Source organism: Anabas testudineus, chromosome 11, assembly GCF_900324465.2.
Source record: "Anabas testudineus chromosome 11, fAnaTes1.2, whole genome shotgun sequence".
NCBI classification, from domain to species: Eukaryota; Metazoa; Chordata; class Actinopteri; order Anabantiformes; family Anabantidae; genus Anabas; species Anabas testudineus.
In genome coordinates, this window is record NC_046620.1 from 18,648,395 (window position 1) to 18,720,253 (window position 71,859).

The 71,859-nt window shown below is 39.8% G+C and overlaps 3 protein-coding genes, 1 long non-coding RNA gene and 4 other non-coding genes across 11 annotated transcripts; 4 read left to right on the forward strand and 4 right to left on the reverse strand.

Annotated features, from left to right (window-relative positions):
* The first annotated feature begins 24,459 nt into the window (after positions 1-24,459).
* Positions 24,460-34,093, forward strand: ctps1a (CTP synthase 1a). Of its 3 annotated transcripts, none has more exons than XM_026349662.1 (18): positions 24,460-24,642; positions 26,176-26,350; positions 26,460-26,630; positions 26,807-26,907; positions 27,018-27,134; positions 29,399-29,482; positions 30,009-30,089; positions 30,188-30,339; positions 30,438-30,570; positions 30,841-30,929; positions 31,020-31,114; positions 31,217-31,279; positions 32,592-32,635; positions 32,713-32,809; positions 32,901-32,956; positions 33,034-33,130; positions 33,259-33,403; positions 33,501-34,093. In XM_026349662.1, the coding sequence occupies exons 2-18, from the start codon at positions 26,182-26,184 to the stop codon at positions 33,583-33,585; spliced, it is 1,779 nt and encodes a 592-aa protein (XP_026205447.1). In that variant the 5' UTR covers positions 24,460-24,642; positions 26,176-26,181; the 3' UTR covers positions 33,586-34,093. The 3 variants fall into 3 exon arrangements, with proteins under 3 accessions (XP_026205447.1, XP_026205446.1, XP_026205448.1); XM_026349661.1 differs by lacking the exon at positions 24,460-24,642 and adding an exon at positions 25,001-25,126; XM_026349663.1 differs by lacking the exon at positions 24,460-24,642 and adding an exon at positions 25,386-25,772.
* A 4-nt stretch (positions 34,094-34,097) lies between these two features.
* On the reverse strand, positions 34,098-36,262 carry LOC113155139. Its single transcript, XR_003298105.1, has 6 exons — positions 36,202-36,262; positions 35,314-35,374; positions 35,005-35,060; positions 34,788-34,829; positions 34,478-34,546; positions 34,098-34,298 (listed from the first exon to the last, which is right to left on the reverse strand). It is a non-coding gene; the product is annotated as an uncharacterized LOC113155139 (long non-coding RNA).
* LOC113155550 lies at positions 34,365-34,438 on the reverse strand. The gene has a single exon (XR_003298158.1). It is a non-coding gene; the product is annotated as a small nucleolar RNA SNORD99 (small nucleolar RNA).
* LOC113155536 lies at positions 34,616-34,746 on the reverse strand. Its single transcript, XR_003298144.1, has one exon. It is a non-coding gene; the product is annotated as a small nucleolar RNA SNORA44 (small nucleolar RNA).
* LOC113155553 lies at positions 35,136-35,272 on the reverse strand. Its single transcript, XR_003298161.1, has one exon. It is a non-coding gene; the product is annotated as a small nucleolar RNA SNORA16B/SNORA16A family (small nucleolar RNA).
* Positions 36,263-36,819: 557 nt separating the features above from the next.
* On the forward strand, positions 36,820-39,563 carry rab42a (RAB42, member RAS oncogene family a). Its single transcript, XM_026349664.1, has 2 exons — positions 36,820-37,318; positions 38,791-39,563. Exons 1-2 carry the CDS (start codon positions 37,104-37,106, stop codon positions 39,230-39,232), a joined length of 657 nt encoding a protein of 218 aa, XP_026205449.1. The 5' UTR covers positions 36,820-37,103; the 3' UTR covers positions 39,233-39,563.
* Positions 39,564-44,006: 4,443 nt separating this feature from the next.
* On the forward strand, positions 44,007-44,140 carry LOC113155543. Its single transcript, XR_003298151.1, has one exon. It is a non-coding gene; the product is annotated as a U11 spliceosomal RNA (small nuclear RNA).
* Positions 44,141-44,355: 215 nt separating this feature from the next.
* gmeb1 (glucocorticoid modulatory element binding protein 1) lies at positions 44,356-58,516 on the forward strand. 2 transcript variants are annotated; one of them, XM_026349658.1, is made up of 10 exons: positions 44,356-44,667; positions 46,094-46,286; positions 46,392-46,444; positions 46,562-46,677; positions 47,646-47,749; positions 49,786-49,934; positions 51,997-52,122; positions 52,224-52,361; positions 52,643-52,780; positions 55,283-58,516. In XM_026349658.1, exons 2-10 carry the CDS (start codon positions 46,159-46,161, stop codon positions 56,134-56,136), a joined length of 1,806 nt encoding a protein of 601 aa, XP_026205443.1. In that variant the 5' UTR covers positions 44,356-44,667; positions 46,094-46,158; the 3' UTR covers positions 56,137-58,516. The 2 variants fall into 2 exon arrangements, with proteins under 2 accessions (XP_026205443.1, XP_026205444.1); XM_026349659.1 differs by having other exon boundaries at positions 52,658-52,780.
* Positions 58,517-71,859: the final 13,343 nt, after the last annotated feature.

Here is a 71,859-nt window from a genome sequence, read left to right on the forward strand (position 1 = left end):
GAAAGTTTTAAGTCAATGAATTTCCTCACAAAGGTAGCTAAACAAGTGTTTGTGTGTGTGTCGGGGTGGTGTGCATGTGTGCGTTACTTGATAATGCCCCACATGATTGTTGACTTAAATTTTATGAACACAATAAAAACCTTGTGAAAACATTAGACTGCAAACTCCACACACTAAAGAGGATACCGAGTGGGCCCTGGGCTGTGAGAAGTTCCATTAGTGTAGGTAAGATACTATATTTAGTGAATGGTGTTTGCATCCTATGTATTAATTGTTTGACCACACAGCAGTGCTCTGGACCTATTGTAATGAGTATTTACTCCTGCTCAGCAATACAACAACCTGACTGCCCCCCACACAGCAGACTGAAGCCATCGACTTACTGTGGATCAAAACCAATTATCTGTGATCACCGTCACAAATGGAGACAAAAGCGAGAGAGAGCAAAGGGCCACTGAGAGGAGAAAAAGAGCATGTCACAGGATCATTTTAGATTATGGCATTAAGCTGCGATGTAGTATTAAATCACAGATGGGTAAACCACAATTATCTTGCATCCTTGACATTCATTACAGAATGTTTCACAGAAAGTGGGTCACATGGTGGAACATGATCTGCACCACATGAAAAATTAAGTCCCACAGTCTTGCAGGAAACAACTAGAGAAAGCAATTTCTGAAGAAATTACGTGGGAGAGCTGATCTGTTGCCGAAAAGACTCCGACTGCTTAGAAGCTACTGAGTGATGACAAGTTATCGCAAGTTCTTATCTAACAGAACATCACAAAGAAAAGTTGATAAAGAGGAAAAGTTGACAAGAGAAAAAAGCTATCCAACTGAAAAAAAGTTCACAAAGATTAAAAGTTGACCATAACAAAAAGTTGACAAAAATAAAACTGATGGACAGAGGTGAGGCCAAATATGTATGGCAGTATAACAGGAAAAAAGAAGTTGAAATAAAAGACACATAAACCAGGGAAAATCAAGAAGTAGACAATTAATGATAGAAGAAGGAGAAACGTTTAGGTTAAATTTAGACATTTCCTTTGCTTTTAGTTTGAAAATCCAGCATACTGCACACTGTCATAAACTATAATTTTGCTAAATGGTGATAATATTTTGAATTTTCTAGCCTTCTTTTTTAGATTTTAGGTATGATGGCTTTTATTGTGAAAACAGGATTCTCACTGTTATTAAGGAAGACTTTTATGTAGAAAGTTGCAAGGTCATTAAAAGGAGTTCATATTATTATAAATTACTTTATAACATAAATAAATCATTGTTCAGAGGCCGGCAATAACCTTGTGTTAGTAAATATGGACTTTTTTTGAAAGTCTGTATTTCCTGTGAAGACATAAAAAAATAGTGTACACTAAATGTTGCCCCCATTGCTCTGACGCCCGTCTGCGTAGAGGACATTAATTCAATTCAGTTTAGCTACTTAAACAACTAAGTTATCATGTCATGTTTTAATTTTGAATGAATTTGGTAGTACGAATTATTTACTAAACTGTCAAATCATCTTATTGACTAATCATAATTAACCAGTCAGAAGCAGAATTCTCAATGTGTAATTTAGGTATTTAAGCATTTTCTATTTGTGCTTTTATTTTGAAAGGATTTGGAGAAAGTAGGAACTGTTTATTAATTAACAGTCACACAGTATTATTTACTAATCATAAAAATAAAGAAGAAGAATTCTCAGTATTTGTCTATGTCCCTTAAGTGCATGTCTGTATTCGTTTTTGTGTGTATGGGGGGGGTACAGAGGAGGTGGGGATCGAACCCTCGACCTCATGGTTGGTGGTCGATCCCTTTGCCTGTTTCCCCATAGTTTTTCCAGTGGCACCGCTTTTATCTTGATCACATGATCTGGTTCAGCTGTGTGTTGGTGTCAAATGGAAATGATGACAGTCTAACAAAAACAGTGCTGAGTCACAGCAGTTTAAACAGAACTGGACCTCTCAACAAGAGGCTGTTTCCAGCTAGACCGTAAGTCCTACTTCTAAAAAATAAGATTTTCTGAGATGAGAGAATTTAATGAGTTTACCGTGCAAATTATGCAAGTCTGAGGACTAGAAATTGTAGTCACAGCAGCAAGATATCAAAGTGGGCCCTTTAGCTTGTCGACCATAATCCCAATTTTACAATTTTGTGACTTAAAGGGAAAAAGTTGAAGGCATCCCTTTTAAAATTTAAATGACATTCCTATGATAAAGTATGACGATACAAGAAGCTGAGTAAAAGAGGAAAGTTGATAGAAAGTTAGACTCTCAGACGGACATTCAAAAAAACAATGAAAAGAGCTGAACAAAATAAAAAGTTAAAAGTAAAAGCATGCGTCGCCTAAAGAAGACATGTTTAGAAAGTTGAATGACGTTTCTATGACAAAGTGATGAGGACTAGTCAACGATGCAAGAAACGGCGAAAGAATAAATAAAGAGCGGCAATAACAATAGTGTGAGAGCTGTTGCTCAGCTCTTTTACTAATTAGGTGGAGATGGATATAACTGTTTGTGAATTCTGAGCCTCCGTACATCGGTCAGCTCCACAGGAAGCTATACTTCCTTCAGTAGATTTTGACTCAGGACAAGAAAGCACTGTTCGTCCTGAGCTTACGGAAGAATCGTTCGGTGTGATTCGACTGATCACAGCTTATACCAAAATGTTTTAGCTTAAACATACCATTTTCACACTAGTGGCTCTGTGAGGATGTAACGATGGCATTACCTTTGTAGGTCCGACATATTGGACAAAATAAAATTCTGACTTGATGATGGTGCTACATTTGAGTTATTCATTGTGAAGGTGAAATAAATGTCTGTATAGGATTTCAAAGCAGTCTTCTTCTAATAACTGTTCATTTTCAACATGTTCATTTCAAACTAATTTGGGTTTTTGCAAGCTCTGGAGCAATTACCTGTGTTTCCTGTGAGTTGTTCTGCCACCAAGTAGAATAAAATTGTTAATGCATCTTTGACTTTGTAAAAATGTCTAAAAGATGATACTTGTCTTAGGAAGGGACATGTCCCTGTGAGAGCGTTTCTGCTCTGCTGGGTTCATGCTGTGTGCTTGTTGTTCTGTTCTGATGACACAAGATTTACAGGAATTTGTTTTGGAGCTAGAGGAGTAATAGACCAGCGTAATGAGTGTTTTTACACACAGACCCAAAGCCTTATCAACAAGCCCTGTGTGTTCCTAGTTAGTGGGAGACATTTTGTTCTCCAGGGTCATGTTGGGACAAATAACTTGTCACTGTCTTGGTACACAAACAAGGTGTGCTCAGGACATCGAGGGGTTTGACTGATATGCTGTATCTCTGCCAGTGCAGCAGAATAGGTTCTGTAAGTTCATCACAGCCTGCTTTCTCTAACAGTTGTTCTCATGTGACAGTGTTATCTCACTGCTGGTTTTATGCTATTGCTGGGCTACAGGGCTGTGCTTTGACATTTTTAACTGGAAATAGAAAGGGGAAGGGGCCCATAGCATAGTTTTGACACGTTTGCGGAACATGTTTATAAAATGACCTAAATTACTTTTAAGCTTTGGGTTTTGGCAGTAAACAGCAAACTGTCACACTGTGACACACTTTAAATATTCTTGTATAAAATAAATATCAATTATTAGCTGCTATATCTAACTCACGCACGCCTGAAGTGATGGACACATTATGAGGCAGTGGACCAATGAAAAGACTGTGTGTAGTTATGTTGTCTTTCCATGGCCATGTTGTCTATTTCTAGCTGTTTTGAAGTCCTTGGTAGTCAGTTTTGCATCTCTGTTTGCTCATTTTGGTGATGTTTTGTGTCTCTTTGCAGTCTTTTTGCATCTGTTTGTGGTTATTCTGCATCTCTTTCTGTTCATTTTGAATAAAGTTACTGAAACTAAAGTCAAATAAGTGAAAGAAATGGTCCCCTCTTGATGCTGGTTATATTTCACTCACTGCTATTTGTACATTTGCCAAATTTAATTCTTTTTATTTTTCCAAATCACTAAATAACATTTTAAAAAGCTCCACTTGTCTTTGTTTCACAAGGTCACATCCATTACTGCTACACTCAAAAGGGGGGTTGCATAGATCAAGGTCAATGTCTGAAGCAGAGATTTATCTTGACTGAAAAAAAGTTTTTTGTACATGCTCAGTTGACCAATTTATATAACCCAATGTTGTTGACAGAGCTAAATAAAAGAAATATTTGGTATAGTATATTTGTATTTCAGCATTACCACATAAAATAAATAAAGATACAGTTGAACAACACCTTTCTACACCAATATCAACAAAATGTAAGATGATCACCTTCATCCAAGTAGGATTTATTGCAGGGTTGTTGTCAAATATCTGCAACAATCAATGACAGCTGTGCTCTTATTTGTGAGGTACTGTGAACCAGTCTGCAGCAGCACGCTGGCTTCTACTTACTTTAAACTCTTTTGGTCTTTATAAATTAAGGAAATGCTCCCAGACCAATGAACCAATCATTGCTGAGGTTTCAATTTTTGAAAAGCACGATTGATGTATGTGAAAGAAGCATGGTGGATCAGGCCACATTATGCCAGCTTCACTCAACAACACCTACGTCAGTGTAAGTTTTAACTTCTCTTTAAAGACCTTCTCTTCCAGCGCTGCTGTGGAAATAAAAAACATTCTCTACATTCCCAACTCTTAGCTCCACTGAGGTCACTGCCTAGTCCCCCAGGCTCATTCACAGCCACTCTCAGTAACAGCATCATCATCGTCATTATTTCCCCAACCAGCCAGCCAGAAGTAGCACAGATGAGTCAACAGCACACTCGTACATCTGGTGATGCATTTGAGCTGCATAACAGATCTACGCATGTCCTAATTGTGCTACGAGGTGTTTTTGGAGTAATCAACAGATTTCAGTAGGCTGGAACAATTCCTTCATTCATTAAGCTGCGCCTCTTAACTGAGCTAAGTTGAATGACAAAAACCCATGCTTGGTCCTGATTACACAGTGGAGAGCACTTACTGATTTTCCCCTATGGCCTTGCAATCAGTGTAGGATCAGGATGAAACAATTCAACTCTCCCATGACAACTCCCACATCAATAAATTGCAACTAACATCTTCACATCACTTTATGACTTTTGACATGTGCTATTTTTATGTGCTATTTCACTTCACATTTGAATAATTTAAAGAACCGCATGTTGTGCTCTTCAGTGGATTACAATAATAATCACACTTTTATTTTGCCACACATACACAGTACTAAAATAATGACAAATATATATGTTTTTGGTGAGGAAACACATTAAGGTTTAGTTTGTTAACCTGGTTAGAATCAGGGAAAGATCATGGTTTGGGTTCGAATAACTAATATGTTAAGGTTTAGAGATATTTGTTGACGTGGCGACATTAACATCCAGTTGCTTAGAGTGAAAAGACTGAGGTCGCAGTTGAAGTAATCCATGTTTTTTGTCTGTAGGAAACAATAAATATAGTTTGTATATAGTTTGTATAGTCTGTGCAGTAGCTTCTGTGTTGCAGCATTTTGCAGTATAGCAAAGGAAAAATTAGACTGTGTGTAAAATGATTTGGGAATTTGGACCAGTGAGGCTGACAATGAAGTTGTCTAATTGCATAAAATCTCTAAACTCATGCAACATGTGAGATGAGTGATCCTTAAGTTCCAGAAAATGCCTCATCATGCTAGAGGATCCTGTCACATCCATTTCAGAAGTCTTTCAGGTGTTACTTTCTACAGTAATAATTTAATCTTATATACTTTCTAAATCTAGGTATAAGTATAAGTATAGGATCAGACTAAGTATCACCATATATGCAATATTAAAGGACTCACACCAAGTTTGGGGGGGAAAAATGGGATTGGGACTTCCCCAGTAAGAACTATTAAGGTAAAGTTGGCTGTACTACAATGGGTCATATGGTAAATTAAATGTAATACAGATTACCATCCATCAATCTATCCATCCAGATTCAATCAGCTTCAAAGATTCAGATTCAAAGTAACCCAGAAGTACTTTTTCCTGGCTACTTTCTGGTGAGTCCCACAGCATTCCCAGCTCAGATTAGATGTTAAATACCCACTGAATGTTGTGTCTCTGCTCCAGGGTCTTCTCCCAACATGCCTGGGATACCTACATGGAGAGACTTCCAGAGGGCATCTTTATCCACTGAAAGCTCAATTCAAATGACAAGCTCAAGCTTATCACTTTGCAGCTGAAGTGAGCCTTAGTCCACAATCTGTAGCACTTGCTGATCAGGATCAGGAGAAAAGATGAACTTTGCAGCATCCTATTGGAACACCTGAATAGCCTAAACTGTGTTCCTTCAGTGAAAGTCATCAGTAGTTGTATATCAAGTTCCTTGTGTTCCTATGAGTGAGTCCAGTACAGCACTGAGAGTAGCTATCTGAGAATGTGCACCATCACCCAGTTAGATGTGTTTGATCTCAGCTTGCTCTCTCTGTGCTGGGAGATTTTTTGCTTGCCTGTGGCTAATGCTTAAACATCCTTTCTGCTGTCTATGATACATATCTTACATAAGCATGATTCAAAATTCTGGTGTACAAGGACGACTTTATTGATTTATCTCACATGGGAAACAACCTGGATCTAAATATTCAATATCAGAGGTTTGTTTTGATGCTGTGTAAATTTTTCCACCTAAATGATGTGCTCATGCTGTGTTGCCATAGAAGCCTGATTCGATGTGTAATTGCTAATGGGCTCATTAGTGAGGTGGGAGATACAGTATGTGAGAGGGGAAAGGGAAATGTTGTGATACAGCTTCTATAGTTAACAATGTTGATCAATGTTGTTAGATGCTCTTTCTGGTGTTTTGTACCTTGCCTTAGCAAAGTGGTTTTTAATGCTTTATAATTTCATTAAATTTTCTTATTCATAAGTAAAGGAACAGAAAATGTCTTTATTACATTACATTACATTTAGTAGTATTAGCCGCAGTTTTTCCTTAACAGAGGAAAAAAGAACATACACAACCAAGCACCCAGATGCTGATAGAACAAACAAAGGACACAGTGTGAAGTGCTGAGCATAATGTGCACCCTGTACACATGAGTGTGTTGACTGTGGGTCAGAGGACTAAGAGAAGAGAAGGTGCATAAAAACACAAGTTATAGTTTTCATAACAGAAGGCTGCTTCTGGGAGTAACAGGTAAAGTGAGACAGAGTGTACATAAAAACATGTGCTGGGAATTCAAAGCCGTAAATTAATGACAGAATGTGTTTTCTTGTTTTATACCTTAAACGTTCTGTTTGTCCTGAGAAAGCACAATTATCTAGGATCTTTTAAACAGCCTGTTTTGGTAAGAGCGGGGTAATGTTTTCGACCAGACCTGTATTGTTTGAGAATGAAAAACTGAATATGGTGTGCTGGTATTTAGTCCAAACAGCTTTATGCCATGACATTTAATGTCTTTTGTAGTCAACATCAACTGTTCCATTACTGTAGATGCAAAAACATAATAGAGTTAAAGTACAAACATGATTGAGAAGGGTCAGTGGTTAATTATTTGCCATTTTAGATAACCAGAACAAAGGGAATAACAGGACAGAACCTGAAGAAAAATATCAATTTAAAGGTTAGCTGCCTTAGGAGTGGCTTCTTTCCTTTCATCTTATTTCTAATTGGTTTGATTTAGGCCCAGTTCGACCGACGTTAGCTGTTTACTGCTACATTCGTGTTAGGTTTGAAGAAATTCCCTGATGTTATTGCATTCACAACAATGGGATGGACCTACAGACAGTCAGCATGAAATCATAATAGCTCCTGCCACTGCTGTCGACAGTGGTTGCAATGCCAAACATTAAATATGAATCAGATCTTGGAACCCATATTAAAGGGGCTGCATGTAATCTGAATGATGCCTTTGTTGCCTTAGACTGGAGCCATGTTTGCTAATTCCAGTCTTAACGCTAACTGTCTGTCGGCATTAACTTTTACTGTTCAGACAGGAGAGCGGTGTAGGAACTTTGGTTGAGATCCATTTTTTGAAATGTCAAGTCTTTTCAAACTGAATTTTATTCTTTTCCTGAAACTTCATCTTGCAGGAAATGATGGCTTTCACCTTTCCGGGTAGATTGGATTAGATAGTTATTAGCCAGCAGGGCCCATAAGTGCAGTTGTTAAAGAAATCAATTTAATAAAAAAAAAAATTACAGGTAAAGAATTTATAGCTCTGCATATACTTTGATTGACTGGTGATGCTGTGGGGACTGTGTTTTGTAACCAGAGCACCAACGAGCCCACTAAAGATGGAAACTTTGTGAAATGTTTTTTTACTATTTAAGATGGTTTAACAGATTCATATATACAGGAGCTTTCCGGGTGAGGCGGGGGGGGGGCTTCTTAAGATTCAGGCCACACGTCCATCAGCAAAGTTGTGGTGACTCATGCTGTTACACCATGCCTACACATTTATCCCTTTGCTGCACGCCAGCTTTATCTGTTTCTGTCTTTCCCTTTCCATTGCTAACTGCTGCTGTCACACACACACACACACACACACACACACACACACACATACATACAAGCATTTATGGACAAACTCTCCTCCACCTCTCTGCTGCAAGGCAAAAAGCTGGAACACACTATTCTTCACTGCCACCGATCCGTGCCCTCATTTTAAACATATCTCCTGCCTAATTCACTCAGTTATGTAACAGACAATTATACAACCAATTCAGTGCACTCCTCAAAGACTGGTCTCACAGGGGCACTCCAGGCACAGCAGTGAGCAGGGTACTAGTGATAGGGGAAAAGAGGACGAAATGTGTAAGTAATTTTAATAAAGATATGGAATACAGTTAAGACCCTGCATGGGCTAACGATAGGGGAGGAACAACAGGGGGAGAGAAGGAGCAGGTGTGAAATGGTCAATTAGGATTTTCTTCCTGTGGTGACTGGAGGGAATTCAGTAAGCCGTAGGCAATAGCAGAACACTCCTATATGGAGATCACACACACTCCTTGTGTGTGCTGGAGCTCTACAAGCTGAAGTTAAACAACAGATTAGAAGATCAGCTGAACACAAGTGAACTGATCATGCAGGAGCGATTTTTTTATGTCTCTCCAGAGGTCTTATGTTTATTATATTATTATCATTATATTATCAGGCTGTCCATCCGTCAGACCACTCATATGTACCTCTGTCTGAGAGTACGCCCGTCCATCACGATTTGAGATTAGATTGAAAATTTTACATGAATGTCTACTTCAACTCAGTGATGGAATTATTATGTTTAGTGGTCAAGGTTCAAAGGTCACTGTGACCGCATGTATATCTCCAAAACACTTAGAGGGAAAACCCAATCGTCTACTTGGAGTCATGGAAGAACTCATTTTTGAGTTTGTGTCATCCACTTCTGCAGCTTGACTGATGACCTATTACATACATACTTATTGTATTTGTTGTTTAGTTAAATGTTTTTTTCTTTTTTAGATTGAGCACTATATATGGAAATTATTATAATTAACTAAACTTTTTTTGAAATAGGGGTTATATATATTTAACACTATAGTATGATTTAGTAAAAAATATATCTGTTTTAGAAAGTTCCTGAAGACCCTACTACTTATCACCCAAGTTCATGTGGGTTCCAGGCTCCAAGGTTGAGAAACTCTCATGTACCATGCTGACGTAAGTTTTCACCAAGGCTCGAAAGCTGCGTGTATTATGTCTTGTTCTTCTTGTTATTGGTTTATTAATAATCATCATCTCATGTTTATTGGAATTATTTAATTCATTACAAAATGATTCCCAGCCGACATAATAATGTAGTTGTAGGAGCACTGATTACTTTTTTATGTTTCTCCATCCTTTACGGCAGCTAATTATTCCTATCCATAATGTTTTGTTTTTTTCAATAATGTATTAAATGAAAAGGTGAAATGGGACACTCATACTTATAAACATACATAGAACTATCAGATGAATGTGCAGCTTCCCTTGGCTTTATGTAGGTTTAGACTGAGTTTCTGTTTATTCTAGTTCTGGTTCATTCTGATTTTGTGGAAATTACAGTGAATTCAGAGTGGGTTTAAATCACCTAGAAGAGACCTGGATTTCTGCAGAAGCAACTACATTTCATGTCTGGGTGCATTGCCCCACTATGGTCACTGTGCCTGACTGTATCTGCTGTAAATAACATGATTAATCGGGACACGTGAAGGGAATATTTTATTTATCATGACTCACGGGCTGTATTATGTGATGGTTTGTGCACATACGTGGAGACTGCGCGCTAACTACTGGGCAAAGATTTGATGTCAGATGAGTGTATGGAGTCCATCTCCTGACAAGATGGTGCAGCAGCCTCTCTCATAACACCAACACCACCCACAGCAATTTTTCCACACATTGATAAATGATTTTTTGTTTTTCAATTGCACACTTGTCCTAACTGAGGTGGCAGTACAGGAGTCTGATCCTTGTACTTAACTTAATAATACGCTGCTGATGTCTTGGGTCCTGATAGCAGTGAACACCTTCAAAAGAGTCTGTGCCTTTGCGATTCAGATCTGTTCCAGTGGCAGAGTCAGACCTACTCAATATTATGTAGGTGGTTTTAATGGTGTGGCTATCTATGTATTTGAAATCTTTCTGTTGTCATCTGTGCTAATTCTGTGTTGGTTTTGTTCTGTTTGCATGTGTTTAACTAACTTACAGTGCCGACTTCTTGCAAAAATGCTGGTCTTCAGCAGTTTCAGTGCAAAATTATTGCTACTGGCTCTGACATTGACAAAGATCAAGTGAATATGCACACTCATGGCTGCTCCCTTGCAAGCAACATAGCCAGTCCTGAAACATGGCCTGTTCCACTCCAAGCTGACTCTAACTGAGCTCCTCTGCCGCTTTCATGCTGTCGGCCATGAGCTTCCCACCGCTCACCCACAACAGAACCCAGCATTCCTTTGAACATGTGATTTTCCCCTCTGCCTCTCTTCTCTGTCCCCCACCCCCAGCCCTCCTACCTGACCTCCCTGACCTCCCTGACCACCCAGACATGTGACTACAGAGATGTTACAGCCTGTTACCAGTCAGCTAAGAGGCCAGCTACTGCAGACATAGCTTTCACTGTACTCAATATTTTCTGATAACACAAGTAAACACCCACTACTTGTACTACTACCATTACTACTACTAGTACTACTGTTACTGTTACTACTACTAACAAGTTCAAGCTGCTGCTACTTTACTGCTGCTGATATTGCACTTTACAACCACTGCAGGCACAAATACTCCTGTTACTACTACTACTGCTGCCACAACTGTTACAACTACTGATGCTAACATTACTGTTATTGTATTGTACCATACTACTGCAACCACTGCTTCGCTGTTTGTTGGTACTGCAAATACTACTTCTACCAATGTTCATACAATCACAGCTATTGCTACTGTTAATATGATACTTGTACTACTTGTAATACTCTGGGCCTGAGTTTGGTGTTACTGTTTACTGAAGCAGTAATGAAATGCAACAACAACTGGAGCCCATTGGTCCAGATACATGTCTGGACAACAGTTGGATCACACAGTCTACATCATTCCCAACCTAAATTAAACAGCTGTGGTGCACCACACTCCAATCATGTACTGGCCACCAGATCCAAAGAAAGTCACCAGGCCAGCTGTTAAAACATAGTCACACATCTGGCTCTTTGAGAGAAAAGCAGCCCACTTGTGGAAAAACTTGGTATATGTTACCAGAATAAAATATAGTAGATCACAAGCCAACTTCTAATGTTTTTGTTCAGAAAACCGACTGTTTAACAGCTGCAATTTTTCATTGTGTTTCTTGTTAATGTTGAGAGGTTTTCTGTGTATTTAGAACTTAACTACTGTTTTCGCTATTTATTTACAGCTGAACTTGGCATCGTTTTATCCTGATAATTCCAAATGCTACTGTTGCATGGAAGTATGAAAATGTACCTATTAAGGTAACAATTCAATTGTGCATTTGTATAGCACCAAAACACAACAAAATCATCTTTACATTTTAATGTTTTTGAAATAAATTACAGAGTTATATGGAAAACATATACAACTATGACATCAGCAACAACCTCCAGAGGGCAGAAGTGAAGGTACCACAATCTATTGTTCACAGAAAACTTCATGAACAATAGACACCAAAAGATGTAAACCACTCATTAGCAAGAAGAATAGGAAGGCCAAGCTGGAATTTACAAAAAAGGACAGAAATGGTACAAAAATTGGGGCAAAGTTTTAAGGACTAATGAGACAAACATTACCTTTTACCAAAGTGATAAGGCTAAAGTTTGGAGAAAGACAGGATCTTGATCCCAAACATACAAGCTCATCTGTGAAACACACTCATTTCATGTCTTGGGCTGCATGACTTCTGGGAAAGGCTCAATAATCTTCACTCACATGATGACAGCAGCAAAATAAAGTCAGAAGTCTACGGAAACATTTTGTCTGCCGATTTAAAGAAAGATGCAACCAAACGGATTGGGAGATCCTTCATCATGCAGCAAGATAATGACCCAAAACACACAACAAAAACAAAAAAGTTCATCAGGGGCAAGAAGTAAAAGGTTTTACACTGGACAAATCAGTCCCCAGATTTAAACCATATAGCGCATTTTACCTGCTAAAGAGGAGACTGAAGGGATTAACCCCCAAACAACAGCTGTAAGAGGCTGCAGTAAAAGCCTGGGAAAGCATCACAAAAGATGAATGCAATTTTTTGGTGATGTCAACAGGTCACAGGCTTGATGCAGTTACGACAAGCAAAGAACTTGAAACTACATATTAAGTCTTATTTACATTAATCTATTTTAAGTCTATCTGTTCTAACACTTTTGCTAACATTTGAAATGTGTGGTTTCAAACAAAAGGTGTTATCTTCTAAGCTGTGTATCACATTCAGATGTAAACACCTGGAAATAAAAGCTGAAATGTTGATCTTTCTTTGTCTACTTAATTTCCCTAAATTTGCTAACAGTATTTTCAGATAGACGGCTATTATAGTCATAGCTGTGCCGAGTAATGTAAAGTGATGAAAAGTCTGTTATAGTAAATTCAAATGTTAGGACGGCAGATTTACAAACTATAAAGAAATTAGCATTTGCTCATCATAGTTACACAACTCTTGCTCTTTCAGACAATGTATAGCTACTTCTAACTATGAATAAGTCTAATTGGAAGTTGCAAGTGGAATTCGCTTTTCTTCTCATGCACAGATTTGCTACACTGAACAGCCAGTCATAGTGGTCTCTTTAACCACTCTGGTGAAAAATGGGTCTGATGCTGATTGAATATGCTAAATCAGCTGAAAAGCTGCCAGTAAGGGTCTGAATTGTGCCTACTGGGGACCCACCACAAAAACTGACAAAATAAAAAACCACACACATTGGAAACAATGACCACATCAGAAATATTGCTACAGAACATTCACTCTTATGAATACTCTTTCTACTCTCTTGAATTTGTATCTTTGGATGAAATTGTACTGTACTTCCCCATTATATCATCTGCATAAATTTGTCATTTGCACTGAAGAGAGTGTGTCCTACGAAAAATGGTAAATGGTCTGTACTTATATAGCACTTTTCTACCTAACTGGTACTCAAATTGCTTTTACACTGTTTCTCATTCACCCATTCACACACACAGCCACACAAGTACACACACCAACAGTAGAGCTGCCACACAGCTGACCTGACTCATCGGGGTACAGTATCTTGCCCAAGGACATTTCAACATGTGATAGGAGAGGCCGAGAATCAAACCACCAATCCCATGATTGGTAGAAGACTGCTCCACCTTGTGTGAACCACAGCCGCCCCACACTCTTCTAGTTAGTCAGAGATTCTGTTTTAGTATGAACAACTTTCCCACCCTGGTATTGATTTTCACTGTCAAATTTAGAAATAGCTGAGCTCAAATATCATCAAAGATGTATTCTGTTGGCATACAAGCTAAGCACATGCAGGACTCTGTGGTGTGACAGTAATTGGTAAATTCTCCATCCAGCACAACCACCTGCTTGCATATTTGCTTTCATTAATAAATGTAATGTGTCAAGGTGAGTCATGGCAACTGACTTTTTTTCTTGTTTGGTCGACCAGTTGCCATGACTCAACTTCCAAATAAGCTCACCTGGATAACTGAGAATTGTCACTGTTAACCATAGCGCTTCATTCGTCATTCCAAAAATACTGCATGTTGAATCATAATATATTCCAGCCTTTAATTACATTTCCCACCCAAATGTAATCGCTGTTGCAGTTTAGTTAAATACAAATGTCATTCCTTTAAGACAGGGTTAAATGAGAGAATAATTAGCAGCTTTGAATGATCAGGACTGTCTAAATGAAAAAAAGATGCTAAGGTAGAGGAGTCCAGAAAGAAATAACCCAACAACACAGTGTCTCCTTTTGCTTATTTGTACGAGATCCTAAAGATTAAAGAAGAAGAGTATTATATGTCAATCAATGGCACCAGAAGGAGCTTAGATTTAGGTTTTGTGGGATCTGTACTCTAGGACCAACCCCAGCTGTTCCACTGACACGGCTGAGGCCAGGGGAGAGATGAGTAAGAAAAGGAGGAAGATGGAGTGATTGGTCTGCACGAAGGGGGCGATGTGTGGTGGTGATGACGTTTCCGCACAACAGAGCCATATTTCAGCGTGTGCAAAAGCCCTGCTCCGATGGCGTCCTCTCAGCATAATTAAATGAGATAAAAGTCGCAGTGGGGGAGCAAGACATAAAGCCCGACGACTGCATCAGTGCGACGCTGCTCTACGGGGTTGGCTCATGTTTCTGTGATATAAACATTCTCAGTTACATCTCTGCTGGGGCAGCTCAACAGCTCCTACAGTGGGGTGTTAACAGGTGGGAAGTGAGTATGACCATCAATACAGGCTAGAACCGTGATAGATTGTACTTAACCAGTAATATTCACAATTAAGGGAAAGATGCTAGTTGGTGATGCTGACATTTGTTGAAGTTATAGAGTAAGATAAATCTGAGTCAAATACTCTTGATTCACCATCCACCACTTCTGCATATTAATTTACTTCACAATTAAGGCATTAAGGCATGTTGTATGTAAGTGCCAAAATCTTGTGTTTTTGGTTGCTCTGTAAAATCATCCACTATCCAACTAGTAAGAACTTCCCAAAGTGATGATGTTGAAGGGTCTGCTCATACAGAACATGAAGGGCTCCAGCAGTAGTGCATGTCCCAGTGTTTGTTTCACTTGACAAGATTAATATTATAACAGCCTCAATGATGACTCTCAATTTAAATATCTAATGCACATGCAGCCTCCTCACTACTCACCAATACACTCTTGCCCATTAAGTGGTTAATGATGTCATGTAATTAATGTTTCCTCGAAGCGTTGCTCAGTCTACAGTAGACATCACTGAAGAAATGAAAGAACATCAGCTGCATGTGCTGGTGTTGTGCTCACAGTACTGCATTCTACAGTAAAGTAACAGAGTAGTGTGCCATACATGACAAATATGATATGATCTAGAGTCGCCAGTTAAACCCTTCAAAATAAAATGCTGCTTTTTAGGGTTATTATTTAGAATATTGTTTATATTATTTATTATAATATTTGTTATTATTACCTTATTCTTACTATAGATATTCATACTATAGATACATTAACTTAGATATGAATATTAGCAGTGATTAAACACATATAAGTGAAAACCCCTTCAAAGTGAGCAAACAACATGGAAACCAGTCCCTAAAGGTCAGGCACACCAATGGTAAATCTATACTGGTTTATTTCCTGTTAGCTTTGTTGCCTGTTAGGGTGAGAGCAATTACATCTTATCATTTAACATTTCTTTCCATCTTTCAGACAGACTTGTTACTGAGGCTGAATGATTTGCAGTTCCTGTCTGGCATGCAATAAGCGCTTGATCAGTATCTTTGTGTCTTACTGTAAATCCAACTTTGGTCACAGTGTTGCCCACCGTCAATTCTTTTTATTTGTGTTCATATATAATGATATCCTCAGTGATACCTGCTGTCTGGTAGGCAGTCTATCTAGCCAACAGGAGGATGGGGCTGTACTAACAGATGCTTTTCTAACTGCTAGCAGAGAGGTATTTATGGTTGTTCTCAATAAAGACATGTAAGATCTGATTTTTTTTGTTTGTGTTACTACTTTAGGCACATTATATTTGTTAATACTCTTGACTTAGATTAAGATCAGTTCACATTTTATGATAAATTAAGGCAGAAAACCATAAAATTCCAAAGGGTTCACATACGTTTACTTGCCACTGTATTTACCTGCCAGCTTTTCAGCCTCACTTCCAGATTGTAAATGGTCATCTCTCTAAACAGGTTTTCCTGCTTCCTTTTACTTGAATTGAACAAATAATCTGTTGTATAACTTGTCTGATTCTCTGGTACATTTTTACTGGACCAGTTGCCTGACCACAAGTCACCATCAGAATAAGGAAAAAAAATGTAGCAGAAGCAGCACAGGGCTAGATATGTAGAAAACAGCCTTTTCTTTCCTCACATTAAATGAGCTCTGCAGCTAATAGGTTTGCCATATTTGAATGAATCCATTACAAACACTGACATATCTATATCTATCTATGCAGTAAGTCCAGCAATCTGATTTTCATTTCTAACTGAAAATGGTATTAAACTACGAACAATTTCTTATATCAATGAATTAATTAATCTAACAAATACATGCAATATGTTAAATTTTACAAGGGATTCACCCCTTTAAAAACAAAGCAAATTAAAATTTTACGCATTAATTATTCCTAAATTTGGAATGTAGGTCACCTACACCCCTGTGTATTGTTTGGAATATGAAATTCTTTAACATTAATTTTCACTTGGAAAAAAAATCCCTCATTGTTGATTACAAGTTTCACCTTTTGAAATCAATTTCAAGTGTAAATTAAATAATGGTATTTTAATTGATCTTCTTACTAGGGGTAGGCTCTGTAATTACTAAGCATTAAAGTTAGTTCAGTTTACTGGTAATAAAGGAGTACTTTGAACCATTAAAATAATCAGCAAGAAAGCACATTTGACTATGGTAAGTAATTATATGAGTCATTAGTTTTTTTACATTACCTGTTCAAAATAGGATTATGGCAGCTTTTGGCCATCACATTGTTCAGTAGAAAGGGTACAAACATACCGGTACATACCTATACTTATTGGACTTCTGTGTGAAAAGAGAGGTGTGTGGGGGCCTAAGGGGTTTAGGTTTTGATGGTGTTTTGCTTCTCCTTAAATGGATGCCTTATTGCACAAACACATTGCTTGCAATATGAGTCTGGAGGCAAAATCATCAAAAGTGCACAATACACAATAGTCCTGTGAGCATCATGTTATATATGTCATGCTGTCTAAAAAGGATTTAATACTAACAGTATGTGCTAAAAGTCCATTTCATGAACAGCAATTACTACTATTAGTCTAAATGAAGGTTGACAGCAGGAAGAGACAGTGAGAGTGTAGGGAAAGTAATCTGCCCATCCCCCTTCCACAACTCCACTCCACTCTGCTGTGGGCTCACACTTTAACGTGTAAAAAGGCATCTTCAGCATTGGACCACTTCAGCACTGTGTTTAACCCCCACATTATTACTAAAGCTTCAGTAAGACAGATGTATAGTATTCATGGTGGACAAGTGGGTTGAGGCTGGCGCATGTTAGATGTTAAATGTGATAAAGTGGACTGCTCGATCACGTTAATCTATGAGTTTGCCAATATAAACTAATTCTGATAAAAGAAATTAGATAGATAATGCTAATGAGGGAGCATTGCAAGTATTGCTAGGTATATTTTTGAGCTCAGGACAATTTCCCAAAAATGTCATGACATCCCACCCTAGAAAAACTCATCTCATAATGTTGACAAAAATGTCATTGAGCACATGCTGAAACATTTTTCAGTCAACACCAGTAAGAATGCATCAAAGTCTATATCACCCTTCAGTAACTGTATATATGGCCAATTTTTCCATTCTTCCATCTTCTGCTATCTCTGACAACAAGACAGCAACAAACTCTCTTATTTGGTGACCTGGAAATGTAATTTCTTCTGTTCATGTTTCCTGCAAAGCATACATTACTGTGGTGTTTCGGTACTGCTCCTTCAGCAGTGACTCACCGTTTGTTGAAGAAGTGAGTCCTACTCTTCATAAAATGTGAGTTTCTGTTAACACCACTCGTGTCTTCCATGCATTGGTGGCTCTTATTAAATTTAAAAGTGGGGCAGGCATGAGGTTTTGCCAAGGTGGTCAGAGGTAAGGACACGTACGATACTAAAACCAGTCAACAAGGTGTTAAGGTTTAACCCACCCACCCCTTGCCACCCATAGATCTGCCCCTGCATCTATGGAGAATTTAATAATAACTGATGTACCAGCAGCTAAATGGCTAACATGGAGCATTATACAGCATTTTGATGTCATGCATACCTGCACCTACACACTAAATATGAATTGTCCATAAATGTGTTTTCCATAACAAAGGCAGTAATAAGTCCCGCTTACAAGATATCAATTGTGGATAAATGGCCACCAGGTGATAGCCAGCGATAAAGCAGTATAAATGTGATGTGTGCATTATGCATAGTATACAGGTTTCCTAATTGTGAAAGCTCAATGGGTTGTTCAAGTCACAGAGCAATTAATTCCTAAACTAAAAACTAGGGCATGATGGCATGTTTAGCCTAGCCTAGCTTAAACACGTGATACAGCTTTCCTGGGGGCCACACACACACACACACACACACACACACACACACACACACACACACACACACACACACACACACACACACACACACACTTTTTCTATTATTTGCAAAGACAGAGTAGTTGCACAGTGTAACTTGCTGTTTTCCCTTAGGCTCAGCCCTGAAACTAAGCTAATGTTATAATGTCATGACTACAGATACAATGTGTACTTGACCAATAAGATATTACCAGGAGAAAAAGAAAGCAGTTTTTCAAAGCTATCTGTTTATCCCCTACACTGCAGCCCTAGTCCTTGAGGGCTGCTGCCCTGCTTGTTTTTCAACTCCTAAGATACCATCTCAGATGAGGGTGGAGTGGGTGAGGACAAATTGAATTGGTATCTTCCAGCATCTGACTGACTGAACACACCTGATCCAGGTAATCAACAGTGGTTAGGGCAGGGATAGCTGGAAAACAAGCAGGGCGGCACTCAGGGGTTGCCTCAAGTGTACTCATTTATCATTTGTATTTTAATGAAGTTTCGTTTACTTCGTTTAGTTATTATTTTGCGAAATGAGTCATGGATGTTTTAAAGAGAACCAGATAACAGATTAGAATATGGTGCTTAATTTGGACCAATGAAAGTGGCATACTATGAAAGAATTCTGATGTTTTTGAGGCCAAAAAAGAATAAAAGGTTTCAGACAGGTACAATCCTCTCTCCTAAAAGTGGCATTCCCCTGCAAGGACACTGCAACCACAATGGCATTTTTCAGGGAGCAGAATTAGCACACGGATTGTGTCCTGATAAAATGTGTTAATTGAATGAAAAAAGCACTAAGTTTATTGATGTAAACTGAGCTGCCTGGGGTGGATGTTGGGTGTACAAAGACCAGGACTGTCACATCACAGACCTGAGTTTGACTCCAGAGACCAGTCTGTGTTATGTGTGTTTAGAGTTAGGAAAAACTAGCATGAGAATCTAGTATCCATTAGAAACAATATCAAAACAACCTGCTTTATATATTTATGTATATCAAATTCTCAAACAAAATCCTCATAAGATTTTTTTTTTTGCCATATGACAGCCTCTCAGCTGACTATGTAAAATCACACTGGCCCCCATTGGACAATACTAAAAACAATTAGCCCACCGATTAACCTTATTATACAGTAAATAAATAAAATATTTTTAATACAATATTTGTTCACTCTGGACAGAGCTAGCTGTATCTAGTGGTATCGATCTTCCCCTGTAACTCTAGGAGAGAAAACAAAGACATGTATTTCTCACTATGTTCAACAACTTTGAAAAACGTACAATGAAGGACAGTGCAGCTGCCTCCGAATATTAGCAGCCCACAAGCTGCACCAGCAGCAGATGTGCAGTGTGTAAGAGTATATGTTTCCATAAAATGAAGGACGAACAGTGAGTTTCATCTCAGACTGACCTGCTGCTGCTTCTGTTACATCTCTAATAGGAGGAAATGGCTTGTGGTGAGGAGAGGATCCAGCCCTTCTGTGGGAGTTTAATTCAATCACAGCTCCGGTCAAAAATGAATTAAAACTCTCATTAAGCCCCCACTCCAGCCCCCACCCCCACCCCCCAACACCCCTCTGCTGTGTTCCAGAGACTAAGCTGGCTGCTAAGGCTCACAAGTGGACATTTAGGTGTTACATAGAAGCATCAGTCAGCTCCACAGTTATCTGCCTGTGAGTCAGCCATCAGTCACTAACTCCATCATTTTGTTATTTTAATTTGCCGTGCTAGCACTCCCCCACACAGTGAGCCCAATGAACCAGGCTGCAGATGATCTAAACAACAGTAGGCTGTGTGTGGACGTCGTGTTGTTTCATCTCAGCGAGTCACAGTTTGACTAAATTGAGAGCGCCGTGTTCCCCGCCTGGACTTCATATCTCACTGAGTGTGACGAGGACAAAACACTGCGATCCACATCACAGGCCCATTGACCTTTCCACAGTACAACTAACGTAACTAAACACTTTGGACTGTGGCCGTCTATTATATGAAGCACGGCAGCAGAAAGTGTTGTTTTGTGTCAAGGAGAGAAAGAAGAGCCGGTGTGTTGGTCTCTCCACAAGAAAACATCTCTGTGCCTCCCCACGCTTAAGTGTTTATCTGCTGCACGGTCAATTCAGCCTGTTTGTCGTTTCTGAGCAGCACTTTGCATTATCAGTAGAGTCACACTGATACAACATCACAACACAATGCCTCAGACACTAGCATTTAAGCTAATATCATGTTCATGTATTGTAGTTATTCCTATTTAAAAGGAGGACAGGTGAACAAATGAGTTTTAACAAACACAAACGGTGCAAGACTTTTGACATTTTCCCTGGGAAATATGAGACAAACGACATGTTCACCTTGAAGCAAAATAATCTCTTGCTGATAAAAGCCAGGTACAATCTGTGGTATAGTCTTCTTCATCAGGAGGACAATGCTACTTTATCCTTGTCTTGCCTATGAGACTCTAAATGTGAAACATGAGCTCCCCCTGCTGATTCAAAAATAGAAAGTTTGCTGCCTTCAAGTGCTCGTGATTATGATACAACCAAGAAAACTAAGATGTCATGACAGGAATTTGCAGTGTCAGCCAAGATGCATGTAGGCAGTGGTGGATGGTATCTAAAAATATAACTACGGTACATTACTTACTGCCAACATAGAAATGCCTCATTAATAAAAAACAATAACATAAATATCAGTAGAGCACACTGAAAGGGCCAGTTCTACTTCTTTCTTCTTATACTAGGATAAGTTTATGGTATTCAAAGTACTTTGTGTCATCATTCTATAAACTCATATTACTGTTCAACTGTTGTAGTTTAGTCTTTTTCCCTTATTTTAAACTTTATTTAACTTTGGGTTAGGATATAAGTCATTTTAGCATTAAATGAACATGTATCCAAGTATTTAGACTCTACTTTATTTATGCTATTACAAAGATATATTACATATTTACAGCATTGCTGGATAATACTAGATATTAATGTTCACTATGGTTAGAGCCCAAACCTCAACCCAGTAAAGATGCTATGGAATGATCTCAATAAAGCCGTTCACACCAGACATCAATATGTCTGAGCTGCAGCAGTTCTGTGAGAACAAATGGTCCAAAGTTCCTCTTGGAAATTGTGCAGATCTAATCCACAGCCACATGAAGAGCTTGCTCGAGTTTATTGCTTCCAAAGATGGTTCAATCAGTTATTAAAACAGTGTTTCACTTACTGTTTTCCGTTTACTGTTATCACTCTGTATGTTTGATAGTTGTGTTCAATAGAGACATGAAAGATCATGATTATGTTTTGTCAGCATATTAGTACATTTGTTACTTTGGTGAGGATCATATTACAGTTAATGACTAATTTATACAGAAAACCAACAAACCTAAGATTATGCAAAAAGTTTACTTGTTATTGATTATTCCAAGATTCAAAAAACTTTATTAATCCCAGAGGGGAATTGTTTTGCCTCGTTACAGTTGTTCTCAACACAGACAGAAAGAAAGGGAACCACAACCAGGAGATAGCCACACCAACATAAATACACAATAACATCAATACAGAAAAACTCAACATATGTACAGAATATGTAAAATAGATGCATGAAAATTGGTCAATATTTATAGTCCAGGATGTAATGACAGCAATTATAAGATGTAAATTTTCACTTCCCCACCCCTTACAGAGGGGGGAGGAATTGTAGAGATTGATGGCCACAGGTAGAAAGGACCTCCTGTGGCACTCTGTGGAGCACTTAATGTTAATAAGTCTCTGGCTGAACGTGGTCCTCTGTCAAGTCAACACACTGTGCACTGGGTGGCAGGGATTGTCCAGGATTGAGAGGAGTTTGGACAGTATCCTCTTCTCAGCTACAACATGTACAGGGTCCAGTTCAACCCCCAGAAGAGAGCCAGCCCTCCTAATCAGTTTGTTCAGCCTGTTAGTGTCTGCCACCTTCATGTTGCGACCCCAACAGACCACAGCACAGAAGATAATACTGGCCACCACAGACTCATAAAACATTCACAGCATGGTGCTGCAGACGTTACCTGAGTCTCCTCAGAAAGTACAGTGCCTATAAAAAGTATTCACCCCCTTGGATGTTTCATCATTTTGACATTATAAATCAATCATGGTCAATTAAAGTTGGTGACTTTGACGAAAGAATTTCAGAAAAATACCTAATTAATGTCAAAGTCAAAACAGGTTTTTACAAAGTAATGTCAATTATATAAAACAAAAACATAAGGTGAAATCAGTGTTTGCATTAATATTCACCTCCTTTAAAATGTCTGACCTAATCTAATAGAGGTGCAGATATTTAGTGCTAGTAGTCCCACAATTAGTGAAATAGGGATCACCAGAGTGCAGTGAATGAGTCTCATGTGATTGCAGTATAAGGAAACTTGTGTCTGGAAGTTCCAGACACACTGAGTTTTCAGTATTCCTGGCTACCATTACACCATGAAGCCAAAAGAACACTCCTTGCAACTTGGAGAACAGGTCATTGAAAAGCATAAGTCAGGCGATGGATACAAAAAAAATCTCCAAGGCACTGAACATCCCTCGGAGTTCAGTGAACTCCATCATCAAGTTATCGTGCAAGAAGGAGACCAGTGAGCAAGGCCACTAACACACAGATGACTACTCTGAGGGAGTTACAAGCTTCAGCAACTGAGAAAGGAGAAACTGTACATACAGCAACAGTTGCCCGGGTTCTTCACTAGTCAAAGCTTTATGCGAGAGTGGCAAGGACAAAGTCACTGTTGAAGAAAACTCATGGTAAATCACAAATTGAGTTTGTCAATACGCATGTGAAAGACTCCATGGTCCAGTGGAAGAGGGTTCTTTGGTCTGATGAGATGTTTTTTGTCGCTATGTTTGGTGCACACCAAACACTGCACATCACCACAAACACACCATCCCCACTGTGAAACATGGTGATAGCAGCATCATGCTGTGGGGATGCTTCTAGGCAACCAGCCCTGGAAGGCTTGTTAAGATAGAGGGTAAGATGAATGCGGCAAAATATCGGACAATCCTGGAGGACAATCTTATTCAGTCTTCAAGACAACTACGGCTTGGAAGAAGATTTGTGGTCCAGCAAGACAATGACCTGAAGCATAAAGCAAAGCAACACAGAAATGGTTTACCGACAAGAAGGTGAATGTTCTGGAGTGGCTGAGTCAAAGCCCAGACCTCAATCCAATAGAGAATTAGTGGATAGACTTGAAAAGGGCTGTTCTCACCCGATCCTCACGAAATCCGACAGAGCTTGAGCAGTTTTGCAAAGGAAAATAGCATAAAATTCCAGTGTCCAGATGTGCAAGCCTAATTGAGACCTCTCCATTGTCAATAAAATGATGAAACATCCAAGGGGGTGAATACTTTTTACAGGCACTGAACATCAGGCTCTGAGCCTTTTTGTAGTGTGGCTGAATTCTTATTCCTGTCCAGTTTGTTGTCCCAGTACACTCCCAGGTATTTGTACTTAGATATGACCTCCACCGCACCCCCCTGTATAAAGAGAGGGATGACAGGACTCCCAGATTTCCATCACCAGCTCCTTTGTTTTATTGATGTTCGGGTGAAGATGGTTGACTCCACACCAGTCAACAAAACCCTAACCCAGGCTTAGTAGCAACATTTCCAAGTGAGCAACGGTAGTTTCCTAGGCGTACCTGAAGGCAGCACAACGCTGTAAGTGTGAATTGTAATGAATCATGTACTGCAGCGTGGAACCGCGGTCCATACACGTGTAGAGCCCAGCTGTGGATGGATGGCTCTGTAAGCAGCACAAACGTTGCTATCTAAAACGAAATTCTAGGTCGTGTGAGCTGTTTTCGACGTTGATTGGTTTGTTTTGAAGGGCAGTTCTGGCTGGAGAATATTTTGGTGAGTTGAAATCTGATGCTCTTAACAGAGGCTGTTAGCTAGCTAGCCAGTGTAGTTAAGTTACAATAAGCAAGTTTGATTTCCGGTAAAAAAAAAAAAAAATCAAAATAAAATGCCACTGACAATATAATGCGCTGGGTATGTAGTAAAGTTAGTGTAATGTAATGCTTGGTTTCAGTTTTAACATTTCTGTTAACTGTTGCTTTTAACTCCTTCAGATATGTACACACATTTACATGATTATCTATTTATTTTATTAAAAAAATCTTAATAAGCTTTTATTTCGAATGCAACGGCAGGATTCTGGTCACATGTAAGTTGGGTAGTGTTAGCTTGATGCAGTTGGAAATTGAGAGCACATTAGCTACCTTTTTGTACTTAATTGTTGTACCTTATGCCAGCAGTGGTAGTTTGTAACGTTACAGCGAGCTTTTGTCAGTTGACGGCTGCATAGCAAAGAGATCCTGACTATATGATTCTGGGAGTAAGTTGTTAGTCTTCAGCCGACAACAGTTATTCCAAAGCTAAAGGCGCTTGAGGCTTTAGTTTGGACTCGTTGACTTTGCTGATGGGGACAATCCGGGCGGGCGGTCAGCTGACTTGTGTTTCAGTCGCCTAATGGAATCTTGAATTTGCCACCCACGCGGGCTGTGCGGTTCCAGTAACTGAGCACTCGAAACATGCTATTATTTACCATGGAAAGCGTTTATGTTGCGGGAAGGATGACAGCCTTAAATATTTTACATTACGCATGACGAATATGGCGACCGAGTTTTTTGAGCTTTCATCGGACTATGGGTGAAGGCGGGATGCGACTATGGTGTCTCTTAAATGCCCTGGCAGCAATTTCTGGAAAAATTGCACGGCTACCAAATCAGAACCCACCACATTTCACAATACGCAACAGCAGGCAGAAAAGTGGACTTTTTACAAAACTTAATGATTTTTCAGTTGAATGCTGATAGCAGCGTTTTAGCTTGATAAAAGCCGATAACACCAATAACCCAGTTAGTGTCCATTCAGCTCATTTTAAGCTTTAAAAAGCAGTTTTGGGGATTGATTTCTTCATGTTGGCTAAAGTTATCTTGTGTTTCGAGCTGAGGCCAGCATCTGCACACATTTGACTGCATGTAAGCACGCAAGGAGCGTTCCCAGCATGCACTGTGGTACTGTGGACATCAATCTTATTACATGTCTTTCTGCATTTCACGCTTATTATTCTTTTGTAACACATTCAATTCTATATTTTCCCAATGTTCTTAATGTTAATTAAATTTACACATGAAATAACATATTTTCTGGTGAATATAGACTGTCAGTAATGTTGGTGCATGACAAAAGCAGTATTTTAGGTTTTTGTGTTGGTAAATCTATCTCAAAATCTGAATTGGTCCTTTTTCACTATGCTGACTTTTATTTTTGTTTGATTAAAAAGTACACATAACCAATTGTGTTGATTAGGCCAACACGTGCTGATTATTTTGCAGTGACCTGCATGTTCTTGCTTGCTTTTAAATGTTCCTCTTTCTCCAGGGTAAAATGATGAAGTACATTCTGGTCACCGGAGGAGTCATATCTGGCATTGGCAAAGGCATCATTGCGAGCAGCGTGGGCACCATCCTAAAGTCGTGCGGCTTACATGTGACTGCCATCAAGATCGACCCTTACATCAACATAGACGCAGGCACATTCTCGCCATATGAGCACGGTACTTTGAAGCACCAGACAACTTATTGATAGATGTTATTTAAAACATCTATACTTTGACAATGACATGTGTGTAAGTGGTATGGTGACGTCATGCTCCCTATGTCCAGGTGAGGTGTTTGTGTTGGACGATGGGGGTGAGGTGGACCTGGATTTGGGGAACTACGAGCGCTTCCTTGACATCCGGTTGACCAGAGACAACAACCTGACCACCGGCAAGATCTATCAGTCAGTCATTAACAAAGAGAGGAGGGGAGACTACTTGGGCAAGACAGTGCAGGGTAAACTGACAGCTGGTTTTATGTTTTGAAACAGGATGTCATGGCATTCCAATTAATAAACTAATAAATTGCCATTTTTAACACCCAACAGCCAATAACTCTAACAACAACGTAAAGAGAATGTTTTTTTTCAAAGTCTCTCTCGTTCTCTTATTTTGGTGCTGCTTTCATTCCAGTGGTACCTCACATCACAGATGCCATCCAAGAATGGGTTGTTAAACAGGCCAAAGTACCAGTTGATGACGACGATCTAGAACCGCAAGTCTGTGTGATAGAAGTAAGCTGCTCAGTTCATTTCTTCAACTCACTATTTGCATTAGCTGATGTTCATTGCCAACATCGTCATTGTCTGTGTGTGTGTGTGTGTGTGTGTGTGTGTATTTGCAGTTAGGAGGCACAGTTGGAGACATAGAGAGCATGCCTTTCATCGAGGCCTTCAGGCAGTTCCAGTTTAAAGTGAAGAGAGAGAACTTCTGTAATATTCACGTCAGTTTGATACCACAGGTAAGACAGAAACACGATCGGGTCTCTTTTATCTTTTCTTTTGACCTTTTATCTGAGTGGAAACGTATAAGATGCTGCTGATAAACTGACAACTAACTGCAAAAAGAGACACTGAATAACACTCAATAACAAGAGCAACTGTTCATGGAGCTACAACGACTCCATGAAGAAGTGCACACAAAGAGGTGCACACAAAATAAGAATTGTCTTTGTTTTCAACTCTCTGCCCTACCCTTATAAATCAAAATAAAAATATCCACTCAGTAGTCAGTTATTCCATGTTTCGTTATAGTCATATCCATGATTATCTTCAGGCTGAAACATGCTTCCTGCTATTGGAGGCACACAAGCTCCTCTGTGAAGCAACAGTCCAAGTACATGTCTGGAACACTCTGTCCCCTGTCTCTACTAGGCTATGAGAGGGGACTCTGCAGTGTTTCGTGAAGTCCAGTTTCACTGATACAAACATGAGAGCATGAAAAAATAAAGCTACCGGAAAATGTATCACTGCCTAAAAATGGAAAAAAACAAGCAGTGCTAGGAGACAAAATACAGACACCACCAGCCTTGCAGTGTGCTACATCGTGACATTTAAATAACAGAGCTTGATCATCCTTACTCAGATGGAGCTAATTTGGCTTCGAAAAGATTAAACATTTTGTTTCACTGTATGTGAATATGAAAAGCTACAGGGCTACAACAAGCCTGAAACATGACTTTAGTAGCTCATCCTGTCAGACTAGTCTGATGATGCCTGTCGCCTATATTGAGTTATGTGTGAGAAGCAGACACACAACCCCTATGAATCTTATTTCAGAGAGTTGCTTATCATGTCGGATAGTAAGTCAATCAGACTGTAAGACACTTGTACCTAGATGATGATGATGATGATAATAATAATAATAATAATAATAATAATAATAATAATAATAATAATAATAATAATAATAATAATGGTTTGTTTCTGACACCAGAGAAAATAACTTTCATTTTACAGCCTTTAAATTTTCTTACACAAAGTCTTTATTTCAGCATTTCTAAAAACATCTTACAGGGCTTAATGTGCCCATATTTTGCTTCTTTTGGTGCTTAAAAACAGGTCCCTGAAGTCCCCGAAAATGTGCCTTTACACAAAGGCAAAATGTGACCCACTCAAAAACAACCGGTTTTGAGGTGGAGCTTTGTTCCATGACACTCGACTATACGTCATTTCGAGCGCAAACTTTGAATGGACCACTCAAGGACTGGTTTCTACAAAATCAGAAAATGGAATAAAAGAAGGGAGTTCACTTCTTACATACTTGGTGTGCATGCACCAGAGGGTCATATACTGTAGACACAGAGTCAAAATCAGCTTGACAGTGAAATACTGTATATACATACAGTTGTTTAGCTGACAAACAACAAACTTCTTTACTCACGTTAGTTTTTTTAAATAATTGTTTAAGTTATGTTACAGCAGTCAATAAAACACAGCAAACTTTAGCAGAATAATTCTACAGAAAGTGCCTTACAGAGTGGCAGTTAGCTCAGTTGGTAGAGCAGTTGTCTATAAACCCCAGGGTTACTAGTTCGATTTCTGGTTCCTCATGGCTATATGTTGAGGTGTCCATGGACAAGACACCGCCACCCCACAGTAGCGCTGTGATCTACTGCAGCTGTCCAGACAACAATTTCCCCAAGGGGATCAATAAAGTATGTAATTATTATTATCATTACAACAAGAAAAACAACAGATGTTGAGACATAACAAACACAGTCAATAATTGCATTGCCAAAACACATGGTGCTAAGTCAAGTAGCGACAAGAGATTGTGTCAGACCCATAATGCATGCTGCCTTGCTAAAAATATTACAGCCCAACAACTGGCACATAAACTGCAGGAGGTTTTATGTTTTGCCAATACTGTATACTTATCAAGCATTATCAACAAGATGCCACAAAATATACAGAAATCATTTTCTGTCAAGGAGTTTCACAGTTCCCCTTGGAAAACTAGCATTACTGTGGTTCTTGAGAACTATGGGTACTTGCCCTGCACTAAATCCTCCATCACTTCAGGAGCTTCAGAACACAAATTCTATTTCTTCAAAAGACGACCAGTCATCCTGGGTTCTCAGGGCAATGGGACTCTGTACTTACCATGTGTTTATGTGCCTGCTTTTGTCCACTTCCATCACATATTACAGTAGACATCAGAAATGCAGAGGTAGGATACACACGGTCCTTTAAATACATGTAATCTCTCTGTTGTTGTGTGCAGCCTAGTGCAACAGGAGAGCAAAAGACCAAACCAACACAGAACAGTGTCAGAGAGCTGAGAGGATTGGGCTTGTCTCCAGATCTGGTGAGTTCTGTTCCCTTAATGCATATGGATGTGTTTCCTCCTGAATGTGACCTTACACATCGGTAAGTTTCATGAATCGTTCACATTCATTCAATGATTGCAACATTGTGGTCTGTACTGTGTTTTATTACCTTTTCAAAGATTTAGGAAGGGGGTTGACTTATCTTAAGTTCATCATGACCTAAATTACTGAATAGTGCTGATAGCATTGACATGCACCTAAGTAACCTGGTTATAGCTGGTTTCTAGTAGCTAATTTATAAACGTATAACTAACTGACATATAACTGTGAAACCTGGTAAATGTAAATACTACCTAAAATCAAGAAGCAGAATGGATGACAGCAGAGACCATTACACTGAGTGCTCCTCAGGGGGGGGGGGGGGGGGGGGGGGGGGGGAATACTGCTTCCAGTGCACAGCATATGACCCATTTATTTATGTTTGTACCATTGACTTGACTTTAATCATGTTTGCCTTTTCTTTATCATTGTAAGATCATTAATATTTCTTCTCTTTGCTGACAGATCATGTGCCGCTGTTCTGCTGTCCTGGAGAACTCTGTCAAAGAAAAGATTTCAATGTTCTGCCACGTCGAACCTGAACAGGTAAAGCCACTGACAACAAAACACAAATTTATTATGTTGTTTCTGATGGACTGTAACTCTCTCAGCTGTTCATAACTCACCAATCCGTCTCGTTCCAGGTCATCTGTGTGCACGATGTGTCCTCTATCTACAGAGTCCCGTTACTGCTGGAGGATCAGGGCGTGGTTAGCTACCTTAGCAGGAGACTCAATATGCCCATAGAGACCCGACCCAGGAAAATGCTGACTAAATGGAAGGAGATGTCTGACAGGTGAGTCAGCAAAAGTTAGTTAAAGGGTAACTCTGCAATCAAATGCATGGGGCTGAAAACGACAGAGACAGTCTTATTTCTACATGTTGTCCTCACAGGTCAGACAGACTGCTGGAGCACTGCTCCATAGCACTGGTTGGGAAGTACACCAAGTTTTCCGACTCCTATGCTTCTGTTATCAAGGCACTGGAGCACTCAGCCCTGGCCATTAGTCACAAATTGGAGGTTAAGGTATTTACCCAACGTTAAACCACACTGATAATGATCACATGTATATTAATGTCATGTATGAGTGACGCCATTAAACTATGCCAAATTAGCTATTAGCTCTTCCTTTTCCGAATGTATCTGTGAACTTGCACAAAACTATCATTTTATTACTTTAAAACTGAAGAAATCTTAAAATAAATATTTTTAAGCAAGTTTTCAGTACTAAGAACCGCCTTTTTAACACCTGCATCTCCCTGTGCCACTGACCTCACACAATATGTTTTCTTCTAGTATATAGATTCAGCATATTTGGAGCCAAGCACACTCCAGGAGGAACCTGTGAAATACCATGAGGCATGGCAGAAGCTCTGCAGTGCTGAGTGAGTGCCAAGGTCCCATTCTTTTAAGTAACGCAATCGGAAGACTAGAGCTGTAGTCGCATCAACAATTTCTTTCCCTTCTCTCCACAGTGGTGTCCTGGTTCCTGGAGGTTTTGGGGTAAGAGGAACTGAAGGGAAGATTCAAGCCATTAACTGGGCCAGGAAACAGAAAAAACCTTTCTTGGGTACAGAACATCTGTCACTATCTTACTTCACACACACATTTTATACATTATCATATTGCATTGATTGACCATTCCACTAAGAGTAAACACTTACCTCTGCAGGTGTGTGTCTTGGAATGCAGTTGGCCGTATGTGAATTTGGCAGGAACGTGCTGGGCTGGAAAGGTAATGTTGATTCACTCAAACTGGTGCAGTGTTTAATTAAAGTAGACATTCATTGAATAATTGCAAAATTCTGTGATCAGTGAATTAATTGTCAATGCTACACTGAAGACAGCTACTACTAGCACAATGGTTAAAAAAATACTGACATTGGAGGAACCTGAGATACAGCTGCTGAATGCTACAAGAGCTTAGTAATAAGAGCTAGTATATTAGTATTTTCTTAACTGTCGGGGGGGAAAAAAAGGAAGATCTTTATTCTATTTTGGCTGCCTTTTGATTGGCAAGGAGAAAGCCACTGTAGAAGAAAACTCGTGTTAAATCACAAATTGCCAAAAAGCATGGTCAAGTGGAAAAGGTACTTTGGTCTCATGAGACCAAAATGGTGCTTTTTGGTCATGAGACAAGACCCTATGTTTGACGCACACCAATCACTACACATCCCCAAACACACTATCCCCACTATGAAACTAGGTGGTGGCAGCATCATGCTGTCGGGATGCTTCTCGACAGTTGGCCCTGGAACACTTAAATTAATAAAATGAATGCGGTAAATATAGTACAATCCTTATTCAGTCTGCAAGACAACTATGGCTTGGGAGAAGGTTTTCCAGTAAAACATTTCTAGCAAGAAATGGTTTACTGACAACAGGTGAATGTTAAGGACGGATCAAGTCGAAGCCCAAACCTCTGTCAATAAAAGATTTGTGGCTGGACTTGAAAACTGCTCTTCATGCCTGATCCCCATGCAGCCAGCCATTTTGCAAAGAGGAATGGGATAAACTTGCAGTGTCCAGATGCACAAGTCTAATTGAGACCTACACACACACTATGTGCTGTGATTGCAGCCATCCAGTAGATTACATCTACTAAATACTGACCTGAAGCGAGTATTTACAAAAAATATTTGACATATCTTTGTAGAAAACTGTTTCTACTTGACATTGTTTTGTTTGTTTTTTTTGTTGTTGTTTTTTACATGATTTTTTTTGTTTAAAGCTGCCAACTTATATTGACCATGATTGATTTATAATGTCAATAACAGAACAGATAACTTGTCATACTGCTATCACATGGTGTATTCATAGTTTTCAAATAACATTACCTAATTGTGAACACACTTTTCCTAACCAGCAGCACAAAATCCCTGTAACGTAACAGCATAAAAAACTAATTTCAGGTTGTGTTTACATGGGTGATTCACAATCTGTGTGATACCTGAAAAATATGAATACCCACTTAGACCCATATTGATAGCTGGTTAGTGAATACTTCCTAATATTACTGTTTGCATCTCTGCCTGTTTTACATTTAGATGCCAATTCAACTGAATTTGATCCAGACACAAAGCATCCTGTGGTAAGTGTGTCATTGTGTGATCTTGTGTCTGTTATTTGACCTGAAACATGAATTGATTGTCACTTGAACCATTGCAGGTGATTGACATGCCAGAACATAACCCTGGGCAAATGGGTGGCACCATGAGGCTAGGGAAGAGACGGACTATTTTCAAGAGCAACAACAGCGTGCTACGTAAGAAAAACTTTGAAATTCACAAGGTTTTCAACAAGTTGTTGATTTGCAGCAGCATCTAAACTGTGCTCACAGTTGTTCCCTGTTCCAGGAAAGCTTTATGGAGATGCAGAATATGTAGATGAAAGACACAGACACCGCTTTGAGGTATGTTAGTATCACTGTTAGTGAGCAACATTATATAATTTGCTGTGGAGTTTTTTCTTAACGGTGTCCCCATGCAGGTCAACCCTGATCTGAAGAGTCACTTTGAGGAGAAAGGTTTTCGCTTTGTAGGTCAAGATGTGGAAGGGGAAAGGATGGAAGTCATAGAGCTGGATGGTACGGTATATTAAACACTAGATTACTTTTTATCTTGTGAATAGGTGTTACTGTTTATGTATTTTAAGGCTCAACAATGCCACTACAACCTTCCATAAAGCTCATGTTAAGATTTCTTCTGTTTTTAGATCATCCGTATTTTGTTGGAGTGCAGTACCACCCTGAGTTCACATCTCGCCCCATAAATCCATCACCCCCTTATCTTGGTTTGCTGCTGGCTGCTGCCGGAAAGCTGCAGAGCTACTTACAGAAGGGCTGCCGTCTGTCTCCCCGGTAAACACCCAGCATCACATATCAACTCATTGTAGGATATAGATCCCCTCCTCCCCAAAACCACATTAATACCAACTATGTTTCCTCTGTGACACAGGGACACATACAGTGACCGAAGTGGCAGCAGCACACCCGACTCTGAGATTTCAGAACTCAAATTGCCTTCCATCTCCAGTGACTGACTTAAACATACTGATGTGCTATAGATGCATATGCTCAGGGGCCACTATATTAGGCTACACCTCTACAATCTCATACAATCCTGTGGAGCAGCTCTACCATCAATTCTACTTTTACAAGGTGACTCAATTTACATAAATGAAATTAAAATGGCCTCAATGCACTCCAGTACAATTGCACATAACCTCAGATTTATGGAGTTGCTGTGTAGAATTGCATTTTGTTGTACCATAGTAAAGTGGCCAGTGAGTAAATGTTATTCTGCTAAAGTCTCTGAACTAAGCCAGCATAATTTTCCGTTACAGATTTGTTTGGAAACTGTCCCCTCTTTTCAATTAATTTACATTTCATATCCTTACTGGGGCTCAGGAAGTTCATATTTGCCCATTTATGCAGATTAAGCATCACCATCTGAGTTGTGGCCTTGTGGTGAATAGGTACTGCAACCACATGCAGCTTATTCAATAACATGTAAATTCCCTAAGAACGTAAATGAATAAAAAAGTGACACCAGTAATAGTTGATGTTCTTTATTACATTAAGACTAGCTTCAACACTTACATATAGTCTCTTGTTACAGTACATGATGCTTTAAAGTTCTACAAAAGGTACAGGTACAAGTTAATGAACCGTTATTTCAGCATTTCCCCCTCTTCAATGGCTTGCAAGTAAGCATTCTCCAACAGTTTCTTCCATTTACAACAGGCTACTGGACCTGGAGAGGGGGGGAAGAAAAGCAATTAGCACAGTTCAGGAGAATTTCCTAAACCCATTAGTATCAGGCTGATCTCAGTCCCATATCCGCAAGCTTCATCCATCAGTCCACATAGAGTTAAATGGTCATCACTGATCAGATATGTTACTGTAAGCAGTTTATTACAGTTCTATACATACCTTGACAATCCAGGAAGGTTCAGGACCCCACACAGGCTGAAGCTGTTCTTGGGTCAAAAGCAGTGATGGCTAAAAAACAGATTTAAAAGCATATTAGTATCGTGTTGGTAATTACTCACGTCTGCTTCTGAACAGAAGATATGTAGGACAGCTGAGTGGCTGCTGATGGCACAAAGGGCCACAACAGTCAAAGACCACCCTGTTTTCTTGCATGCACTTGGAGAACCTAAAGCTACAAAACAAGCTCAGGTCCTTAGGATAGCATGCTTTTATTTGTAACTCCCGAGATGATAATATATAAAAAGCTTACTTCGGCTCTCGTCGACTCAGCTTTGGTCAGCCACAAGGTCACCTAAACCAAGGGGAGTGTATTAGTTCATTTTGAACCCTTTGCCATTTAATATACATTGATATAAAATGTGGCTCAGGTAAATATAAAGTCTCAATCAATGTAATGTCAGTGAGGGCAAGTTTGTCATCACAGCCAGTTCATTTGTGTGAAGTGTTTTTTTTTTTAAAGCAGTTACCTGCATGTGATTTGGTTTTCAAGTTTTGCATCTCCACATCCAGGATTACCCAATACCTGCAGAATACACGAGTCACATGTCAGTACCATTATTTCTGATAGTTTGATCAGTTACCAATCCCATTTTAGAGCAGTTGTCCTTCCCCTTAATGTTGCTGAAGCAGTTATTTTCAAACTGAACAGCGACCGTCGGTGAAAGTGTTCCTCTTGGCTTCCTTTTGACCATTCACTGCTACATGAGAGCATGAATGGCTTCGATAGGAGCCCCATACATGGCATCAGCAGTATCTGCTTCATTTAAAGTAAATACCTGTGTGATAATGTGGATTGTCTTTGCTGGAAATGCCAAATTGATCCATTTCTGGTGCAACCTGTAAAAGATAAGTATATTCTGATTTAGTTAACCGTCAGTTTTAGAATCATATGTAGGTCAAGATAAAGTAGTAGCAGCAAACTTGGATCATAGAAATGTGTAGTTGATTCACAATTGTGTAGTAACATAGCAAGATACTCCTTTATTGGGCTGGTTTACAAATGCCATGATGTCTCAGCCAGTCGCTCACAGCACTTTCGACTTAATAAAAAAGCTTCCATCTGTATTAAAAAGTCCTTATACCGAAAAATTCACCTTATTTATTGAATGACCCTCGCATAAATGCAGGTCTGGACACTAAAGTTTCCAAAAAGTTAAGCTTCCGGTTGAAAAACATTACATATCCCCCGGTGAAGGTATTGTGTGGGACGAATATAAACAGATTAATACAACACAAGATTCACAGTTATGTTGGTAAGTTTCATATTATCCCAGCCACGTGGTCCACATGCCTTTAACTAGCATGTAGCTAATGTTAACCCTACCCTACCTAGCTTGCTAATCCGTAGCTGTGCCCATTTAGTATGTTGCGAAAGTTACCATATAAAGCCTGCTAGTATATTTTCCCGGAACGACAACTTAAAAAGGTTTAACGATTTTTTTAGTTAAAACGTGTAGTGCATGAGTCACAATACAGGCTACATTCGCCAACATTAGCAACATGAAGCCGCTAGCTTCGTTAGCGTTCCTCTGACAAGTCAACTAACGTGGTCTATCGCCAAAATGAACAGCGTCCATTCTTCAAAAGCTATGCACTGAAAAACTGAATGAAGCAAACTGATGCACAGGCAACTTAAAAACAGGACTAGCTGTTTGAGGCCTTACCGAATGTATCAGGCGGTTTATCTGTGTCCTCAAGAGACAGACTTGAAGAGGAAGAGAAGGAGCAGGCGCCGCGCTGCTCTTATATACGCTAGCCCCGCTCAGCAGCACGCTGATTGGTCCACATAGCTCACACGGGGCCACTTGCATGACGGGATATGTATTTTATTTTATGAGCTTTATGTATTCACGCTTGCCATTTATGTGGGGGTTGAACACACTAACGTCAGTTCAAACATAGCTTTTAAACTTAATTACACTTATATTTCCCGCACATAAAGCGAGAAAGCACAAACATGTACAAACAGACGAAGCATAGAACTGAGACCCGTTTAACCTGATTCAGAACCACGGACAGCAACTTACAACCGAGCACAGTGAGAGCAACAGAGCCGTGCTCACGCTGAACTGTTGCAAAACGCCATATTCAGTACAATGAACGCATGTGGGAGACTTTATAGGCAGAACGCATCTGTGCGTGGGCCTGTTTGGATGTGTAACTGGTCAGTTGGTGCCTTTATGGCTGGTCGAAGCTGTGAAAAGCTGCTCTTTTTCTCAAAGTTTAAAATCCAACCGGGGCTTATCTCTAAACCCTTTCATAACACACAATTGCTTTATTTACGACAGCATCAGGTTGGTGGTTGTAATAACCCGTGTGGCAGTAGAGCATAGGTGACTGTATCACATGATTGCTGCGGTGGCGTCTCTTCCTGAGCAGAAGGCACGGAGGCAGCAGCAGCAGCAGCCGGAGCGGCAGCCGGAGCAGCCGGGGCTTCATGTAAACACGCCGCGCACAGGGCTTTGTCTCTCTCTCTCTCTCTCTCCCTCACTCACACACACATACACACACACACAATCGCACACACACGCTCTGCTGGTCTCCCTCCTCACCATCTAGTCATGCCATGGATATTTTGTGGCAATACCAGTTCAGGATCATTTTACTCGGGGACTCGACGGTGGGCAAGTCGTCGCTGCTGAAGCGCTTCACGGACGGGATCTACAGCGATGTGGCCGATCCAACGGTCGGGGTAGATTTTTATGCCCGCTCACTTGATATCGAGTCCGGGGTGAAGATAAAGCTCCAGCTCTGGGACACGGCTGGCCAGGAACGATTCAGGTACCAACCATATGTTTTTATTGTTTTTTATTTAAAAAGACGTAGCTCAAATAAAACTGCTTTGGATTGATCAGGCCCATGACGACCATTTATCATTGCGTTTTGCGTTAAATTATGGAGAGGCCTTGGTTCGCTATCGTGTAATGAAACCCTTTAAATTCAATGAACGCATTCTCTCTCTTCTCATTATGGTGTAATGAAGTGAGTGTAGACCATGTACTGTGATGTAGACAGTGGTGACAAGGATCCAGTGAAGATTAAATAGTCCTCGATGTTGTCATGCCCTGGCCTAAAAATCGAGTTGCATCACTGCATTCATTCATGGATGATGGGCATGCCTCCTGATATATAGGCCCCTGTTTAATTCCCTGATGCACTGGCTCTGCAGTTTCCAGGGCAACACAATGATGCCAACTCAAGATCCACACCTAGCTTTTGCATTCATCTGCCCTGTTGCTTGTTCTGTTTCATGTGTCCCTGCTGTCACCAAGAATTTCCTTTCAACCACTTGTCTGTTTGGAGAGGTAGCGCCGCTCTCAGATCTGCTTTCTCTTTTGAAGCCCAGGCTTCTGAGGGTGGTTTCCTTCAGGCTTCACCACACTCACAAGTCTTTCACTTTGCCTGTGTGCGAATCAGTCAGCAAGCTTTAGACAAGCTTGTGCCTGGATTAACCCCTGTTTAAAGGGGCCTAGGGGGAAACTGTTTCACAGTCCAAGACCTTTCCCAAAGGTCATGTGTTTTTACAGTCCTGATTATGTTAATTTGATTGATTTTACTAATTGAATTCGATAACTTGATTCGTGCAATTGACAGTGACAAATATGAACCACTCAGTCAGCATCTAACTAGAGTGAGGAGGCAGGTTCATGTAGAAAAAAACATGCCCCGGATCTCTCCACCTCACAATGAATGATGTCTTTAAAAGCAGTTAAAGATCCAGTAAGTGCTACTGTGTATTTAATTTTGAGCAAGGTTCTTTTCATGTGGGCACAGTCTCATGGATACCTTAAAAACTGTAGACTCATACACAAAAACAAGGAATCGAGACTCTGCTTGGACTTGCTGTGCAACTTGACAAAGTAAAAAGAGCTAAAGGCAATTATTTCTGCTTGATTGGTACATTTTGTACCATTCTCAAACAACAAAGCACTGAACAGATCACAGCAGAGCATAGTGGAGCAGGGAGAGAGAGGGCATGGTATAGCTAGCTTAAATTCCATATTATAGCTTTTAAGACTTGACTGGGTTGATATGAGACTTACTTGGACTTTTGCAACTGACCTAAGAATTGACTTTGACCTTCCTTGATTGATTTGGGATTGATCTTGTCTTAATTGATTTAAGACTTGTTTTGACCTACTTGAGACTTGACTCAAATGAAACACCTTAAAAAATATCATACATTTAAATATAAATATAAGATGATTTTGCAGTCCACTGACTAACATTTCTTTTATCAATCTCCCCAACAGGTCCATTACAACATCATATTACCGTAACTCAGTGGGTGGGCTGCTAGTCTTTGATCTTACCAATCGCAAGACCTTTGACCATGTGAGGGAGTGGCACAAAGAGGTGAGCGAGCACATCCTGCCTCACCACATGGTCTTCATCCTCATCGGCCACAAGAGCGACCTCAACAAGGATCGCAAGGTGAGCCGGGATGAGGCAGAGCATCTGGCAGCCGAGCTGGGTATCCGCTATGTGGAGACATCCGCCAAATGCAACAGCAACGTGGACCGGGCCTTCGAGCTGTTGACCAGAGACATCTACGAGCTGATGAAGATGGGGGAGATCGTCACCCGTGACGGCTGGGATGGCGTGAAAAGCGGCCTGACCGCCAAGGTCCTCTACCCGGCTGACGAAGATGAGGAACTAGTTGCTGCAACCTCTGAAAAGGGTTGCCACTGCTGACTGAGCTCAACTATCTGTGTCCAAACATTGTCCTGTCACACCAAGAGCTCACTTCGTGTCACAGCTGTCCATCTATACAAAGTCACTCAGGCTCAGCACCCTGTGATATCACTATCCATCACTTCCTCACCTTGTGCTTTGTGCTTTTATCTGTGGGCCATATGGATAACTAGGCTACAGGGGCCTAGTGCACAACCTAATGTATATCTTGTAGGCAAGTTGTATCTCTAAATTCATGTGGTGTGGCATGAGCCAAGCTAACTGAAGCTTGTAACGTTGGAGAAATACAGAAAGCGTGCAGAGGTGATCAGGTCTTGGGGCTTAGGGTGTAGGCCTGGAGCTGGGGCTTAGGTTGTAGGCCTGGAGCTGAAAGACTACTGAGAAAAGTGAAAGTACAGGTAAACCCATGGACTATGGCTCCCTGTGGTCTGGCATATCTTCCATTTAATACTGCACTAGTGTGGGTTTCTACCTGTCAAAAGTTTGTGTGATGCTTTGCCTGCAATCTTTTGTGACTGTAATATTGTAAATAATAGTGAACTCTACACAGATGACAGCCAAAAGGTCACGTAAAGCTATTTAATCAATAGTGTGGACAGACAGTGCACTCAATAGTAAGTGTCACCATATGAAATCAATGTGCTCCTCCTGCTACTGTAAGATGTATGTGCACTAACGCCAAACTAACGTAAACCTTTGACCATTCTGTGAATAGACAAATAATGTTTTACTTAAAAAAAAGAAGAGATTCTTTCTAGTTAAGGTGTATACATAAAGATAAGCCATTATAATTAGGGTTGGTGGTTCCATTTAGGTATTTGTATTGTACCGGTACCAGATACAAGACGTATGTACGAGATTCATCTTTTAGGAATCAGACCTGTAGTGACATTCAGCGCATTAGACATGATTCATTAGGAAGTACAGGGGTTTTGCCCGTAGTTGTTTGGAGTTTAGTCGAACATCTACTTCGATTCATAGCTCAGTTTTCTAACACAATATTGAATTCAGGCCTGAGGTGGCGAGAAATGCCAACTCACTGAATTTACTGGTGGAAATCAGAGGAGGAAAGTGTTGCTTTCTTTATTCTACAGTGTGGACATGTGGATTTCAGTCTAGAGAAAGCCAAGATTTAAAGTAGAAAAGATTTGTCCTGCATATCTGGAAAAGATATGTGGAATTCATTTTATTCCATGGACATTATTACTTGCAATCGCCAGATCAAGTGGGAATTAGCAGTCCATCAGTCTTTGATCTCCAAAGAAAAGTTAAGCATCTTGTTAAATAGGTAAATTCATTTCCTTTCTAAGGTTTAGATGCGAAAGTTTATATCTGTGTGTTAAGTGGGGATCTAGAGCCAGGTAGAAATTAGCATAGCTTAGCATAAACAATAAAAAGCAGGGGTTAACAGTTAGCTTGGCTCTCCAGCCAGGAGAACACCCAGTGGCAGTGACGTCCTGGTACCTTGTTACAGATTTATAAGTGATTTAGCCATGTGTGCGAAAACTGAGTGAAGAAACCGATACTGACCAACTTTGTCTAGTGTGCTGTGTTAGCCAGAGACTACAGAGAAGAACAAAACTGTTGGTCATCAAGAAATACACACAGCACAGAAAATCAGACATTTGAATCTATTTGTGTTTGGGTACAAATTAAACAAATTATATATAGTGTTTTACTTTGTAAGTGTTAGAGTTTAGTTTATTTTTATTTTTTCAGTTTGTGCTGAGCCAGACTATCCTGAGCCAATGCTAAGGGTTTTCATGCTAAGCTAGGCTAGTCACTAAGACTAACTCTCAGAAAGACGGCTAAGGAAGCAGATTTCCCAAAATGTAAAACTTTTTTTAAAGCTGTGATACTGCTTGTTCTTAGTCAATCATTGACAGCTGATAGAAGTGATTGAGTACAGAGTGATTTCTATCCACTTGAATACAAACATCAAGTGTAAAGCTTCAGTTTTTTTTAACTGAGTAATGTTAACATAACACTGACACAACTTTCAGTTTTTCATGGCTATGGGTATTTAAATTGGAATGGCATTTCTTTTGACATTAATAACACCAAGCTTGAGATCTTGCTTTTCTTAGCAGTGAGCTACATTTGTGATGAATGCATGTCTGCACACATGACTTCCAACCATATTAGCAACTAACTTTAGTAGTAGAGAGGATAACGTCTATAGAGTCTTATGATTGCAGACTATATAAATCTGTTGTTTATGAGCCAGGAGCACACAATAGACCACAGTACACTTAGCCTCGGACGTCACCTCTACTCCCACTGCGCATTCACCTTTCACCAGCATCTCACCAAGATCAAATGTGTTCATACACACTCAGTGTAAACAACACAAGATTATGCATTCTACACTTTTTTCTTTGCACTCATGTGATCAACCTAACATTTTTCATTGAGTTGATGCAGGCTGTGTGTAGTTGCAGCTTAGGATTTGGTGAGGAATGTATTCTAAAATATGTGCACCCTCCCTTTACTTTTCTTTTCTGTACTGATTCAAACCCTGTTATTTCTGGTAAACCACCTCATGTCAAATACAGTGTGCTATATACAGTATGTTTTGTTTGACAATCAGATGTTAATATTTGATATTCATGGTGAAGTGGAGGACTTCATCACAGGGGTGCTACGCCTTGAAATATAGTGAAACGTTCATTCAGTGTGACCATTTAACAAACAATGTTACTGCGTTCAATACTAAAACTACCTTCCTCATGTTTGTCTCTCACATTAACAGGGTTAAATTGTATGATATTGTTTGTATATCTGTGTTAATACTGTGCTCTTAGCAAACAGTTCTCCAATGGGCAGTTAAAGATGGTGGCTACAGAGTGTTGAAATCACTGATTACAATTAAAGGACAAGACTGGAATATATAACTCGAATATCCACCAATTATAGATATTTAAACATTTAACATATGTTTACAATTCAAACTGTAATTTTACAGAGTGTGTAGCTCTAGAACTTTGACCATTGTGAGTAATGATAATAACTATAATAATAATGTTCGGTCTAGATCCAATCTGTAATCTTAAAGGAGTAGCTTAAGATTTTTGGAAATATGCTTATTCTTTATTTTCTGAGAGTGAGATGAGAGGACTGAAACCACTCTTGTTTCTGTGTGTCAAAAAAATAACTTGATTAGCCTAGCTTAGCATAAAGACTAGAAGCAATTTGAAACAGTTTGCCTGGATCTAATGTCAGACACATGGACAAATTAACATTTGGAGTTGTAGTGTGAGCTAAATTGTGCTAAATATGCTAATGCTTAAATACTAAATATGTCTTGAAGAGGAATAGCTGCAAGTTTCCAGAATATGGTCATCAGGGTGTGGTTGTCATTATTGCACCCTTACAGAATAAAATATACAAGTAAGATGGATAAACTGTGAAGAAATATTTTTTTAGGTTTAAACAAACATATGATATGTAATTGTCGAGCTTTAGCATCTGTGTAGTTAGCTTTACAGGCATTAGCAGGCATATTTTTAACGTCTGTATGCAAAGCTAGTCTAACCACATCCTAGCTTCTGCATTGCACACAGATAAGATGCTGATAACTTTCTGATAATCTTCTTTTCTCACTCTGAGAGACACAGTGAAACAGCTAAATTTCCAAAATGTTTTAATATGCCATTAGTAGTGTTTTTTGATGCCATCAACTGGAATGATCAACTCAACCCACTGACAGGTCTTATGTACCAGAAAACATCAGCAGCTGTCAGGCCTGCTGGACGGTCCGTAGCACAGAGCTGTACAGCTTCTGATCCCTTTGGTCACATCTCACAGCTTTATTGAATAAATGTTATTTATTTTATATATTATGTATAATGGATTCGCTTATTTGGTGTGATTTTGTTCATTGGTTAAAAAAAATAAATAGGTGTCCAATGAATGGTGTTTGGCCTGGCTGTTTTTAGTGACGATTTGGCGCCCCCTCCTGACAGACTGAAGGAGTGTCATCATGACCTAGATAGGAGGTCTTGATTTTCTTTACGGTAAAGTGTGGCGTAGCCCAATCGACACATCAGACTCGTGTTCTTAATCACTGAGAAAACCAGAAGAATAGTGCCAATTATTGCAGCATTTTTTATATAGGAACATAGGAATTGTGTTTCCACAATATTTATTTCGGGGGCCATAGCTACCACTGAGGACACTGATACTGTGTTTTCAATATTACGTCTACAAATGTTAATGTTTTAATAATCAAAAAATATTTTTCAAGTTGCAATTACACACATTTTACATGTAGTCACATATGATATTTTCCGACTAAAGTCTCTGGGATCAAATGCCTCAGTAAAACCCCTATTTTTAAAGTCCAGTTCAATTGATTTGATGTGGATATACTGTGTGGCGCATTTCTATAAAGTGCAGCGGAATCTATTTTCCGTCAAATTCATGAACTAGCAGTAAACATTTTAAAATGTTTTTTCTATTTCAGGGTGTTAGTTAATTTCCCCACACTGAACGCAGCACAACTGCGCACAGCGACCAAAGGTAGCCAATCAAAAGGTCGCCCCGCCTTTTATTACCCATCATGCTCTTCAACTAGCAAACACTTAGCTAACTATGGCATAACGTCGATAGTAACTGATTGATATATAATAATTAAGTAGCAGTGGTTAAATGTTCATATTACACAAAACATTACGACATGCGCCTATACATAAGTAACTTTAACGATTCGTCTACCTCTGAACAAGGGGCATGTTACCTCTGGCCAGTCAGTGGGGCGTTCAAGGGGATTGTTAAAAAGGGCTTCTGCTGTGAGTGGCACAGGAGGGGTGGGGAACACCACCCTTCTTGCGGAATCGCAATCAAGAGATTTCGGAAGCATAATTTTTAACACAGGGGCTGCTGATGATCGTTCATCTCGGCGCCCCGCTTCTAATCCTGTGAAAGAAAAGTCAAACACCATAAAATACAACAATCACCAAGATATCTGTGGTAAATAAACATGAGGAAGAGCTGCATTAAGTCAACATGGCGATGAGGTCGGGTGTTAAACATCGTATATCTACTGTAATCACGCCGTTCGACATCCAGAAAACGTTTTCAAATGCGATACTGTGTAACAGGAAACACTATTCAGAAACAAATCTAGATTCATTTCGATAGCCCAGTTACAAATGTACTTCAGTTCTTCGAACTGAGCATTCACAATCCGTGAAATTTAAAGTACAAGAGTAAATAAGTAAGTGTAAGCGCCAACCAATTTGAAAAAGTATCTCTCGTGTGTGGTTAACGACGAAACTTGTGGCATTTGGTGAGCTGCGGTTTAGTTTTGTCAGAGTTTAGAAGAGCGTGAAAACAAGGCGAGCGCTGTTCAGCAGGAAGTCAAGCTATATCAACCAAGTGCGCATGTGCTGCAGCTCTCCACAAACTAGGGATGCGTTTGTGATCATTAAACGGTAAGGACAAGCTTATTTCTAACTGTGTGAATTCAAATATGCTTGCCCGTGAAATAGCAGCCACTCGCACGATACAAGCGGTCACTTTAGCCCGGGGTTTCGGATATATCGCGGAGGGGGTTCAGCCGGCCAGGCTCGTACAGAATGGAAGGGGCAACGCCGTCGCCGTGCCGTTGTTTGCTGTACGTGCCGCCGCACAGGGAGACGTCATTTTGAGGGGGAGCGGAGAGTTAAAATGCAGAGTTACGAAGGGACGTACGGTTCATAGACAAGCGGCACGTAACCGCCACACTGTAAATGCAAAGCTTTACAGGTCTCGGACAGTATAGTTCACAATACTGTCCAGATTCCCACACATCAAGTTACGCCCTTGCGTTAGCCATAATGGCTACCGTCGAGCCTAGCTGTGCGGATCTCTGCAGCGAAAAGCAGCTAGCTCGTCGCTGCGGTCGAGATAACCCACCCAACTTTGGGACATCTAATGTTAAGTATGTTAGATGTAACAAACGGGTCTACGTGAGCACCAGAGCACTCCTCTCTATTCTGCCCCTACGTCAGTTAGCGTCCCCCGGAGTGTCAAAGCTGCGGTTTGTACAGCCCGGTGCGCGGTCAAGGCTCCTCAGTAACGTTAACGGTACATTTGCTCAAGAAATTGAACGATTTAAAAACACATAATCTATTCCCAGCTGTGTAACGTTACGGATGAGTCCCACACGGAACAGGAGTCATGTTTCTTTGTCAGTCATTCTAGTCTCAATGTTGTGCTAGCACCAATTTACATAAAACGAAACCGTTATTTTGAAAATGTTGATGTTTTCCATTCAGTTTAGTTGATAAGTGCTGTTCGCATCAGTCCACAGGCATTAGGACATTTCTGAAATATGAAATATAATGATATAACATCACCATACTCCAGTTGTTCTACTCACACATGAACACATTTGAACGTTTTGTTCAGTGGGTGTTGTGGTTTCTCAACTAGCAATTGAACATCTACGTTAAAATGACACATTTCTCAATGAATTGGGTGTATGGACGTTTTTGTCTACGTAGGGATGTTTAAAGACATGTAGTTAGATATCTATTGAGTTTCAGAGTAGATAGTTTTAAAACTACTCAAACTTCCCCATGTCTATATTTTAGTAACTGGTGTACCCAACGTTAACTAGCTAGCTATTCCAAAGGGCTTAAAAGCAACATTTAGCATTGTGAGGTCCAGCTGTCTTGGTGCTGCGTGTCCTCCAGTCCCCAGAGGTATTTAACTGTGTGGACATAAATTTCCACTGAAACAGATTTCTGTAAACACAATTAGTTTAGAATCTCTGTTGATGTCTCTTGACACATGGCAACCTGAAAAAAAAAACATGTTTCGTGTCTTATGGTAAGTCTGTTTTTTGTTTCGTTTTTTTTGTTTATGCTCCTTCAGATGAACACTTTCCTGGGTGGCTGTTGTATGAAAGTGACCCCCATCTCTAGTCTACAGTGAGCGCGATGGCGACCACCGAGGAGGTGACAGTGTCCATGGGGGAGGTGGTGATGGTGAAGGCTGGAGGTGAGGGTGACCCCGATGATCCTAATAAGACACAGGTCATACTGCAGCTCCAACCAATCACCACTGGGTATGTACTGAGACAAGACTCTCAAGCTGCAGACTGAAATTGTAGTTGACTTCAAAATAATACACTGCAACAAAAAAAACAAAGGCGTCTGTTTTTTTTTCACAGGGATGAATCTGCTGAAACAGATGCAGCTGTAATGGCTGTAGAAGCACACCCAGGTAAGAGATTATCAGCGTGATGTCTGGACTTATTGAAAATGTAATAATGCATACAGTACAATTTTGATGTAGTCTCCTCATCTTTTAAATACTGTGCGTGTCTTTTCATTCTTTCAGACCAAACGGATGGAGATGATGTAGAGATCGGTTGCCCCATTACATGTGGAGACTGCAAAGCTGTATTGTTAGTGAAGAAATTTGTGTGCCCAGGAATCAATGTTAAATGTGTGAAGGTTTGTATCAAGTATGATTCTTAAGTACAAATAGAAGCAAAATGGCAACTATACAGGCTTTTACTGTTCTACATTTGCATGGGCTCCCACATATACAAAATTATTTTGAGTGAAATGCAAACTGTGTTATTAAACCACTCAAATAGAAGACTATTGCCTGTACTTGTTTCCAGCTGTTACTGTCCATAGCTAAATGCCAACTAGGTCATTCGATAGTTAGTCACTCAGTAGGAAATAAATATTTATTGCTGACACGTGTCCCAAAATAACTGCATTGAATCACCTATTTATTTCTTCTCACTTCAAACAATAGTACAATGGATAATAAACTACTATAAATGTTCTTTTTACTGGAAGTGTAATTAAATATTGACTTTGCAGAGAACTGGTGTTAACAAGTAATATAGCCTGAAAAATTATGAAACAGACAGGATATGTAGAAAGAAATATTTAAGATTAAAACCAGATACCAGATATTTCAAATATCTACAACAGAATTGTAGAAATAAATCCAAATCCTTGCTGTATTAAGTATTGATTTAACTCATTATATTGGTAGGCATTCAAGGTATTGGCCAGGTTGTTATAATCTTAAAATTTGTGGTAAGAACATAATTGCTGCATAACAACTGTCACGGTTGCACTGTAAACAGTATATCAGATACAGTAGGTTCACTTGGAACAGTGAGTCTTCCACATACCAAAGGGTTGGCCCAAGTGTCCTTGGACAGTGTTTATATTATCATTCCTTTTTTTTTTACCTCTTTGCCTGGATGTAATAGTACTGAAAAATAAAAACTGCCCGATATAATATATATTATACAAACACTATTTCATTTTGCTTTCAGCATTTGAAATCTGGAGTTTTATCTTCTACATTCCTGCATTTTGTAGCACATGTTTAGAATAGTGCTCTATAAATAAATGTTTTAATGTTATTACATTTCAACTAATGTTTTTTCCACTAGTATGAAGACCAGTTGATCAGCCCTAAACAATTTGTGCACCTTTCTGGGAAAGCTACTCTGAAAGACTGGAAGAGAGCTATCAGGATGGGTGGAGTCATGCTAAGGTGAGGACATTTATGTGAGCCAAAAGGCATATTTCAGTATTTAGAATGCTGCTTGGTTGCACTGCACAAAATTAATATTAGTCATTGTCAGTCTTTATTCAAACCCTTACAAATGTGTTACTTATGTAACAAGCAGAGATGTGACTCATACTTCTTATATAAAGATCCAAAACGTTGACAGTATAAAACATTCTGTATAGCCTGAATGAACTAACTAGACATTATTTAATCACTGAGCCATGGATGATAATATGATAATAATGACTCTTGGCTTTTTATTAACCCCCGTCTCTTTGACTGATGAAAAGTTTAAGTGTAAGAAACAGTATGTGAACCTTTTTAGAATTTCATGGTTTCTGCATTAATTTGTCATAAAACGTGGCCTGATCTTCATCTATTTCAAGGGTATTAACAAATATAATTTGTCTAAAATAATAACACCAAAAAGCTGATCTTTTATGTTTTTAATGAAAGTGCAACCTCAAAAAAGCTAACTGGAGTCAGTCGCTAGCATACCTTGATCCTTGTTAAGAAAATTTGTTTGTAGATGTGGACTAGAGCTACTTTGACTGACAGAAACCACTCAGTTTGCTCTGCACAAGAAGAATACGCTTATGTGAGCCATGCTTTCAAAGGATCTATGATCAATAATTGTTGATTTACATTAAGCTAGAAATGGTTACAAAGTGATGTCAACGACTTTAGGAATTCACTAGTCTACAGTTAGGCAAACATTCTACAAATGGAGAGAAGTTGGGTGATGCAGCAGGACAATGGCCCAAAGCACACAACAGAATGGCTTCAGAAAAACAAAAGTCAGACCTCAACCCAGAAAGAGATGCTATGGAACAAGAGAGCCACTCGCATGAGATAAAAATTCACATACTTTTTTTTGCCCCTGTACAAACAATTTTAGAAACTACAAATCATGGATACACTGTGCTCAGCAGTCCTAACCAGGTTTCTTTTTAGTCTAATGGTGCCCTTTAGTATTTTATAACTATGTCTCAAATGACAATATGTTGCATGATTTTGCAGCTTGTTTAGAGAATGTTAAGGTGACGTTACATGTTTACACACGTCATGTGAAGATTGCACTTGGCTTCTGCTGTTGATGGTTAATGCGACTGATGAAACCATTGCATATCACTCAACAAAATAATGACATTGCTGAAAGTTTTGCTTTTTGTTTAGTTTAATTATTAGATCTAAATGAGGAGTGCTGCCTTACCAGTTTGCCACCTTGTGAATTAGCATATCTAGCACCCAGCCACTTAGAAACTGTTCTTGAGCTTCTTGGGATTTATAACTTTTACCTTAGTGTTTGTGCTCAGTCCCAAAACTAGGCAATATCCAGGTATCTGTTAGTGGAGGTAGGGGTAATCCTCTCGGGTGTTATTGGTAGTTTTTAATAATAAATCTTTATGAAAGACTATTTCTTGGTATTGTAATTTATCCTAAAAGGGCCCCTTTTTTCTTGTCCCTTCTTCATCTTTCCCTTCTTCATCAGATTTGAACATTTTAAGCAAATTAAAACAAAAGATATGTAAGTAACTGATTGTAACCTCTGCTGAAGGCACAGGTAAACAGAGAATGTATCTCCCTAGATGTCACACCCGTTCTCCAACATGCAACAAGGCATGACATTTTTTTTGTTTGTTTTCTGGCCCACTAAGTCCTATCTTACTAACTTTGTTTCTGTATTTTTAGTAAGATGGTTTTGGTGAAAAGGCTCTGTTGCAATCCTTGCAAATGACCTTAGTTCAGTTAATCAGTTCTAAACAGCAACTATCAAATACTGTTAGCTATTAGATGGAGAACAAGGTGAGGATTAGAGAAACATCATAGGAGTAGGTGGTGAATGGACAGAAATTGGTGTTAATGCTAATGGTGTGTAAATAAACTCTCAAATAAAAATGCAGGGCACCGTGCTTTTATTATAAATTACCTTCCAATTATGTTTTTTATTAATCAGTTTTCATTTCTTTAAATGTCTTATTTTTGGTTTGAAACCAAGCTTTATTTTTGCTCTCCAGAAAAATGATGGATTCAGGTCAGCTTGACTTCTATCAACACAGCACACTGTGTACCAACACATGTCGCAGCACCAAGTTTGACCTTTTAATCAACAACACTCGGTTCCCTCCTGATGGCAGTGGACTTACCACGCCCACGTCCTCTCAAGGTGAGAACAGACCAAGGTCATGATTTGACACTGCCAGTATTTGAAAAGTTGAATCATCAATTAGGATTGATCAGTGATTCTGATTTTGAATTTTGATTTTATTTCATAAATGGTCATATTATTTAAGAAAGAAAGCAAAAGCCGCATTTTCAAAGTAGATCTAGGCTGCAAAAAGCAGTGCTTTGAGCAAATATATTATGATTCTTTTAGATGAAAATATAATACTGTAAGAAATGAACAAATAATGTGTCTTCTACAACTTACCAATGAAATCCTGGTTGTCCCCTGATTTATACATATTTGAGATTATTAGCACAGTTCTCACTGAGATGCTATTAATTAGTTCATTTTTTTTTACAGTTTTCTTAGCACTGCTGCAAAGTTTTGAAACACCTACACAGTTATGTATTCTTATTATCTTCTATTGGTTTTATTCAGTAATACTAGAGAATATTCCAGCAGCTGCTCTCTTCAAGTAATTCTTACACAACCAAAAAGAATGCTTGGGGATCACTGTCTTGCTGCAAACTGAAGTTATCCCCAATCAGTCATTGCCTAGAGGGAATTGCATGTCTCTAAGTATAGAGTGGTATCCATGCTGGAATACTTGGAAACAGCAACCCTCAAGACTAGTTTCCAGTCATTTGCACAAGTCCACTGTGCGTCTTGGTCAACTGCAACCATGTCTTCTAATTTGACAACTTTAGTAGTTGTTGGTTTTCATTAGGTCAGCTGATATAAGTCTTAGATATAGTCTGTGCACATTAGTTTCTCAAGGAGGAAACTCATCAGTACTTGTCTTCTTGGACAGATGTGCACTTGGGCCTACCACTGCAAATTCTGTCCTGACTGGATCCAGTTGCATTGTGTTTCTGGAGACTACAGTTTACACCTTTTAAAGAAATATTTTAGTTCTTGGCTGTATCTCATAGAGAATAACCTTTCTTTCTCAAGACTGGCTAAAGTATAGATTGACAAGTTTCTAAGGAAAGCTGCTTTTGTTTGGCCATGTTTACTTCTAATTTATTCTGAAAATGACAGGTTGCTCAACATATGGATGAAGTGAAATATAAACTCACATTATTGTACTTATATGTACTTATAAGATGTTTTAACATCTGGGAGGACATGCAGGATCAATTTAAGACCATTTACAGTTGAAAACCCTGCAAAAACAGAGTTGCAAATCCTTCAAGTTTAACACTGACTGAGAAGCAGATGGTAGTTATTTTGCAAAAGTTACAGTTTTAGTTGGTTTGTTGCTGAATAAATAGTTACAGATGAATGAGAAACATGTTTTCTGTGTCTTGGTATTCAGTTTTCTACATTTCAGTGTAAAATTGTGATGATGTCTTGGTGTTTCCAAGACTTTTCTTGCCCAAGTAATTATAGAGTTTTTCTTATCTAGAGTTAATTAAGAACTGCAAACAAACACATGCATCATACTGTATGTGTCCCAGGTGGAACTGAATACACCCCTGCCAGCCAATCACAATCCAGAAGTCTCATTGGTCATGGTATGAGCAAGCATAACTGTGGAGAGGTCCAAAACCTACTACCATACCTTGTAGCCAGCCATTGTTTTCCATTTATTTTACTGTGCTAGGACTTCATTGCCTTAATGTGGTAATCAAAGTTAGATAGCAACCTTCACAATATAAAGACATCAAGTCTTAAGAGTCTTTTATTCCAACTGAAAACACATAACCAAACTTAATCATAGTAGCTATAATAATAGTCAACCTTTACAAAAAGGCTTAAACACTTTTTTACAACCCTATGAAAATGGTGGCCACAATTTGCAGAATCATAACAGATACTCCTAAAGGATTAATATGAGAACAGTACCAAACATACAAATTCACATGATCTTAGCTCCCTAATGCATTTGATCTGCTGACCCTTAAAAACAATTAACTGTAATAGAAAACATTAAAACCCACATACTGTCCTACTTCATCAGGCTAAATAGAGACAATCAACAGACTGCTAACCTTCAGATCTCCTTTGGCAGTGTTCTTCTGTTTCACTACAAACACTTCCCTTCCCATGTAAATTGCAGCTCAGGTGGTTCTGGGTAATGGCGGGGCGCTAGTCGAGGACAGAGCAGACGTTCTGAGTGGGAAGACGGATTGGAGCTCCAGCTCATTGGAGTCCACGGACAAGAAGGAATCCAGTGAAATCTCAGGTCACAGAGAGAACTTATCATTAATAATAACTTATTATTGGGATCATACGTGAGGAAACTCACAATGCACTCGTGACTGAGACTTCTCTGTCTGCCCACAGAGGACACGCTGAACTTCTGGAAGGGCATTGCTGATGTGGGTTTGCTGGGCGAAGTGGTGAACAACATCAGCACTGAGCTGCTGGAGATGCTGAATGGTGTGCAGCAGCGCAGGGAACCTGCCACGTTGCAGGACACAGGTACAGAACAATGCTAATATGCAATGGGTGCTGAGAACGGCATCATGAAAGCAGAACATAAGCATGCTTCAGAGCCTGCAGGAAAGTGCACAAATATATGGAAAGAAAGAACAAATTCAGCTGCTGTTGAAAAACCGACATCATAAGACTTTTAGAATGTTGGTTTTTGTAAAAAAAAAAAAAGACAAATACTTAATGATCCCTTGGTTACAGCATCTGAATTTGTTCCTCCTTTCTGACTGACCAAGTGACCCTTTGATTGATTGCCGCACTGATCCCAGATTCCTGTCTGGTAGAGGTGGCGGTGCTCAGTAACCTTGCCCAGGTGTTTGGCCTGCTCGACTCAGTCAAGAAGATCCTAGAGAAGAGGAAGCAGCAGACAGATCCTAACCAGGAGCAGATCCTCAGCACACTCACCAGTGAGTATAGAGCAGAAACAAGGTTTCATTCCAGGAGTCGGCTTTGCATCTTTTTTGGCTGATGACGTCTCTGTGAGATTTTAACTTTGTTTTTATTAGAAAATGGCAAACACTAATGTTAGAGGAGATTGTTATATACACTGGAGATCAAAATTGGAGAACAATTTATGAACTCTTTTGTTGTGGCTATACCATGCTACTAGAATTGTGTTTTACAAAATAATAATAATAATGATACAAAAATAAATGATCAGCAATGGCTGAAGCACGGGGAAAGATTACAACTAAATTTCAGTCAACAGTTAGAAGAAGGTGTACAGGCCATTGCTTTGACTGACTTGAGTGATTTCCTCCACAGTTCTGTGACTGTAGTGGGTTTCTTGTTCAACTTTGTTGCCAAGGATTTTCTAGAGGTTTTCTATTGTGTTTGGATCAGGACTGTGGGCTGGCCATTTTATTATTTAATTGTTTTCAGTTTCAAGAAACTGCTTTACCCATTTGGCTGTGTGACAAGGGGCATGAAAATTGTTGGCTAATTGGGTGACGATTGCAGGAAAGGAACATGTTGTCGAAGAAGGTTTTGATAAACATTTGCATGCACTCTGTCATGTAGCTGTATAAGAGGCCCAACACCTGCTACAGAAAACATTCTCCAAACCATGACACTTCCTCCTCCACCTTTCCCTGGCTTCTTTACACACTATTGGTTCCATCTTTCCCCAGTTCGACATGGAACATGTTTTCCATCTGACCCAAATAAATTAAACTTGCTTTCATCAGTAAAATTTGGACCAATTCTCCTCCTTGTCCACACAATATACTCCTCAGCTAAGGTTAATCTAGCCTTTTGATTCTTTCTGCTAATGAGATGTTTGGTCACTGCAGAGTGGGCTTTCAGTCCAGATGCTCTTAAATTTTGGCAAGACAGATTCTTACCCTGCTCAACACTGAACTAGTAAGCACTTCCAGCTGCAGTGTTGAATCCATTGCCCATTGACATTTTCCATATCATCCTGTTATTTCTTGCATTTGTCTTTCGTTGACGACTTGTACAAGTTTGTGACATTGTAAACATGCAATATTCTGTAAATCACATATTTGGAACGCTCAACTTCTCTTGCTATGGCTATCCCTTTTGACAACCTGCTGCTGGAGGGTTTCAGTCAAGAGTATTAACAAATATAATGTGCCTAAAATAATAACACAAAAAAGCTGAACTTTTATGTTGTTAATTGAGAGCAACCATAAAAACCTACGTAAACCTAATAAGCTACGAAATAGTTTGAGGGTGTGGACTAGAGCTACTTTGACCGACAATAAACACTTTTAAGTTTGCTCCACACAAGAAGAATACGTTTATGTGAACCATGCATCACCAAAAGATGCTTTTAGAGGATCTATGATCAAGAATTGTTGATTTACATAAAGCTGGAAAGGGTTACCAAGTCAAAGACTTTAGAAATTCATCAGTCTACAGTTATGCAAACAGTCTACAAATGGGGACACTTTGGGACTGTGGCTACTCTACCAAGAAGTGCGTGGCCAGTCAACACTCATTAATAAGGTTATTTGAAGGCATCATTGGAAATGGCTAACATCAGTGTTCATGAGTGTACAGTAAACAGGTAAAACAGGTAAAACATTGAACAAGTAGGGTGTCAATAGCAGGACACCACAAAGGAAGCTGCTGCTTAATAAAAAGAACATTGCTGCATGCATGAAGTTTGCCAAAGAGCATACTGACACTCCACAGCAGGATTAGCAAAATGTTTGTGGACTGATGAAACTATATTAAACTATTTGGAAAGAACACACACCACTACATCTGTTATAAAAAGGTCACTGCATATCGTCATGAAAACATCCACCCATAAAGTATGGTTGAGGAAACATTACGCTTGACTTAGATAAAGATCAGATCACATTTTTTGACAAATTAATGCAGAAAACCATGAAATTCCAAAAGGTTCACACACGTTTTTTTGCCATTGAATGTAACTACTGAAATATGCTTAAAATACTGCTATTTTACTCTATACTTACTATAATTTCAAATAGTACTAAGCAGTGACCTTGATATTTAATTGAAATTTATTTAATGAAATTGTAGGTTGTTCTCAAATTTTGATCTCCAGTGTAGTTCTGTGAATAATTTGATTCACTGTCAGCAAATTCTTTTTGGCATCAGTGCATTCCTGTTCTCTCTTAATTAGTCTACTGTGTTTATGTCCCCCAGTCTTTCATTCAGTTACACAAATGCATGGTTTGTGCCCTAATGTATCCTGTACCTCAAAATACTGAAGCCTAAACAAGTTAGGGTGAAGGGTCACTGTTTTCAGAATGTCTGATGTAACAGATGTACAAATGTAAAATAACATTTAGAACAGTTTGAGGAAGGCACTGAGTCTAGCTACTGTGTAATCTGGTGTTTGAGTAACATTTTTACTGACTCATTATTGAGTTTCGGTTTCAGTCCTGTCTTGTGCTGTTTGCTCTGTGCAGGCCTGGAGGTGCAGTTGGAAGAACAGAGGAAACAGCAACAGGTGCGGGCCCTTCTCTCCTGCCCGCAACCGGCCAAAAACAAAACTCCTACAAAGCGCCAGACCAAGCGGCCTCGTCTCCAGAGGCCCGCCTCCACCACCACTCTCCTGACCTCCCCCATCAACCAACAGGCTGCCCTGCAGCCGCAGCAGTTCACCGTTCTCTCTCCCATCTCGCTGTCCTCTGTGAGTCAGCCGTTCACTGTGGCAGGTTTGCCAATCGCCTCCCTGGCTCAGTCCTCCAACACAGTCACCCTGCTTCCAGCTGGCTCGCAGCTCTTCACCCGCTACATGGTGACCGGAGACGGAAAGACGGACGCCATCACCTTGCACCCTTCCTCAGGCCTCACACTGGTGGGCACTACCACTGTGCAGGACTCCACCCAGCTTGGCACAGTGGTGAGCCCAGTAGAGCTGGTGCACCTCAGCCAGCAGACCAGCAGTGGAGAGGTGGTGCCCATAGAAGGCCAGGTTTTGGACGGCACCATGCTGGTGCAGCAGGAGGTAATGCATGGGGAGGTGGAGGGTGGGCAGGAGCACACAGTCATCGAGATCAACCCCACTCCCGTGGATCAGGCGGTGGGGGTGATGGAGCTGCAACTGACCGGGGAGTCAAGCAGAGAAAGGGCCGCTATGGTGGTCCAGAGTGGGATGGAGGTGACGATGGCTGAAGAGGGAGAAGAGACACAGTGCCAAATGCAGGAGGCGCAGACTGAAGGGGTTGAGGGGCTGCAGCTGGATGGCAGCGGACAATTGTCAGGTGTACGGATAGTGGTGATAGAAGAAAACACTCAGGAAGAAAACAAGGTCAAATGAGATACACCTCTTATTTTATCCAGTGGAGCATGTATGAACTCTTTCACAGACTCCTCAAAATGTTAATACACATAATTTCCAAATCCTTGGCCTAAGACCAAGCACTAGAGTAGCCATTTTTCCTTTTTTGGTGTGCGTACACAGTCTTCTTAACTTCTTGTTCATTATTTTTCATTGAAACAAAGAGACATCACAACAAAGATACTGTATTTGTTTTGTATTTAAAGGATAGTTTTGGTTCATTACAGCTGGGGTCTTATTTTTCTAGGTTTGGCCATGATTAGTAACATTAACACTGTACTTAGCAAGTGCTGACATTTGGGAATGCAGTCACAGCATTCAATCCAACAGAACAGCAGATATACAAACCATAACCAAATGTATTTGAAAGAGAAAAAGGAAATTAGGGGGAACTGTAAAATGATTACCCAGACTGTCTGCTGTGAACAACCACTGCTGTTTCAGATCGTCTCTATGGCTCACACACAGTTCGAAAGCACAGTGCTGGATTTTAGTTTAGGGCTGATCACTTCATATAATTATACTATAGTAAGAGTATCCATCTGTACCTACCTATCTCCATCCAAGACTAAAACCAACAGTGAATTACCTCTGCTTTGGGTATTTATTAAAAAAGGAGCTCCAAATGCTGACCATAATTTCTCACAGCCTCTGAAATATACAGCCTCTTCTATTGTGTTCTCTAGAATTGTATTATCTCACAACAACTAAGCTGGGCTGCAAATTAAACTGACTTTTGCTTTGCCTAACATCACCTTTGTCTGGTCCAAAAAGTGTCAAAGGAAATAATATATACCTGCAGGTGGCAGTAGTCTGTGTTCATCCTTCAAAAAGGGAAAGCAGAAGAAGACATAAGACGCAGATATACAAACCATAAACAAATCAGCACTTGCTTTTACAGCATAGACAGTTTATAGCTACTCCTGATTGACAATATATCTAATAAGAAATAGTAAATGGCGTTCCCACTAGTGCCAATAGTGCGGGACACTTAAAAAAACTAGGGCAACAGACCCTCGCCAACAGTCTGCCTGCCAACTGTCTGCTTGTTGTGTCACAACCCTATGACATACTGTACATAAATAGGAAAAATTCAGGTTCAAGATTAAGTCAGTTCTTTGTTGGATGTAGTCTCAGTATGGGATTTGTTGAAAATACCCACCTTATCCTTTATGACTGCATAATCCTAACCTCTGCACCACTGCAAAGCTGATGTGTATCAGTGATATCAACATGACATCTACCAAGACAATTATTGAGAGACAGAGTTAAAGAGGGAGTGAAAGCACTAGTCAGAATGTGGGTGATATAAAAGGCCTAAGGGGATTCAGAGAACACACAGCTCCATTTTGACTAGTGCAGGGGGATGCATTACTGGTTCAAGGTGCTAGAGAGAAATAACAGATTGCATTTAATGACTTATCATTAGGTAGAACACAACTCTGGGCCATTATCAGCAGTACATATTTAGTTTTTACTGCTAAGGCAGTTCCCAGATCTTAGCATTAGTTGTCATTGGTTAGTGCAGTGGTGTGATCGCTGAAACAATCGCCATAGCTAGGAAAATAAAACCAGTTGTAAGAAGTGATCTTTTAAGCCTCCATGAACAACTTGGGGACAAGAGAACGCACTGTAACTGTGCAGTAACAGTCTACACGCAGGGCTTTAACGGTGCTGATTTGTCAGTTCACATCCTCTTACACAGACTCAGTAGCAGCAGGTTGTACGGCTCCTCTACTGTCAGAGTCATTACCACTAGCAGTGTTAGTGTCACTTGAGGCTGGAATTAATTGCACTTGCATCCAGGCTGTATTGTTTTTGCACTGTGTGATGTCCTTGTAGGACTACAGGATGATGTTTGCAAAGATGCCTTGTCGTCGAACTTGGCCACACTGGTGGGTTAGCAAAGTGTAGTTGAAAGGCAACAGACTTGCTAATGCACTCCCTGTGGTTTCTTATGACCCAATTTTATTCACTAAACTCCATCAATTTGGAGAGGTTTACTCCATTTTCTTTCCTTTTTATGTACATCTGTTGCTTTATTACAGTATCATAGGTAGTGTGAGCTACTGGGCTGATTGTTTAAGTCGATATATAAAAAAACGTATATATATATATATATATATACTTAATGTAAAACTTGCCTGTATTTTACACTTGTAAAGTAGTGTCATATTTATTAGTTTTCAAACTGAAGAGATGGGCATCTGTGTTTAAGGTGCAAAGCTGGATGAACTGCTCCCATCAACAAAGACTTGTTCAAGACTTGTGCATTTCCAATTATTTAATTTAACAGTTGAGGGTGTTTGCTTCCTGACTTTGTAATGTGTTTTAATATCAGATTAAAACTGAAAAACTACTGAGTGGTTTGGTGTCACTGTTTCGCCACCAGAGTGTGCTGTGTGCTCACTGCACTACGGCCTGAAACTGGAGATGAGGGTTACAGCTCCTTTAATAGCTGCTGGAAATAGTCTGTCGCTATAATCTCAGACTTCTCAACGTGTCAGGCTTATTGCGGTACACAGTGTAATCTGCACCGTCATAGGGGCTGTCCGTGATGGGCAGGCCTCTCTGGAGGCTGAGCCATGCTGACAGTGCACCAGAACTCGCTGGTTGTTACATTGCTCTCTACTTGTAGCCCCTAATGCTCCCAGACGGGCTGTATGAAGGCAAGGGCTTCAGGATTTAAGTTACACAAGCACAAAACAGGCACATCCACAAACCACAAGACTGAAGTGAACACCTCGATGAACTGGTTGTGTATGTGGTACGAAAAAGAAACATCCCGAATTTAGCAGCTGAAAATGAAGCAGTAGGGGGGCCAGGTGAGTGTTAAAAGCTGGAGAAACTGAACCACAGGGGTCATTGTGTGGTGAAGGAGAGGATATGCTGCCTGAGTAAATTACAGAGGTGCTCCACAGGCTGTAGATTGAGTTTCCTCACACTTTGTACGCAAGACAAAGAAAACAGGAGCAGCACAAGCATCGTTTCCATGTCGGAAATGTCTCCAAGACTCCTGAGGGGCTGAAAGGCTGTTAAAAGAGAGGACAACACGTCTGACATTTTGTCAGTATCCCCTCGGTTCTAGCAGGTTTAGCCGAGAATAGATCCACGAGCCTGACATCTTGTAGTCAGTGTATCTCACAGGCAGGATGGTTTCGAGCTCTATCTATAGCATCAGAGGAGGAAAACAAACTCTGTCATCATATTCCAGCAGGTTAAACCCATACGCTTGATTTAAAAATGAAGTGACACAGTGACAAGGCTTTTCCATTGGTTTGAAATATGGTTTAAGTTTTTTTAAGATCTTTTATATAAGCTTTTACATTTATTCCCCATATATACTCCAAGCAGGTCTGTCAATGAACTGAACTGGGACTGTTAAGCCTATCATCATAAGGCTCTTGAGGACACCAAGTGAAGTGACAAAACAAAATTTATTATCATGTTAGCAGCTGACACCATAGATGTATTAAGTACAACTGGATAGCGAACATCCACTGGCTCTAGAGGCATGCTCCTATTTGGCTCAATACCATGCTAGTATTAAGAATATTAGGGTAAACCATATTTCCAGTAAGAAACCCCCTGCACAATCTTAAGGATTACAGTAATGTGGTAAAAGTAATCCAAGTATCTGAACTGACCTGTCCCACCAGGACCTACTGTACAGGCTGCAGTTATGCAATTCATGTACTTAGGTATACTTCCTGAGGACGACAGCCCAATCCATAGGAAAAGTTCTCCGAAGCTTGAAACATGAAGTATATTGTATATTATATTATTATTTGGCATCTTTGTGACTTTATATTTTATATAGCAACATTAGTTTTTGACTGATTACTCCGGCATATGTACACCCTTATACTATATTTTTAACATCTCATTAGTTTTTGGTGAACAGAAAAAGGATTTGTTAAATAACAATTTATAAACTTGACATGATTATACTATTAATTTTAGGGCTGATACTTGCCTGTGACATTACAGAATTTTAAACAAAATTGCATGTGTTTCCTACATATTGTCACAGTTAAAAGTAAAGTTATGTACTGTTTCTCAGTTTACAGTAATACATTCATAATCTATTATGGTGATGTGCTCTTCCTATTTGATAGTTTAATTTAATAGGACAATAACCTACTACGACTACTAATGCAACTTTTACCAAAACAAGTATATCTCTTAAAACAAGATAATCCAGTTTTGAAATCAGTTAAGTTTTAATTGGATGAACTTGTATTAGCAAGATAATGTCCATTAAAACACAGTACTGTTGTTTGCTGATGATGTGACTCTGTTCGTCTATGTACTATATATATTCCACTTGAAAAATAGTCGGTTTCAACAGTCATTTATATGATTAACCATGTCTACACTGTAGATCTGCTCAATGTGAATTGAGAATAAATTTTTAGCCATGATTGTGTTCAGTTAATAAATCTAATAATAGGCAATAAAACCATGGCACGGGTTGATTTGGTCAAATGTTAATTACTAAAAGAAGCACACACCAAGTTCTGTTGGTTTCAAACTGCATTCATGTCAGTTGTCATTTCTTGTTTTTTTTTGTTTGTTTGTTTGTTTGTTTGTTTGTTTGTTTTTTGCATTACCATGCTCCTATAGTGCTGTCGACATCTGGCCTTCACAAGGCAACAACTGAAGCTGCTGCAGCTGCTGCTCCTTTTTGGTTTTTGATGGGACTTGGCAACAAGCATATTAGGTGCATTACTTCCACCTCCTGCTTCAGAGTGAGTGTGGACTAGAGATAAGATCCTACTCATTAATCCTGTCTGTCAGATAAATCCAAAGAAAACTCTACTGCATGATCCATTCGACAGGTTAATTATTGTTTTATATTAAGATCGTGAATTCCAGCGTTCCTGACTTCTTCTTACATTTGATGTCTTTCTTATTCATATTTATTACAATCTATGATTTTAGCTGCAGAAGGCTCATTCTTCATCTTGGCACTGCTTACAGAAACCACTTGGATGAGGGTCTGATGCAGTGAGCAGTGTTAAGTGCCTACACCTGGGCCTGGGAGTAATACCAAACACCTGTCACAGTAAGTGGGGTTTGGGGAAAGAGCATTTTGTGCCTACTTTCCAATCAGTTAGAGAACAACCTGTCTGTAGTAACAATCTGTGTAATAGGTTTGTCCTACGTGTGCGTCTTGTGTGATTTATACTTTTTAGCATTCAGCATGTTAGCATACTGGGGGAGAGGATCACTACAGGTATAAATGAGAATGATGAATGCAGGCAGTCTGAGAAGCCATGAGCCTAAAGATGTTGCATCATAATTGTCTGTGGGTTTACTGCATGTGACATCTTTCCTTTTTGAGAACTTCACTTGAGAATAATTTACTATTTTTTATTAAACAAGAAATGGATGAATTCAAATTGTATCTACCGATTAACAAAGAATTATCGTAGGACCTGTGGACTGTAGGTGAGGCTTGTTTAGAGTTACACAGCAACTCTTTAAAGCAGGATTTAAATGAGGTGGGTGAAGTTCTGATTACAGAGTAGCAGTGATGGCTGTAGCTGTTGCAGATAGCTCTTAAACAGTAGGCAATCTTCACCCCTACTTGTGCTCCCTGTAGGATCCAGTTTACTGATGTAACATTACACAAAGAAGCACAATGTACCAGATTTTTTAATTGCTGTACAAAGCAGTTCCTCACTTCCTCCTGAGGTTGCCAGATCACAAGGTTGCCAGGTGCAGCTGTGGGGCAGGGTGAGAGAGGTGTCACTGGAAGACTCTACATTGAAAAATTGAAGAAACATAAATACATAGATGTTGTTGTTCTCAGAGCTTTGCCAGTAGTCTGTCTGTCTAAAGTCAATGTTTAATGATCATAGTGGTTAAAAGTCATGTTTAGGTGCTTGTTTGGACCTTAATTTCATGACAAATGCTAAAACGGCTTCCACTGGGATACATTTCCAGGGTTGTATAGTGTTGTCTGGTGAGTGTTACACTCGGTGCTGTATTCCAGCATCTCAAAAGCTCTTTAGACACACTCTGTGGATACAAGTCTCCTCTATTTACACCAAGTTCACATCACTGCTGGTGAAGTCTGGCTGTTAAAAACCATTACAGGGAGCAACATCTCCCTTTCTCATCACTTAACCTTTGTTCTACACACAACCTGCCAGGTTCTGGATACAACACTGCTGCCTTTTTCTGCTTTGTCCTTACTGCACTACTACTACCACATCAAAACAATCGCAAAACATATACTCTATTAAGCTATATGAAGTATTCCTATACTGTTACTCTTAGTAACAGTGAATTATGTAACATTTCCAGCTTCCTTTATCTGTTAGAGGGAAATTATGTCATTCAGACATTGGTTAATTTTCTGTTATTGTATTTAACACACTTGCACTTGTGCTGTGTTTAAAGTGATACGTAGATGTTACTACTACAGGTCTGACCTCGTGAGATTGCCATCGCTACTTTCGAGAGTTCGGGGGTGTGAAACAACCCCTGCCACAGCATTTTTACACATGATCTATCAGCTTTCAATTATCTTCATGCAGAACTGTTCTTTTTATGTAGGTTATTAGTATTATTCAAAGGCCATACTTATTAAAAAAGTAAGTAAAACTTCAAACAAACTGCTAATATATACATTTGAAAAGAGACCCACAGTATTACTCTGACCCCACTAAAACTACAGACACAAGAGGCTCAGTTGTTGGTGGGCTTTTAATCCGGAGCTACTGTATCATTCCAAACACTGCACTCGGTCTTGCTTGAAGAGATTTCTGGCTCTGAGGACTGCTGGTTTCACAGCACGGCACAAACAAAGAGGATTGTCGACCTTGTCTAAATTTTTTTTTTTTGGGCGGGGGGCAGTGAGAAGAAGTAATAAAACTCTGGCAGTATGTGCCGCCATGTGCCACACTGCCTCCTACTTCTGCCAACCATATTGGCGTACGCCTGCAGCAGAAGGGGCATTCTCCCTTCTCCCGAGCTTTGAAGAGCAGGCGGAGGAGGGAGGGCCCCGGTGAGTGATGACGGGAGCCCAGCTGATGGACAGAGGTGTTAACCCCATCGTCAGGCAGGGAGAGATAGCGGCGTTCTTGTTTACACTCACAGAGGCCGGATTGTCACCTTGTCTGTCAGGGAAACATTCTATCTGCCTCTTCTTATCTCACCATGAGACAGCCAGTTCCTCTGTAGGAGAGACCTGCTGCAGCTGCACGTCACCATAAATCATTTCCCTCAGCCATACCATTGTTGCTTTTCGTGTTATTTTTCCCCTTCGCTCCTCCAGATGCTATATTCTCCTCCTTTGCTTCCACTAACACACACACAATTTCCAAACTCTCTTGCTTCAGTTGACAGTGACCCTGCCCTCAGACGGCCATGGAGCACTGAAGTGTATAAATTTCCATAAAAACTGCATCGAGATGAAAACTTACCATGACAGCAGCGGGGTCATAAGCATTGTTGTTCTTCATAATTAAGAAATATGCAGCATATCCATTAAACAATGTTGTAAATGTCTTTTTTACTATGAACTGGTGATGATTGTTAATCTCAGTGAAGCATTTAAACAGTTTAAAGGTGCACAGAACAAAATCTCACATCAACACATGGAGGACATGGTGGTAATATGACACACTGCTTTTGTTTTAAAATCAATGCATGCATTCCTTTACTTGCCTCACTGTGGTCTCTCAGGGTGGGGGAAGAAACATCAGGCTCCAAAAATACAGCAGGCAAATTGAGAATGAATTAAAATAATGCTTTGCAGGAAGAAGGCACAACAGAGTAAATGAAGCAAACCCTGTATAAGAAGAGTTTGAAGAGCCCGGAGACATGAAGAGGCAGCTCGGATGTGCTGTTGTGGTGACGGACAGCATTCTGGATAGAAATTTCAAGGACTGAGGGGGCGAAAGCAACAGAGAAGAGAAGAGTCGAGTCCAAGGAGAGAAACATTATCATAAATTGATGATTGCTATTGTAGGGAGTGTAAGCAGAGAAACAAATTGATGAGCAGGGGAGATGAAGATACCGGGAAGAAACCCAGGCTTTTCTCTCATTCAAATGCTGGTGATAAAATGTTATCAACGACAGTGGGACGTCCCGTTTATAATGAAACAAGACACGTGTGTGCCGCGGCATCAGAAAGATAAGATGGTTACACAGGATTGCAAGCAGATCACAAGAAAAGTTTGTGGCGCAGTTTCATTGTGCCGTTGGGTCCAATGTAATGGTTGAGGAGTTGTATTCCTGTATGCATGAATGCCTGCATGCATGTGTGTATTTTTGTGCACATGTTTTTGTATTTTGCAAGTGCTGCTTAATAGGCACAATGAAACTGCTCAAGCACAGAAACACAGCACGCTCCTAAATTACTGACAGCATACAGTAGGTTTTATTGTGGTTGTCACAAAGTGAGTGCTAGACACAATACTGTGTGTCATGTCAAATGAAAAAAAACATTTATGTCTTTTCCACGCATTTTGAACAAGAAGAGACATTTTATTGATTGTTGTTAGGTAAAATGAGACACAGAATATAGTACAGAAATAATGACTCGTAGTCTATCACCTTCAGAAATACAGAAATGTGGTAGATGCTCGATGTTAAAACATAAGTGACAATGTATAGTTTTTCATTTCAGGTTTTGTACATGGCAATTTGGTGTTGTGTTGCTGAACGCTGTGCAATTGACAGTCCAATATTTACTTGTTTGATTATTTGAGCTATTTTAATTATTTAGCTAATTGCTAACTGTGTCTGTTTGCTGCTTGGTGCTAAACAAGTGTTTTTAGCTCTAGCTATCTTACACCTAGCATGCTAACATGCTCACTATGACAGTTGTTCACCGTCCTGGTTTAGTACAATGGCAATAAAAACTTGGTGAACCTTTTGGAATTTCATGTTTTTCTGCATTAATTGGTCATAAAATATGCTCTGATCTTCATCTAAGTCACAACGATAGAAAAACACAGTCTGCTTAAAATAATAGTACACAAACATTATAACATGTAAACATTCACAGTGCAGGGTGGAAAAAGTATGTGAACCCCTAGCCTAATGACTTCTCCAAGAGCTAATTGAAGCCAGGAGTGAAACAATCTTGAGTCCAATCAGTGTGATGATATTGGATGTGTTGCTGAAAGCTGTCGTGCCCTTTAAAAACACACACCAGTTTTGGGTTTACTGGTTTCAAGAAGCACTGCCTGATGTGAACCATGCCTCGCAGAAAAGATCATGGTTTGTGGCTGCTTTGCTGCCTCAGGGCCTGGGCGGATTGTTGTCATTGATGGAAAAATGAATACCAGAGTTATCAAGACATTTTGCAGGAAAACGTAAGACCATCTGTCCCCAACTGAAGCTCCACAGAGGATGGTTGATGCAACAGGACAATGACCCAAAGCATACAAGTAATTTAACAAAAGAATAGCTTCAACAGAACAAAATACACCTTCTGGAGTGGCCCAGTCAGAGTCCTGACCTCAACCCGATTGAAATGCTGTGGCATGACCTTAAGAGAGCGATTCACACCAGACATCCCAAGAATATTGCTACACTGAAACAGTTTTATGAAGAGGAGTAGTCCAAAATTAATATTTAATAAAGTGGCCAGCTTGTACTTTTCATGTTATCAGGTAGACAGCAAATGGTTAAATTGGGATTAGTGTGGAGGAGAAGGTTAGCAGAACCCCACTGCTAATAATCTTCATATTTCTTCAGTGAAAAGTACCTTCAGGCTGTACTTCTGTGGACGTCCACTGTCCAGACCAAGGCTCCAAACGTGATTCATGTAAGTACATGGATGCAAATGAGAACAGCCAGCCCAGCGCAACACACTCTTACACAGTGGAGCCCAGGAGGGTCTGTGGAGGAACAACTGCTGCGGGACACTTACTACAGATGATCACTTCAGCATTTTCAATGGTTTTCCAGTCCAAAAAAGAGATCACCAAGTGACATAAATATGACGATTTATGCGGATATATCTTCAGTTAGAACTACGTCAGCTGGCAGGTTGAAACATCCATCTTGAGTGTTTACATTGATGGTACTTGAGTGAACTATCCCTGAGTCATAACAATGAGTGAAATGTGACAAGATGACAACATAATTTCCAAAATTTTTGAACAATATATTTCTATAAGACCAAATCTGATTTTCTTTTTATTCCAAAATTTTAGAGCAATCAACACTGATTCAGGAAATTCCTTCAGAATTTGGGCGAGTGTGAAATGTAAAATGATTGCAGAGATAGAAACAGTTGCTTATTGTGGTATCCAGAGAATTAGCACTGTGACTCTGATGTATGTAATACCTGTGAAAGAGTGACTATTCAGACATTACCTGATCTTAGCTAATCTCTAAAATCCAATAGAAACTCTAGTTGTTTTTTTCAGACACATCCTCTTTTCTTTTCTTTATCTATCTTTATGCTCATGAAATGTAATGATTAGGAAAAGGTGAGAGAAGTACAGTTTTACTCAGTGATTCATAACCACCAAAGCTTAAAATGAGGAGAATGGTCTTTTTCTTCATCTGTGTTTTCAAGATTTCCTGCAGACTCCCTGCCATGTCGCATCCAAAGCGGGACAGGTGCATTCGCCAAAGCCTGATCAAAGTGAGCATCAGCATGAATCATTCAATGGACGCAGGGGGTATGAAATCACTTGCTGTTTCAGGTGGAAGAGATAAGATTTATTGCCTTGCTCCCTGATGTGATGCATGGTGTTTGATTATGATCCATGTGTATCATAAAGTGGGGCTGTTGTAGAAAATCAGACTGCTGCACTGGCTTCCTGTAGCTGCCTGCATCGCATTCAATTGCCTACAAAGTGGTCAGCTCATCAGCACCTGCCTACCTGAACTCCCTTATCCAGGTCTACAATCCCTCCCATCCAATGAGCTCTGCCAATGAGCTACATCTTGTGGTCCTCTCATCTCACCCTAGGCTAAACTTTTCAGCTGAGTGGTTCCACGACTGTGGAATGAGCTGCCTCACTCCCACTCCCCTTTCACCTTGTGAAATGGAAAAATTTCTTCCCATAGCATTTAACTTTAATGTTTTTTTTCTCGACTTAGATATTTGTTTACATTGGTATCAGTGAAAAAACGTTAACTTACACAGATGGTGACAGATCAAAAACTGACAGATAAAATACCAGATTTACTGAATAGCAGTACGAGGAGGTTTCTACCACCCACCCAGGGTGGTAGAAACCTCCTCTACCTACTGCTGCACTAAAAGACAAAGCTCAGTCTTCCCACACTATGAAAATGAAAACAAGTCTACAAGTTGGGAGGTAGGTTATGATGTCAAATATGAGCTACCCACACCACCAACTTTGTGATTGTATGGTTTCATTGTCAGCAAGGTGTTTTACAGCAAGCAAATCAATATGTTCAAAGATTGTCTTTAATGTTAATGTTAATTAAAATGTTTTGATGCATTGCTTTAGTAAATTTTTCCATCTAGGTTCTGCTGTTATGATCCTGCCTGGTAGTTAGATTATGTATTTTGTTTCTTCTCTCTTTGTCCTCTTTGCCTGATCGCCTGTCTTTCATTATCTAATCCCACCGCCTCCCACAGTCACCTGACCTGCTTCTCAATCAGGAATCATCCCCTCAGTACAAATACAGGTCCTCCTCACCACTGATTCCACTTTTCTCCTGCTTCTCAGTCTTCACCTCCCGTTAACCCTGACACTTTGGTTTTCCCTCAGCTATTAGTAAGTCTGTTCTATTCTACTTATTTATTTATGCATTTTACTGTATGTATCTGTACACTTCTGTCTGTTTGTATTTGGATCCTTCCCACGTGGCATTTACAACATGAAGCTTGATGGCTGACGGTGTAAATGCACAGAGGATTACAGCAAAGGTAACAGTGGAATTGGTCCACCTTTGTCTCCTGTCTGAACTTTGACTTAAGTACAGGAACTCTCTGTGTCTGGCTAATTTCTGTGAGAGGGTGTGACTGACTTGCAGGAACTATTGATTGTTTCTATCCTTGAAACTACAAGGACAGGCGGTTGGCACAAAATACCTTCAAAAACCATCACAGCTCCTCATTTTATATATTTATTGATGTATTTACGTAATTTTCTGTTCTGTCTGCTTTTCATCACACTTACTATTTTCCTTCCACTTCTGGTGGGCAAACTGTAAAAACTGCAACATATACAGTATTTGTTGGCATAAATAAAAGTTACAAATAGTTTTCCCTTAAAGTAAAAAGGGAACAAATCAAGCTTGACTCTGACGCCAGCAAAAGTTGCTGAGCTCTGATAAGTCAGAATCTTCTGTGATTTATCACAAACTGAGAAAGTTCCACTAACTGATGTTCTGTTGTTGGGAAACACAGAAAGACAATGTTTATTCTGGCAATTGATATATAATAGGTATTTATTATTAAACAATCATATAAAACCATGCTGATTATTGCCAGAGCAGAGATATTTGCTTCTAAAAAGTTTTTGAGAGAGGTTTGCTCTTCTAACCAATCAGATTACTTCAACAAGTTCAGCTTCATTCATGAGTTTTGTTCAATTTATCTTTGAGCATTCAGACGACAGAAGAGGGTCTCAGTTTGCATTATGTAGCTTTAAGGCATTAAAGACATAAGGGGTCACCTCACTTCTAAGTCGCTTTGAAAAAACTAAATGTAAATATACGAGGTCATGTTGAGGAATAAAAACCCTGAACTTGAAGGTATTATTAATCATACTTATGAAAATGTATCCAGAAGTTAAAAACTCAATGCAGAATAAACTAAACTTAAGAAATGAAGAGATTTTTATTTTGTACGGTGTATAACGACTGATTTAGTTTAAAATGTTTTTTTTCTTTTTCGTGTTTTGTCAGACAACATTCAAAACACCTTAAAATTACAATACTTTGCATTCGTGTTCAGAACATTAATAGTTCATAGAGAAGGAGAGAATTGGAATAGTTAACAGCGGTGTAAGGCACACATCACAACCCTGAAAAGGTCACAAGCTGCAGAGTTTCTCAGTTATTTCTACATGTTGAGTGATGAGTTTGGAAAACTATGGAGGTTGAAATTGTTCAGAATGAGCTGTTATTCAGACTTGTGTTTTTGCAATGCAATGCAAATACATTGGTATTATATACCACACATACACAAGCTACCACGAGGGACAGATATTTTTAGTCATGCTATTCGATCAACCTGGCTGCCCACTATAATGAGGCGAGGGAGATGGAGACTGGTTCCTTTCACAGGTCAGCGGACTGACAAAGCCCAGTGTCCCAGTCTGGAACCAGGGAGCTTTCTCCTTGCTGAGGCTTGTGTGGGCTGCGTGAGAGTATAGGAGTGATCTGTATTCACCTGCATTGCGCTGTGGCCTGCTTCTGTTTAATATGGGCCCGCTGTAGCCTCCCCGCCGTCACCTGGCACTGCAGAGTTCATTCTCAGCGTGTGTTTTTATCAGCACCCCTAGGGGCATATGTAATTGCTCAGTGCTGATGAGAACAGCCGCAGCTCAAAGTACCATCTCATACTGCAATTACACCCGTGGAAGTGCAGGGTGGGGGGGAAAAACAGTGAAAATAAAGAAACTACCCAGCACGGCATGGCAGGTGAAAGACTACGGTCTCCTCTCCTCCTGCTGAGCCAAGCTGGGGCTGATAGTGGACTAAAAGTCATCCATCTCCTTGGGAATAAAGAGTTTTTAAGCCGTTAATCCTCTGTCTGTGGATGATTGAGGTGAACATCTGACATTTGAAGCCTTTTATGTTACATTTCCCAAAGATGACAGGTGTGTGTGTCTGTGTGTGCATGTGTGTGCGTGTGTGGCAATGTAGCTTTGCCAAGACAATAAAGGTGGCAAACTTTCAGAGGAACTTTGGTGTCCTGTGTGTACAAGGAGGGGAAATGTTAGTAGTGTTCTCATCCAGACTGTGACAGCTCACCGCTCCTGCGCTTATGAAAATAAATGCTGACGACTGTCGACCTGGCTGGAGCGCTCTGGTGTCAGCCAGGAAAAAGAGATGGCTCTCCGGGCTGACAGGCCGACGCGCCTGGTTTGCATTGAGATGCATTGCACCGCCCTTTGTCTTGGTGCTTCCAGCCAGCCTCCGTGCCCCCCTACCCCGCATTTGCACCAGAGGAGGTACAAGAGGACCAGAGCGGTTGCACAGCCAAGGCAATGTGCCCCCTATCAGTATTCTGCTGCGAACACTGCTGATGCTGCCTCGCCTCCACTTCAGCCTGTATTTGTTTTGGGGTGTCGTTGCACTTTTTTTCTGACATCTGCAGCTGTTTTTGTTTTTATGTTACTTTCAGCATCAGAATGTTGCAAAATCTTTGACATAGCCTGCTCCTTGCTGTTTTGTCTGTGCAAAATGTAATAACTTCATAAACACTTTTATTTAGAAAATTTCATGCAAACAATTAGAAATTAGTAATAAACTAAACTAAACTAAACTACTGGTAACCTAATCTTGGCATTAAGGTAAAAGTTAAACCTAGGGTTTCTTTGTTTATTTTTTAAATAAAGATTTGTGCTTGATAAGTTTTGTAGCTTATCTACTGTGACAACATTTAGACAAATACCTGAAGTACTGGACAAAGCTTAGCAGAGTGCAGCAGAACGGGGAGAGGAAAGGTTGGGACGGGAGAGGAGCAGATTGTGTTAGAATTTCAGGCTAATGCCAGCTTGATTCCCAAAAGCTGCATATTGTAAGAGATACCACTGAAGTAATCACACTTTACAATTGCACATTAAAATACTTCAAATTTACGGTCTGTGCTGGAAAGTGGTGGAACGACTGAGGGGCAGACCTCGCTAATATGATCATGTGGTGGTCCTGGGATAAGAACAGTTGAAATTCCATCCTGAGGAGAACATGTCCAGCATGCTGGTGGACTTGACTCATTAGATGTGTTCAGGGTTCCAGTGCATGTCTGATGGATATCCTGGTATATTTTAAATTCCTGTTTGCACTAAATGTTTACAAGGAAGTTTCATTTGCTGTTTATTTTGAAAGCTGTTCCAAGTTGTTGTGAGGCAATATTATTTATTATTCTAATAATAAATAACTGTTCAGTACACTTATCAATATGGTATTTTGTTTTACTGAGTCAGGAAAGCTATGTTTCTAAGTCAAGGCTAATGCCTGCATACCTCACTTTGTAGTCCACAAGTTTAGATATACATTTATTATTAATTCAACGATCAGATCAGTATTGGGAATGCACTATGCAAAGTCCATGTATCTATATCACAACTGACAAAGTCAGATTAGTGCATCCCTGCTGTAAATATGACAGCGTGTGATCACAATCTTCAAACAGACTGTTAGTCAAGAATGCGTGATGATTAATGGCCTGGGATTATGACCCTTTTTGACTCATTTGTATTTTAGTCGCTAAAATTTGTTAACATCTCTCTGAATCCATCTTTCCTGACAGGCCAGATTTCCCACTGTCCTCCAGCAGCTGTCTCACAAGCTAGCTCCACAGAATTTGCATTATTCATGCCAATCTACTCTGATTGGCTGGTGTGATCCATTCACCCACAACCACTTTGAATATAACCAAATTACATTTCTCCCATTTAATCTAATGGCAGAAATATCGAAATGTTAAATACTTGATCTGTTTATCGGCTGTAGGCCTCGACCAGCACCAGCCCTCAAACACAGACATGAATGAGTCTGTCAAACAGTACACATTTGAAT

Bases quoted from the DNA above. Each gene is read 5' to 3' on its own strand.
- gmeb1 (XM_026349658.1), top strand. From the start codon at position 46,159: ATGGCGACCACCGAGGAGGTGACAGTGTCCATGGGGGAGGTGGTGATG. The intron at 46,287-46,391 runs GTATGTACTGAG...TTTTTTTCACAG, and splicing joins CTCCAACCAATCACCACTGG to GGATGAATCTGCTGAAACAG. The intron at 49,935-51,996 runs GTGAGAACAGAC...TGTAAATTGCAG, and splicing joins CACGCCCACGTCCTCTCAAG to CTCAGGTGGTTCTGGGTAAT.
- rab42a (XM_026349664.1), top strand. From the start codon at position 37,104: ATGGATATTTTGTGGCAATACCAGTTCAGGATCATTTTACTCGGGGAC. The intron at 37,319-38,790 runs GTACCAACCATA...TCTCCCCAACAG, and splicing joins GCTGGCCAGGAACGATTCAG to GTCCATTACAACATCATATT.
- ctps1a (XM_026349661.1), top strand. The intron at 29,483-30,008 runs GTGAGTTCTGTT...CTTTGCTGACAG, and splicing joins TGGGCTTGTCTCCAGATCTG to ATCATGTGCCGCTGTTCTGC. The intron at 31,280-32,591 runs GTAATGTTGATT...TTTTACATTTAG, and splicing joins GAACGTGCTGGGCTGGAAAG to ATGCCAATTCAACTGAATTT.